The 69,949-nt window shown below is 39.6% G+C and overlaps 9 protein-coding genes across 12 annotated transcripts in view; all 9 read left to right on the forward strand.

Moving 5' to 3' along the window:
- Positions 1–11,279: 11,279 nt before the first annotated feature.
- LOC130166553 (uncharacterized) lies at positions 11,280–13,238 on the forward strand. Its single transcript, XM_056372234.1, has 2 exons — positions 11,280–11,838; positions 11,947–13,238. Exons 1-2 carry the CDS (start codon positions 11,767–11,769, stop codon positions 13,012–13,014), a joined length of 1,140 nt encoding a protein of 379 aa, XP_056228209.1. The 5' UTR covers positions 11,280–11,766; the 3' UTR covers positions 13,015–13,238.
- Positions 13,239–17,738: 4,500 nt separating this feature from the next.
- Positions 17,739–21,266, forward strand: LOC130163355 (uncharacterized). Of its 2 annotated transcripts, none has more exons than XM_056367502.1 (4): positions 17,739–18,048; positions 19,527–19,639; positions 19,859–19,891; positions 20,228–21,266. In XM_056367502.1, the coding sequence occupies exons 2-4, from the start codon at positions 19,527–19,529 to the stop codon at positions 21,012–21,014; spliced, it is 933 nt and encodes a 310-aa protein (XP_056223477.1). In that variant the 5' UTR covers positions 17,739–18,048; the 3' UTR covers positions 21,015–21,266. The 2 variants fall into 2 exon arrangements, with proteins under 2 accessions (XP_056223477.1, XP_056223486.1); XM_056367511.1 differs by having other exon boundaries at positions 17,739–18,044.
- Positions 18,727–24,920, forward strand: LOC130163369 (uncharacterized). Its single transcript, XM_056367522.1, has 3 exons — positions 18,727–18,753; positions 23,054–23,172; positions 23,834–24,920. Exons 2-3 carry the CDS (start codon positions 23,054–23,056, stop codon positions 24,453–24,455), a joined length of 741 nt encoding a protein of 246 aa, XP_056223497.1. The 5' UTR covers positions 18,727–18,753; the 3' UTR covers positions 24,456–24,920.
- Positions 24,921–27,762: 2,842 nt separating this feature from the next.
- On the forward strand, positions 27,763–30,340 carry LOC130166633 (uncharacterized). The gene is made up of 4 exons (XM_056372325.1): positions 27,763–27,789; positions 28,002–28,114; positions 28,489–28,515; positions 28,934–30,340. Exons 2-4 carry the CDS (start codon positions 28,002–28,004, stop codon positions 29,664–29,666), a joined length of 873 nt encoding a protein of 290 aa, XP_056228300.1. The 5' UTR covers positions 27,763–27,789; the 3' UTR covers positions 29,667–30,340.
- Positions 30,341–31,749: 1,409 nt separating this feature from the next.
- Positions 31,750–33,671, forward strand: si:dkey-96g2.1 (uncharacterized protein LOC795315 homolog). Its single transcript, XM_056372427.1, has 3 exons — positions 31,750–31,799; positions 32,262–32,377; positions 32,642–33,671. Exons 2-3 carry the CDS (start codon positions 32,262–32,264, stop codon positions 33,228–33,230), a joined length of 705 nt encoding a protein of 234 aa, XP_056228402.1. The 5' UTR covers positions 31,750–31,799; the 3' UTR covers positions 33,231–33,671.
- Positions 33,672–34,624: 953 nt separating this feature from the next.
- On the forward strand, positions 34,625–37,500 carry LOC130166533 (uncharacterized). 2 transcript variants are annotated; one of them, XM_056372208.1, is made up of 4 exons: positions 34,625–34,769; positions 35,813–35,928; positions 36,196–36,376; positions 36,561–37,500. In XM_056372208.1, exons 2-4 carry the CDS (start codon positions 35,813–35,815, stop codon positions 36,606–36,608), a joined length of 345 nt encoding a protein of 114 aa, XP_056228183.1. In that variant the 5' UTR covers positions 34,625–34,769; the 3' UTR covers positions 36,609–37,500. The 2 variants fall into 2 exon arrangements, with proteins under 2 accessions (XP_056228183.1, XP_056228182.1); XM_056372207.1 differs by having other exon boundaries at positions 36,196–37,500.
- A 19,178-nt stretch (positions 37,501–56,678) lies between these two features.
- LOC130166565 (uncharacterized) lies at positions 56,679–59,222 on the forward strand. Its single transcript, XM_056372252.1, has 3 exons — positions 56,679–56,721; positions 57,149–57,279; positions 57,630–59,222. The coding sequence occupies exons 1-3, from the start codon at positions 56,716–56,718 to the stop codon at positions 58,504–58,506; spliced, it is 1,014 nt and encodes a 337-aa protein (XP_056228227.1). The 5' UTR covers positions 56,679–56,715; the 3' UTR covers positions 58,507–59,222.
- A 1,208-nt stretch (positions 59,223–60,430) lies between these two features.
- commd1 (copper metabolism (Murr1) domain containing 1) lies at positions 60,431–67,515 on the forward strand. Its single transcript, XM_056372015.1, has 3 exons — positions 60,431–60,619; positions 62,406–62,696; positions 66,831–67,515. Exons 1-3 carry the CDS (start codon positions 60,446–60,448, stop codon positions 66,936–66,938), a joined length of 573 nt encoding a protein of 190 aa, XP_056227990.1. The 5' UTR covers positions 60,431–60,445; the 3' UTR covers positions 66,939–67,515.
- A 2,279-nt stretch (positions 67,516–69,794) lies between these two features.
- The window catches only part of LOC130166419 (N-acetyllactosaminide beta-1,3-N-acetylglucosaminyltransferase 2-like), an 8,108-nt gene continuing 7,953 nt past the window's right edge, over positions 69,795–69,949 (forward strand). For both annotated transcript variants that reach the window (XM_056372012.1, XM_056372014.1), the window contains exon 1: positions 69,795–69,949. This exon is cut by the window's right edge. The gene's annotated coding sequence lies outside the window, so the exon portion shown is untranslated.

The following is a 69,949-nucleotide window of genomic DNA, read 5'->3' on the forward strand; positions in this document are numbered from 1 at the left end:
CCACATGGGCTGAGTCAGGGCAAGAATCAATGGGGGTGGTGCCCTGGCAGGAACCACGAGCGGGGGTGATGTCATGGCTGGAGCCAGGAGAGGTGGTGACCTCACATCAGGAGCCATGAGAAGCAGTGACGTCACATCAGGAGCCGTCATCGACGCCGCTGGAGAATACGGAGCCACAGCCGTAGACACCACAGGAAAGACAGGAACAGTCGTCGACGCCGCCGGGGAACACGGAGCAGCGGCCGCCGACACCATAGGAGGGACAGGAACAGTCGTCGACGCCGCTGGAGAACACGGAGCAGCGGCCGTTGACACCATAGGAGGGACAGGAACAGTCGTCGAAGCCGCCGGGGAACACGAAGCAGCGGCCGTAGACACCACAGGAAAGTCAGGAACAGTCGTCGACGCCGCCGGGGAACATGGAGCAGCGGCCGCCGACACCATAGGAGGGACAGGAACAGTCGTCGACGCCACCGGGGAACACGGAGCAGCGACCAAACCGTTTCTTAGGACCAAAGTGAGGGCCTAAAGGAGGCTCATGCTCCTCAGTCTGCTCTTACATCAGTGACTGAGGGGTTTAGTCACCTAGCTGAAGATGTTTAAGTGATCTCTTCTCTAATTTTGCAAGTTTGGGATAAAAAATTTATGATTTATAGCAAAGAATACAGGCCAGTGTTTCCAGACATTGCAGATGTCAACAAACATCAGAAAATATCAAGTTAAGTTTGTTTGTTCTACTTTCAGAGGGATAGCAGCTTCTAATCGTGTAGTTTACACACTGTTACTGAGAAACCTTTTATTTACTTTTGTTTAAAGGTTTAAATTGATCTTTATTATTTTGCAATTTTCACAGCTTTGATTTACAACCTAATCGAGACTGCTATGTCTGACTTACTTAACGTTACTGAACATTCACTGAATATTTACTGAACGTTTTCTCAGAGTCGGCTGCAAAACAATCAACACCATGTCAAAGACGTCGCCGTGTGGCTTAGTTTTGCTAAAAGGGACGACCAAAAACTCAAGTGTAAACTTTGTGAACAGCAGTTTGCATATGACAGCTACAAGATTACATCCAAGGCCAAAACTTGAGTATGAAAATCGATAGCTGGTTAGCTACAGTGAGATGGTGAATCGACAACTTGTCATGGAATAGGTTGGGTACCACTGTCTAATAGTTAGGTTAAAATTAGTTAATATACTTGACCAATCAATTGGGAGCAGGTGCAACATTGCTTTTTTACTTGTTTTTAAAAATATTGAAGTATATGGACGTATTTTCTCTTTAACCTAATTTCTGTCCTGCTTTCTGTTGTTATATTGTTGTTATATTGCCTATTGAGCCTCCTGCCTGTAGTGTGCCACTTAGTAAACTTTGTGTTTAAAGGTGCTATATAAATAAAGCTATTATATCATTATTATTATTATATATTATTATTTGAGATATGAACTGTATGCATTTACACCTTTTAAATGTCTGACTATAAAGCATCTCAGTGTAAATATTTTGCAATACTTCACACTACATAAGTCTTAGTTTGTGTGTTGCAACCTGTCCATCACCTTCACCCATCACCTTCCTTCAGTGTTTCTACTCAAATCTTCATCTTCAATCTGCAAGTCAGGATGAAGAGACAGTTAAAATGTCAAAACAGTTCCTCAAAAACAAGGCACAAGCTTAGAAAAGGTCTTTTTCCAGGGTTAAAAGAAAAGACACCAAAACCAAACTTTAGGGTTTCAACACAAAATACAGCCACAGCTACATATGTTTGTGAAACATAGCTAGCATGTAAGTTTACATGCTACACTTTGTTTGAATTATGAGGGGGCAATTGGGGGATTGTGGGAGTGTGACCCCTAAGTGTCGGATTAAGACTTGGACCCCCAAAATAGGTAAAAACCTCAGATGAGGAGTGTTGAAACATTTATATATCTCTCTTGCCTGCAATTGTATATAGTACAATATATTCTCCATATTCATGCCTCGATCATTTTGTTCTACGATTTTAAATGACGTCAAGTGGTGTCTATTTCTTAACCTCAACATTAGCTAAACGTTTTAGCTAAAAAGTGATATCAGCTACTTTTAATGACACAAATTGTTTGTTAAATTTTGAAGAGAAGTCAAGAAAAACATACACCACACCACATTTGTGGAAATTTGAAGATAGAGGCCTAAGAAAACTTGCTACACCACAAGTTAAATCTTCAAAATCAATAATAAGACTAAGAAATATTTGGCCATCCAGCATTTCATATCCTTAGAGAAAGAGACTGAAGGTTCAGTTTTACAGAGTATAGCTGTGTTTTGTTAGAATCACAACTGTAAGGGAAAATAAAATAGGACCTATGATGGAGCCTTGGGGTACACCACAGGAGAAAGTCGCAAGAAATGATCAATCACAATGATTTCTATAGAAAAGGCACTTTGATAACCTCTGAATCAGTCAACAGGCCTGCAAAAGTCATGATTCAAGGCTACATGACAACACAAATGCTACAGTCTGTGGTCAACTTCCTTAAACAAACTGCAGAATGTCTTTATCATCGTCTTCCTTTATAATTTCTTTGAGAAACGGTCAAATATGGGCAGGGTGCCCCTCTGAGGGTTTGGCCATGGTCAAACTCTCCTCTATAAAAATGTTGTTTCCTTCTAACTGCAATCACTGTGACAGCAACTCACACTGAGAAGAAAGCTAAGTCAACGGCATCTGTTAGACGTCTTCCTCCGCCAAGGCAGGTAAAAGATGTTCACTTGGCAAAATTTAATATAAATCACAACTTCAATTACAAATGACAAAAACTTAAATTCAAGTAGGTAAATGGGGGGTTTCTCTACAACACCAGGTGTTGTGGTCAGTGGTAGCAATTTCCATACCTTCACTTTTCAATTTAAAGGTACATTCATTGACTCTGGTTTAACACTCAAAAATCATTCATTTTGCTTGCTTTTTATGATGTTGTGAAACGTGAATTTGTCAGCGTAGCGTTAAGGTTGCTCTTGAAAACGGGTTTGAATTAAGGTTAGTACTAGTATACTTGTTTGCTTTAAAAAATATGGTTTTATTTACTGGATTTATACTTAAGTCTCATTAGTCCTGATATCTTGCAAATATTTTAAACGTGTCGCCAGATTAGATACAGTGTTTTTTCTTATTGAGCTTGAAAGTTCATTTTTCATTAGGTTAGTCGCATAATATGTGGACATTTTTCACATTATGTTATAGGCAAAATGATAAATTGAAAAAGTAATCATCAGTTTGATCGATAATGAAAAATAATCAATAGTTGAAACCCTTTATAAAAACAGTTCTGTGTACTACAGTAATACAAGTAGAAACTAGAAGCATGATTTTTGTCCCTCCATCTCTTACAATGGAGGTGCACTAGGAAGTCATGTTTGAAAGGCCAGTAAAAGTAAAAATTACATATAAATTTTTACTAAGTAAAGTATCTATCTATCTATCTATCTATCTATCTATCTATCTATCTATCTATCATGTTTTAGGTCTCAGATTTTGCTGGCAGCGGGTGAGAACTCCCATGATCCTGATCCTGCTGTTGTCTGATACTTTATTTGTTCACTTTTGTTTGACTCTTTGCCAAATTTCTCAACAATCAGCAAATTTTACAGATTTCTTTCTACATTTACTTTAACTAACCTCGCTGAACTTCACAGAAAAAACTACAACTAAGACCAGTTTTTAAACTGTTATATCTCAATATAAAATATTGTGTAATATGCAGGTTGTTCATTCAAACCTTGTGTTTAATAACAACAGCCTGTTATCATTATTATTATTATCACCCTCCCTGTTTTAATGCTCTGTGGTGATGCTGTTGTTAAAAACACTCAGATGGCTGGCCTGAGATGGATGGCTGTAACGCTGGCCGTGTTCCTGTCTACTGGAAACAGTTTGGCCATGGACCAGAACCAACTTTTAACAATTGTACAACAAGTTCTAGAAAAGTCAGCCAACTTTCTCTGTAATGTTGAGGAAAAACTTAAAGACCTGAACATGACATGATCCTGAGGATATGATGATGTTTGTTTCTATAACAGCTGTTTATGGATTTTCAAAGAAAATAAACTTTCTAACTCTATATCTCTATATCAATATTTCAAACAAATGATTAGTAATCTGAAGAGGAGCAAATCTTTCATCTCTTTTTTCTGTTGAGAGAACTGAACTGGTTTAATCGAATGAATTTATATCTTCTGTATGTTGATTGTCTCTTTCTATTATTCAGAGAGTTTCTATGATCAAAGTCTTTGATCGGTGCCTCCTTCCATCTGTCGTACGATCAAACATACCCACTAACATCTGTGTCTGTTTCCTCTGGCAGGTATACAAACCCCAACAATGATCAAAGGTCAGCAAAGATTTATGTAAACTTTACTTATTTGTTCATAAAACTGCTTCAGATGCTCAAAGAAACTGGTTTCAGCAGCAGTAGACACATCTGTACCATCTGTACCGCTAGCACCAGCCATGCTGGGCCGTGTCTACGGAGACGACATGCGGCTGTTGTAAACGTTCATCATTTGTAAACTGATTCGTTCAGTTCAGCGTTCACAAAAAATATATGTGTTCATGCACAACACTGAGTATTTTACAAAACAACACTTACAAGTTAAAGTTATAAGTTATAGCAGAGGACAGAAAAAGAAAAACAAAAGACTATAAAAACCCTGCTATTTAAGTCACAATATCCAAACCATTTAATTTCCAAAAAGACAGAAAATGACAGATGTCCTGAGTAACATGTAAATGAAGTAGACAGTTTTACTTAATCACTACTTCTATCTTCTATCTAACTTCCTATTGTAAATTAATATACTGTTTTAAATGACATATGGTTAACATTGTGTGCATCTGTTTCCTCTGACAGAGAATTACCCATGTTCAGTCTGGCTGTAAGCATCCCAAAGAGCGGGGAATCTTATGATGTCGGAGAACTCCCTGACAATGGTGTGGCAGTGAAGAATGCTATGTTGAATTGTGAGGTTTACACCGGCACGAAGGTGGTAGGAGCCACACTTCTGTCAGACGTTTTCAATAAGTGTCTAAATGGACGTGTGCAAAGGCAAGATGTTCTGGATCAATGCCCTCCAGGGGTTGTGACATGGCTTGATGTTGAGGAAAAGTGCAAGGATAAAGTTGGTAATATAGATGATCATGCAGAGTACCGCACCCTGCAGGCACTCAGAACCAGACCATCCAGTAACTTTAATGATTTGATGCTATTCTTTGTTTATGCCGCTCCATGTCATCTAAGATGTACTCAACCAGGTGAAAGGGGTATTCTCAATAGCATAAAAAAGATTAAAAAGTGGGGTAATTATGCTGTGGTGTTTAAAAAGCTTTTCAACCCCAGCGATGGTAACGTCGTATCTCAGCCGTTCCGAGAACAATCTCTTCGTAACCTTGCTTCCTTAGGCAAAATCGATCTTCAGACCATTTTCCGTTGTGACAACATAAGAGGTCAGATTCAAGGTTTCAGCTGCTCCACTGGTGGTCAAGTTAGACCCTATTGTGTTTCAGATACCAAGCCTGAACAAAGTGGTGCTGGTGAGGCCAGTGGCCGAGGAGGGGTGATGAACAGACAAGGCAGTGGTAGTTTCCGGTAGAGGATATTCATGTTCCCATCAGCCACTGATGCATAACACTTTCACCTGTGCTCACCCCTCCAACAGAAGGACCAAAACTTTTCCTGACTGTCCAGCCTCTTCTCTGTACCTCCATGAGAGTGATGACCACTTCTCAGCTCCTTCCTCTAGTCCAGCAAGCTTAGTCTCGCCTTCATCAGTAGGGACCTCACAGTGCCCCCGCCTCGAAGTGCTTGAGTTCATAGCAAAGGACATTGAACATTTTGATCCAGAAAACTCTGATCAACATTTTGAAAACTACTTTAGGGAGTTAGATCACAACCTAATTGATTTGCCCCATGCAACCCAAAGGGAGAAAACTAAACTTGTGTGGAAGCTCAAAAGCAGTCCACAAGTTTATGCAATCACTGCCTCCCAGTGTCAGAGATGATTACAAAGAGCTCTGTCAAGCACTGACAGAAGAATTCTCTCCTGCTGCGGATGAGATAGAATCTTTGGTTGCAGCTTCACAAATCAAACACTCCCGCCATGAACATCCCAATGACTTTTACCAACGTTTGAGGCAGGCATATTTTCAGGGTAGGAACACACCAGGCTTAGAGGAGAACTCCACCTTCAAGTCTTTGTTCCTACGAAACCTCCATCCCTGTGTACGCACTCATGTTACACTGATGACGCATCAAGGTAAGCCCACCATGCAGGAAATAAAGAAGATGACAAAAATGGCTTGGGAAACCATGGTCAATTCCAAGGCAAGGGGGAAAACAACTGAGCCTAGCAACTCAAACACCTTAGCGTCAGACAGACATGTAACCTCAAAAGATCACCCTCAGAACAGATCGAAGGGGGGTGACAAAAGGCCACATATGGGTGCTGAGCGTAACCGCCACGCCCACAAAGTGCGTAGAGATAGGCACCCCTACAACAGGAGCAGGAGACGGCCTTACGCAGAAATTCTGGCTCAGACACAGGACCAATCAACACATGGATCAGACAATGACCACGTCATCTCTGACCATGTTAACTCAGACAGTGACAATGCCTCTGAATGTTCTTTCTTCAGCTACTCAAAGTGTTACACCTTTGTGCCACAAGTTAAAGAAAACTTAAAGCACCTGCGCTCCAGAGTTCGCCGCACTGAGTACTGACAGTAAGTAGGCTCAGGGTACCCTACACTTTTGCAGATGGACACAATGGGTTTGTCAGCAGCAGCAGCAAACTAACTGGCCAGCCAGTGTGGGTCAGTGTGTGACATGTGACCCCCAAAGGTGTCACCAACAAAACCAGTCTTCTAGACCTCTTCTCTCTCTCTTCTCTTCTTGGCTCGCTCTGGAGAGCAGCTCCAGCCCTCTCCTCTCAGTTCTTCAAAGGGCAACAAGGCCCCAGCCCAGGTCAGCTCTGCTACCTGAGAAACCAGCTCTCTCGCCGGCCTGCTCACAGCAGCCTGCAACACTCTTCTCCTCAACAGCAGCGACCTGCTTCGGATTAACTGTGAGTGAACCAAATCCTCTTCAGAATCAGCAGCTACAACACAAGGCCAGCTGATTTTCCAAGCAACAGGAGTCATAGCAGAGTTAGCATGGAACAGCTAACTAGGTGGTCTCAGCAGCCATTTTGAGTAGTTTCTTTGTTTACCGCCATCTTGTGTAGTCTTGTTTGTTCAGGTCATGTGGTCACAGTGACCACTTTGAGTCGGCCATCTTGCCTTTGTCTGTGTCCCCACAGACACACACACATACACCTACACCCACACACACACACACACACACACACACACACACACACACACACACACACACACACACACACACTAGATTAGACATTGTATTTTACTCTGCTCCATTGTAAATAAATGTCTTTAAATAAATACTGGTGTGTTTAATGTTGCACAAGCGTGGATATTGCCAACCTCTACTTGGTAGAATTCCAATCCTTCAACTGTAACTTACTGTTGATTTGATAATTTGGTAATAGTTAGTAAGCTAATGGTTAATCAGAGTTCCAGATTAATGGTAATAAGTTGAGACTAAACCCATATTGGCTATTTTGCCTATTAGTTTAGGCTGGTGCCCCGTGAACTTAAATTAATTTATTTTAGTTATTATTTAATATTAATATTTTTAATATTAATATTTTCTTAATTTATGATAGCCAATAAATTGATAAACAACCGAAATCCAACATATTTGGTGTCCAGCTCATGAGGTAGAGCTCAGACCCAACATAAAATACATTGCAAAGTTTGTTTTAACTAAAATAAAAGGTTTGATGTGAATATACAATAAATATTATACACTGTCCTTCTGTAAAGAAAAGTCTCTATTCTTTCTAAATTAAAGCTTGGCTCAGCATCCACTCTCATGTGTCTGTGTGTTCATCATTGTCAATCACAATATCTGCAGAAATCATCACAATATGATTTTTTTTTTTGCATATCGTGTAGCCCTGGTGAAAACCATGTTAAACAAAACTTTATCATAGTAGAGTATTTTTACAGAGTTGAAAACATGTCTGGAGAGGAACGTTACCGTTGGGGAGATGTTGGGTTTCAGTTAAACATGATATGTCTGGTTTTGCAAGTCAATGGTGACTTCTTCAACATTTAACTTCCCCTGATGAGTATTTACACAGAACCACAACAATCGTATTCATGCTGAAGTTGGCATCAGAAGATACTGTTTTGCTGGAGTGGATAAACTATTGAAACATGATGAATGTTTTGTAGATACATTTATTAGCTTTCCCATTAGGTTGATGGAAAACATGTTCTGCAGCAAATAAATAATACAACAAACTTATTTCCTGGGCAACAAAGTTGTTGTTACTCACCCCTGCCAGTACGTCTGCGTCCAGCGGCTTCTTGGTGCGAACCGTTGCGCTGGTTTCTCCAAGCGTGAAGCTCAGCTCCACAAACTCCATGTGGGCGGGGAAGACGTAAGGCACCAGCTTGACATCATTTCCTGCTGCGATACCATTTACCACCTCCACATCCCCTGCAGCATCATGGGAGCATCGTGAGACGGGAAAGATAAACATCTCATCTACCAACTGATGGACTCACAGCTCCCAATGTAACTAAAGTGTTACAGGTTTAGCTGATGGAGGACTGTGCCAAAGAGCAGGACCAGGAGTTTCATTTCCTCTGAAATGACACGGAAGAATCAAGTTTTATCTTCGCTTCACGTCAATTAATATTTATGATTAGGATACATTTTTTGCATCTGCAGCCACACATCTGTATGTTAGACTTCAGAGGTGGATTTTTGTCCTCACTTGTACCTATCATGTGATTTTTTTATAGTGTTTTCCATCTGTAGATTATCATATGTTCGTGGAGCAGAGTAAAACATTTACTGTCTCTTTGACAACTGATGTTTCCTGTTAGAAGACTGGACTAATTTAAAAGTAAACTGATTTTGTCATAGCACCAAAAATCCTAAGATTCTTTTTCTTCCAAAGCTTTGAATTTTTTGTGTAAATATTATTTCATTCAATAAAACATGCTTTGTGCTCTGGTTGCCTACTGGTTACTCCTCATGTCAATATATATATAAAAATACATGGTTGTCCCTGTGGTTCCTGCCCCAGGCCCAACTGATGCAGCGTCAGGCTCAGCAGCCCTGTCTCCCCATCACAACACCCCAACCAATGAACCAGACTGCAGACTGAAATGCGCCTGTGTACTGACATCTAGTGGCGCTGATATGCAACTGCAGGGGTAGAAACTATTTGTGCCAATTCATTTTCAAAGAGCAACGGCCATTGGGGAAACTCCAACACTCAGCTGGCTGACCAGTGGTGTAACTTGATCCATCAACTCTATCACTCAGTCAGTCAGAGACATTCATGTTTATTGAGCTGATAACGCTGTTGCGGTCAAGTCCAAAAACAGAAAAAGGTTATTTACAAAAGAAGCAGCGTTAAGTAAGTGATGGTTGTAGCAGCCACGCTACAAAAGTAAATACTAACTGACTTTCACTGAGTGTGAAAATGTGATTCAGATGCGAGTTTTGAGTGTTGATTTGCTCTTGGATAAAATTGTTCATTCAGAATACAGTGCTATTCATGGAGGACCAGGGATGTGACTGGAAAAGTAATGAAGCATTTCCTTAATTTCATATTTTAATAGGCATTAAAAATAGGAATTGTTAAAAGAATTTATAATTGAACTATTTCTCCATCAATAAATACTTAACATTTAACCATCTTAATAATTTCTATTTTCAAACTCAAATATTTATTCATGAATTAATGAATGTATTTATAAAGACTTTATTTAATGAGTGTTTTATGCTGTTATTGTAAATTCATTTTCAAATCTGAAGTATTTATTGATGAAATAATCTTTCATTTATAAACTTTTTTACAATTCCAATTTTTAATGCCTATTAAAATATGAAATTAAGGAATGCTTTATTACTTTTCCAGTGACATCCCTGGTCCTCCTCAGATATTAGCCATATGAATGTTACTGACTTTGTTCAGGTGGATAAACCAACACAAATAAACAGAGCAAGTGAAAAAGAAAAGAGAAAGTAATACAAAAGTACAAAATACGTTGTTTTTTTTTTATTTTCACCTGAGTTACGAGAAAAAGGGGGAGGTGACTGACTGGAAGTGTCACAAATATTTGTTGTTTTGTCATCCTCTGCACTAGTTTGACCCTCAGAAACTGGGTTATTGGTTAACAGCCTGAGGCTGTGCACGTTGTGTTTGTTTACATGTGACTGTAGATACAGAGAAACACAACAAAAAGTTCTTATAATTAAGTTATAATATCATATGGCTGTCAATAATAATATACACTATGCAATCTACATCGGTCTACGCCGGTTATAGTTGACCATAACTGATCCTAATCAGATATTATATATGACGGGTTAAAATAGGGACAACAGAAAGGTTGTGAAATAACAGAGGAGCTGGGGATTCAAACTCTTTTGTGAGGCAAAGACTCTAAGAATAATATAGTATCCAAGTGTCTGATGTCTAATTGAGCAATATTAGATCTATAAGAAAAAAAGGGGAAGTTGCATCACACCACCTTTGTAGAAAAGTACTGTTAGCAGCCAACTGTGACTTATGTACATTTAAAACATAATGTTACTTCAGGGGACTTCAGGGTTCGTTCACAGCACTGACAAACAAAACCTGTCGTCCATAAAGTAGCCGACCATTTGAACGTAAACATGATCCTGAACATAACTTCGCCCGAAAATATGATAATGTTGAAATAACTTTTTCATTTTTATATCACATGTTTTTTTCCCTCTAATCGCTTTGAGAATTATACTGTATGTAAACCAAATCCCAAACAATGACGGGTTTAAATAAATTCAATTCCATTCTAGTAAAAGCTTATTCTCTTTGTATAATGCTTACCCTGACACTAGACCTGGTTTACATTGCCAAAGAAAATGATTGTCAATAAACCTGTAATTTGGAATCAAACAAAGAGAGACATTGACCACTGTGTTTGAAGAATGTTATGAATTAACAGTCTGGTTCAAAGTCCCCCCAACAGTTTGAGACAAACAACACAAACAGAGTATAAATAGAATGTCAGCAACAAACAAATTACTTCAGACAACCACAACAGATGGTGAGTTGGTTTTATTTATTAACTCTAAATGGAGAAATTATTGAATTTTCACTGATTGAAATTTTCTCAGACAATGGTAGAGGATGAAGTAGGTCATTTTGCTGTTAAATATAAATAAATAAATATGATTTAACGTTGGACATTGGATATTCCATGTCAGAAGTGGCGCATTACATGTTTTCAGATTTGAGATATTATTGTTTATTTTGAGAGTTTGATATTTACAGAATATTAAACATGTCAAAAAGCTGTGCTTGTATCTGCATATGCAGGTGTGCACTTCTGACCTTTATTCTGTAAGTGTAAATTCAGGTTGGTGGCGTCATGGCTGAAATTCAAGAAATGGTGATAAACAGGCCCATTTCACCAGACAGCGAGATAAGGAAGGCTACACAGGGGATTTGGAAATACTCATGATGACCATTTGGTGATACAGTCTGCATCCCATCGTGGTGGTTGTCTGCAATATTGGATTAAGTCATTGGCTCAGCAGCAGCTTCAGACATGGTTTCAGGGACCTGCCTTTCAGACACAGACTGCATGAATAAGTTAGATGCAGACATTCAATCAGTATAGTTTGTGTCTTGATCAGACAGTGGTTGTTGAGCACTTCCAGTTTGACAAGGTGCGACAAGGTTTGAGGGTTTGAGGGTTTGAGGTTTTTCGTACGATGTATGATCTTAAAGTGTTTCTGCCTCCTCTTTTCTCTCTTGCTCGACCATCCTCTCTCCAGTACAGAGCTGCCATGGCGTATCAAGGGAGACTCCCTACACTGCTGCTGACTTTCATCCTCTGCTTCTCCCCATGTCCAACCTCTGGATACACATTATTCAACCATTGGCAAGAATGCTCTTATGACTGTCCAATAAAGCATTACACCTCCACATATGGTGCACAGTGTAGTGATGCCTGTGAAGATCGAGGGTATGACTACTACTGGTGTAATACCCGAGAAGGGTGGGATTACTGCTCACCAAGCAACAATGTTGATTATAAAGGCAACCCCTGTCACAAAGATTATCCCTGTAGCAAAGATGGACAAGATTACTACTGGTGTTACCTAGAGAAAGGAGGCTGGGACTACTGTGCTCAAGTGCTACCAAAGACAATGACTCATTACACCAGGTATCAGGAAGAGTGCATTAATGCTTGTCAGTATCAGAAGAATGGGGATTACTACTGGTGCTATACTCAAGACAGCTGGGACTACTGCTCACCTCAACCAGACTACACCTATAAATTACAGTCTTGTCGCCCAGATCACAATTGTGGAACACGTGGGAAAAGTTATAGCTGGTGCTACACAACATACGACGATGACTGGGATTACTGTGGATTTACTCATTTTGATGGCTGCATGTATTCCCAGCAACGCCGCCGAAAACGGTCCCCTAACAATCCAAACAAAGTCTGTAAGTGGAAAAACAACAACATCAACAAATATATCACTGTAACTCAAGAAGATGCTCAAAATACCATTGCAAGTTGCACTGGTTCCTTACGCAACGAAGCATTAGGGTTAATCGAACGATGGGACAACCAGCTCTTACCAAATCAGCCCAGGTCCAACTTGGTTCATTCAGAAAATTTTCGCATTGACCTACAGGGATTCGTTAATGTGAATAATCAGAGGTGTTACAACCTGCAAGTCCAGCGGAACAAGCCGCGCAGTAAAGGAGAAAGCACCACTGTGTCACAGGTCATATGTCCTATTGACATTCCAAATAAGACCCTTCGTTGGGCCTTTGGGCAAAGTTTAAGGAATCGGTCCAAGATTAAAATAATAACAACAAATGAATGAAATCAATAAATCAGTCTATACCAGATTTTTTCTTCAGATAGTGAGTTTGCATTATTCTGTTTTCATTCTTTAGCTAACTTGTGAAAAAAACCCCTTTGTATCATTACATTTATGAAGTTAACTGTATCTATCTATCTATCTATCTTTCTTTGAATCAATGTATGTACAAAGTCAATATCTAAACAGCTAAATATGCAATAAACATAACATTTTTGAAGGCCAAATATGTGTAATGTGCATTCCTATGAAAACCATAGTCTCAACAGGCGGATATCCCTGCATACTCCTGTCCACTTACACTCCCCTCCAAAAGTATTGGAACAGTGAGGCCAATTCCTTTATTTTTGCTGTAGACTGAAAACATTTGGGTTTGATATCAAAAGATGAATATGAGACAAGAGATCAACATTTCGGCTTTTATTTCCAGGTATTTACATCTGGATCTGATACACAACTTAGAAGATAACATTATTTGTAAAGGAACACCACATTTTTAGGTGAGCAAAAGTATTGGAACAGATAGACTTAAAATAGATTAAAGTGTATAAGACTTAATATTTATTTGCAAATCCTTTGCTTGCAATAACTGCATCAAGCCTGTGACCCACTGACATCACCAAACTTTTGCATTCTTCTATTGTGATGCTTTTCCAGGCTTTCACCGCAGCCTCTTTCAGTTGTTGTTTATTTTGGGGGGTAACTCCCTTCAGTCTCTTCTTTAGCAGGTAAAATGCTCTACAGGGTTTACGTCTGGAGATTGACTTGGCCAGTCTAAAACCTTCCACTTCTTGCCCCTGATGAACTCCTTTGTTGTGTGTTTTGGGTCGTTATCTTGCTGCATGATGAAGGATCTCCCAATCAGTTTGGTTGCATCTTTCTTTAAATTGGCAGACAAAATGTTTCTGTAGACTTCTGAGTTCATTTCGCTGCTGCCATCATGTGTTACATCATCACTGAAGCTTAATGAGCCCGTCCCAGAAGAAGCCATGCAAGCCCAAGCCATGACATTACCTCCACCGTGTTTCACAGATGAGCTTGTATGTTTGGGATCATGAGCAGATCATTTCTTTCTCCAAACTTTAGCCTTTCCATCACTTTGGTAAAGGTTAATCTTTACCTCATCAGTCCATAAAACTTTGTCCCAGAATTTTTCAGGCTCGTCTCTGTACTTTTTTGGTAAATTCCAGCCTGGCCTTCTTATTCTTCTTGCTAATGAGTGGTTTGCATCTTCTAGTTTAGCCTCTGTTCTTTTGTTCACGAAGTCTTCTGCGAACAGTAGATTCTGATTCCTTCACTCCTGCCCTCTGGAGGTTGTTGCTGATGTCACTAACAGTTGTTTTAGGGTCTTTCTTTACAGCTCTCACAATGTTTCTGTTGTCAACTGCTGCTGTTTTCCTCCGTCTACCCATTCGATGTCCGTTACTTAGTACACCAGTGGTTTCTTTCTTCTTCAGGACATTCAAAATGGTTGTACTGGCTATGGCCAATGTTTGTGCAATGGCTGTAATTGATTTTCCATCTTCTCTCAGCTTCACAATTGCTTTTTTTTCACCCATAGGCAGCTCTCTGGTTTTCATGTTAGTTACACCTCTAACTATAAATGCTATATATAAAAACTATAAAATCCCAATCTGAAACTGAGCGTAGACATTCAGTGCTATTCATTGTTTGAATAATCAATGTAATAGAACACACCTGGGCAACAATACATACCTGTCAGTCACATGTTCCAATACTTTTGCTCACATGAAAAATGGGTGTGTTCAAAATAAAAGGTGCTATCTTCTAAGTTGTCTATCAGATCCAGATGTAAATACCAGGAAATAAAAGCTGAAATGTTGATCTCTTGTCTCATATTCATCTTTTGGTGTCAAACCCAAATGTTTTCAGTCTACAGCAAAAATAAAGGAACTGGCCTCACTGTTCCAATACTTTTGGAGGGGAGTGTAAGTTACCCAGGAATATGTGGGACCATTTATTATTTCCAATAATTTCTGTTCTACCAAAAAGACTCGGGAGGCAGGAATAGAAGGAGCTTATTACAGGTACTTTTCACGTAGGTTAGAGACTTGTGTGTAGAGAATCAGTAAACTAGGTTCTTATAGGTTGGGTACCACTGGTCAAATAATTAGGTTAAAATGAGTTAATATACTGCAATTGCTTTTATGTCTATTTATGATTTATTTAGACTAATAAGAAAATAGATGGAGATAATGTGCAGACCCCCCCCCCCGTGACCGATCAATTGGGAGCAGGTGCGACATTACGTTTTTACTTGTATTTAATAATATTGAAGTATATTGGACGTATTTTCTCTTTAACTCTACCTAATTTCCGTCCTGCTTTCTGTTGTTATATTGTTGTTATATTGGCTACTGAGCCTCTTGCCTGTAGTGTGCTACTTAAAGATGCTATATAAATAATGCTATTATATCATTATTATCATTATATATTATTGTTTGAGATATGAACTGTTCATTCATTTACACCTTTTAAACGTCTGACTATAAAGCATCTCAGTGTAAATATTTTGCAATACTTCACACTACATAAGTCGTAGTTTGTGTGTTGCAACCTGCCCATCACCTTCACCCATCACTTTCCTTCTGTTTTTCTACTTCTAATCTTGAATCTGCAATTCAGGATGAAGAGACAGTTAAAATGTCAAAACAGTTCCTCGAATCAAAGCACAAGGTTAGAAAATGTCTTTTTCCAGGGATAAAAGAAAAGAGACCAAAACCAAACTAATGTAGAGTGAATATTATCATAGCATATTATCCACAAAGAATATGGTGGTTAGATGTGCTGTTGTTAGTGTGTTTTGGTGGTTTCCATGGCCAAACATTCATTAATTCTTAGTAGGCTTTCAACACAAAATACAGCCACAGCTACATATGTTTGTGAAACATAGCTAGCATGTAAGTTTAAAAAGTGAAAAACTTCTTTAACATTTCCCATGACACATGACGCTAAGTATTAATTCATACTAATTTTTCATACCTTCAAAATGTGCACTGCAACAGCTACAGAAACATCCTGTGAAAAGTTATGACTGAAGCCTATCTGTAGCCTCTGGAAATGAAGTACAACCAACCTGCTAACTGCCAACCACCTAACAACATGCCGCACATTAACACTTGTTCGAATTATGAGGGGGCAATTGGGGGATTAGGGGTGTGACCCCTAAATTTCTGATTAAGACTTGGACCCCCAAAATAGGTAAAAACCTCAGTTGAGGGGTGTTGAAACATTTATATATCCCTCTTGCCTGCAATTGTATATATTACAATATATTCTCCTGCCTGGATCATTTTGTTTTACGATTTTAAACGACCCCAAGTGGTGTCTATTTCTTAACCTTAACATTAGCTAAACATTTAAAAAAAAAAAATACAACACCAAAAGAGCGAAAAGTGATATCAGCTGCTTTTAATGACAAAAATTGTTTGTTAAATTTTAAAGAGAAGTCAAGAAAAACATTCACCACACCACCACTGTTTTTGTTGTTTTGTTTTTCTTTGGGTTTTATGTTACTTCCCTTTCCCCTAACGAGCTGGTTGTAACAGTCAGTGGTAGCAATTTCCATACATTCACTTTTCAATTTAAAGGTACATTCATTGACATTGACAGACAATTACCCATGTTCAGTCTGGCTGTAAGCCTCCCAAAGAGTGGGGACTCTTATGATGTCGGAGCAGTCCCTGGCAATGGTGTGGCAGTGAAGAATAGAATTAGATTGAGGTATGTCCCAGAAATCAGTTTAGCCTACAGGCCACTTATCTTGTCAGATTTTGTTGCTTCATTTAAATCTTCACCTGCGTCTATGAGACTTTTCAGATAATATTCACAAAAAAATATAAATGAATAGCCTGAATTGGTTGGGAACAACTTTGTCAATAGTCCTCTGATGTGTGATTAAATATAAAACTCATTGAATAGTTTGTTTTAACTAAAATAAAAGGTTTGATGTGAATTATACAATAAATATTATACACTGTCCTTCTGTAAAGAAAAGTCTCTGTTCTTTCTAAATTAAAGCTTGGCTCAGCATCCACTCTCATGTGTCTGTGTGTTCATCATTGTGGAGCCATGGTAACAAATATCACGTCTGCATTAACACACTGAAACACTTGTGACGCTCAGGATAAAGACCTGGTGTCACACTGAAGGCTTTTACTAATCTTACAAATTCAAACTGCACAGTTTCAGATATATCAACAACTGCTTTATCTCTACCAACAATACAGTTTACTGCTTAACAATGTGGTGTCATACAGGTGAACATGACACTTTAATAACACTGAAACCCATGCAGTCTTTGTCAATACAGACACTTGACAAACAAACCCCATACCAACTGTTATTGTGATATTCAATTGAAGTATTCATTCAGAAAACAATTATATAACAATAATTTGAACCTACGACAGGATCTACACATTGTATCTGCCTCCTTTTAGATGTGTATTTAAGTTGTTTGTTGCTCCAGAATGACTTCATGAAAAACTGGGGAACCAGGTTACTGTAGGGGAGCACAACAGCTGCTGGAAAAACAAATTAATAATATTTAACACAGAGTGCAGCTGAGGCAACGTGACGGATCATAGGTCACTGCAAAGGCTTGAATGTGGACTGCTGGATCGGTCTGGTGCTGCCTGCCCCCCCCCCCCACCCACACACACACACATACACACACACACACACAAGCTACAGCTGTCTAAACAGACTTTAAGTCGTCAAATCAAGCCTGCAGAGGTCATGGGTCGAGGCTACGTGACAATACAAATGCTACAGTCTGTGGTCGACTTCCTTAAACAAACTGCAGAATATCATTATCATCGTCTTCCTTCTTTATAATTTCTTTGAGACACGGTCAAATAAGGGCAGGGTGCCAGTCTCAGGGTTTGGCCATGGTCAAACTCTCCTCTATAAAAATGTTGTTTCCTTCTAACTGCAATCACAGTGACAGCAACTCGCACTGAGAAGAAATCCAAGTCAACAGCATCTGTTAGACGTCTTCCTCCCCCAAGGCAGGTAAAAGATCTTCACACTTTTTTTTCACAATTTAAAGGTAAATAAATTGACTCTGGTTTAACACCCTGCAACAAAAATCCTTCATTTTGTTTGCTTTTTACGATGTTGTGAAACCTGAAATTGTCAGTGTGGTTTTTAAAGGTTGTGCTTGAACTTGAAAACAGGTTTGAATTAAGGTTACTTGTTTGCTTTATAAATATGGATTTACTTACTAAAGTCGCATTAGTCCTGATATCAAGCAAAGGTTATTAAGGAAAGAGTATATAGCTTTTGGATGAGGATGAGGACACACTCAGAGTCAGTTGCTTTATAGACATCATCTTCAGGCAAAAGCAAACATGTCACCAGGTTTGATGCAGTGTGATTTCTAATTGAGTTTGACATTTAAATTTTACTATAAAAATATTTTTAGTATCAATTAATGATTTTGAGTTGTTTTTGAACATTTGAAGCTGTGAAGGAAACTGTGATGGACATTTTTACATTACTTTATAGACGAAATGATCATCTGAAAAGATCTTGTCACCCCATCTCTTACAGTGGAAGCGCATTAGGAAGGTTGTTTGAAAGGTCGGTTTCAACACATGAAAACTTGTGAATTGTGAACCGATCCTTTCAGGTAAAAATTAGATATAAATTTTTACTTTTATTGTTGTTCTCGTGTCTCTTCTGTGTTAGATCTCAGATCCTGCATCAGTCGTGAAGGTGAGAATTCTACTGTTGTTTGAAAACTTTCTTTGTTCACTTTTTGTTTAACTTTTGCCAAATTTCAAGAGAATCAGCAAAGAATTTGACTGATTTTTCCCACATTTATTGTCACTGGCCACAAAACTTCTACTTACAATATTGATATCGTGATGGAGAGTTTGATAGGCCGGGATAACTAAGAGTCTTAGAGAGGTTTATTTGAAGGTGACATTCCTTCACTGATGCAGATATATCAGAGAGACAAGCCGTGATCCGCCCAGAGACCATGGGGTCGACTGGTGGGAATGGCAAATATAGTTGGGTGTCATCTGCATAGCGGTGATATGAGAAGCCATTCAAGTGGACAACTGGACCCAAGGAGTTGGTGTATATCGCAAAGAGAAGGAGTCCCAGTAGCAATCCTTGGGGCACCCCTGGGGGGGGGGGGGAAATGGGAGAAGGATGTTGGTCCTTGCCATGACACACTGAGGGAGCAACCAGTGGGATAGGATTCAAAGAAAGAAAGCTCTTTGCCTGAGATACCCATGTCAGAGACTAGAGACCGTAGGAAGCAGTGGTTCACCATATCAAATGCTGAAAATAGGTCCAGAACTGAGGACTGAGCTTCAGCTCTACCTGCCCTCAGAGCTTCTGTCACAGACAACAGAGCTGTTTCAGTGGAGTGGCTGTACATTTTGAAATTGCACTTGGTCAATGCACTTGGTCCTTTTTTTATTATTACTATCCCTGTTTTAATGCTCTGTGGTGATGCTGTTGTTAAAAATAATCAGATGGCTGGCCTGAGATGGATGGCTGTAACGCTGGCCGTGTTCCTGTCTACTGGAAACAGTTTGGCCGTGGACCAGAACCAACTTGCAACAATTGTACAACAAGTTCTGAACAGGTGAGTCAACTTTCTCTGTAATGTAGAGGGAAAAACTTAAAGGCCTGAACATTACATGATCTGAGGGTATAATAAAGTTTCTTTTCACAAAACCTGTTTTCGGTTAAGGAATTAAAAAAAAAAAAAAAAACTGTGTAAAGATGAATTGGCAGATATAACGTTTTAAACAGCTCGGTCAAGTTGCCTTTCTAACTCTATTGTATCTGTTTCCTTTGCCAGGTATACACCGAGCTACATGAACTCTGGAAGGATGTAAGTCATTAAAGATCTATGTAAACTTTACTCATATTGAAGACACCTTCAGTTATATCAACGACAAAGGACAGAAAAATGAACAAACAGACAATACTATAAAAACCCTGCTTTTTAATTCACTCTATCAAGACAACATCACATCTCTCCATTTTCTTCCATTTGATTTCCCAAAAGGCAGAAAATGACAGTTGTCCTGAGTAACATTTAAATGAAGTCGACAGTTTTGTTTAATTGGTTGGATCAATACTTCCATCTATCAAACTTTCTATACTACATTAATATACTGTTTTAAATGACACGTTAAACATTTTGTGCATCTGTTTCCCTCAACAGGAAATATCCCATGTTCAGTCTGGCTGTAAGCATCCCATACAACAGTGTCAGCAGATCATATGATCTTAATCAAGTCCCTGACACTAGTGAAGCAGTGAAGAATCGGATTCAGGATTGTAATTTGTATATCGGCACGAGGGTGGTGGCAGCTACAGTTCTGAGGTGGCCAGATGTTCTGACTCAGTGTCCTAATGGACCTGTGCAATGGCCTAATGTTCTGAGACAATGCCCGGCAGGGGTTAGGACATGGAATCAAGTTAAGAGTCTGTGCCCTCAAACAATTCGTGATGGTAGAGCTGATCATGCAGAGTACCGCACCCTACAGGGACTCAACACTTTGCTTACCAACCGTGGCAGTAATGATTTGTTGCTTTTCTACGTTCTTTCCTCTCCCTGTGACAAAAGATGTACAAGTGAAACAAGTCGCTGGAACATTCTCGATAGCATTCAACGAATCACGAGTTGGAACAATCGTGCTGTGGTGTTTTCTAATGTATTCAAGCCTGGTGGTACTACAATCCTACCTGAAAACGACCTACGTGGAGCCCTCGAGCGTCTAGGGAACAGAGTCGGTCTACAAAACATATTCCGTTGCCGCCGCAGACCTGGAATGCAGTGCACAAGCTGCTCTACTAATGGTCAAGTTACACCTTATTGTTATTCAGATAACGCAGGAACTGGTCCTAGCCAGAACTTACCACAAGGGGGGGGTGGGGGTCAGTCGTGGAGCGGTGTTCAGTCGTGGGGGGGCAGTCAGCCGTGGGGTGGGGATCAGAGGTGGGGGTAAACACAGAAGAGTTAGCAGGGGAGTTGTTAGTCGCATTTATTCATAATTGGTTTTCAAACTCTTGCAGCTTATATGACACATACTTTTCTCAATGCATATGGAAAAAAAATAAAAAAAATAAAAAAATAAAAAGAAACAGGTTTGATGTAAACTAACCTCAGTGTTTACAGGCCTCATATCATTTTATACTAAACTTCTGTAAAGCATTACAAGTCTCTGTTCTTTCTAAATTAAAGCTTGGCTCAGCATCCACTCTCGTGTGTCTGAGTGTTCATCATTGTGAAGCCATTGTTACAAATATCATGTCTGCATGAATACATTGAAGACAAATGCCTGGTGTCACACTGAAGGTTTTTACTTATCTTACAAACCAAACTGCACAGCTTTATATATGGATAATGTAAATAGAAATTGGTTTATATAACCCTTGTCAAACTGAATAACTGTAACAGTAATGTACCAGACACACATTTAAACGTAATGTGGTTCAAGGGTCATTCATACTTTGCAGTTGCAAGTGTGACAAAATAAAGAAATCCTGGAAGGGAGTAATCAATAAAATTATAAATATTTTGCCTGTGAATGTTCCACTGGACTCCAAGATGATACTGTTTCACTTGCATCCAATAGATCTGGATTGGAGAACCGTTTAAATGTATTAATTTTGGTATATTGCAGGCAAAACGAATGGTAACTCTTAACTGGAAGAAAACTGTTGCACCCACAACTGGTGCTTGGATCAAGAATATGACGCAATGTCAATGGAGAGAATAAAAAATACCTTTAAAAATAATTTCCAATGAGTTTTTATTGCAGTTGTGTATGTATCATCTAATGTGCTGATATGTATTTTATGCTTGTCTTGAAAGCTGAGAGTGGACATAATAGACAGATAATATTTAAAAATCTGCCATCTACCGTACACAATCAATCATGGTGGACGGTTGGGTGTATATCGCAGTCAGAGGTGGACTGATACAATAATTCAAGCTGGGAATTTGACTCCAACCCAGGCCACCCTCACGCAAAACATCAGACCACTACTTCTGTAGGCTTATCCTATTTGTTAACATAACAAGTACCAGAGAAGCTATACATTTGATTTAATTGTAGTATTCCAATTCAGTAATACTCTACGTGTTTAACTTCATGCTGCAGGCTCCATATATTCATGTTTATATATGTATAATGTTTCTGTACGGGGTGTACAAGAAATCAGGAGAGCTGTTTCACCCCCAGCCACAATTAAGCTGCGTCATACACCTATTACTACTTAAGACTGAGCAGGTTCTGAGGCTGTAATGTGGTTACACTGGAAAAGTAACTCAAAGTATACTCAGGTCTATACAGAGGCCCTGAAAGGCAAGTGAAAATGTTTTTTGCCAGGATAGTTTTTTTATCTGTGAAAACAACCAGAGAGACGAGTCAAGTTTCCTTTTTTTATGCTGAGGAGAGAGCGAGAGTGCTCTTTACCAGACCTGGAGAGGTGCGTCTTCAAGGCTTTCTGGATGAAAGCTTTGAAATAAAATATAAAAAGAAAGAAAAAACTAAAAAGAATAGTAGTTAACTAAATCAATAAACATTGATACTATCTCACCTGACTTCCTAACGTGTTTCTGGCAGAAAGCTTCTGCTGATTAAAATACATTTCTAGCCAAACGAAGAAAGAGTAATGTTACTAAACTTGCTAAAACACATTATATTCACTTTGTATTTAAAATGCATGGAGAAATTAAACATCCTTTTTCTATTTTACTTTTCTTTCTTCAAAAAATAAAAACAAAAAACAAAACACTTACATCTCAGGGGTTGTTAATACAGATGAGAAAAAACAAACTTAGAAAAACCAAATCTTGCCTTTCAGGGCTTCCGTAGCTCTACAGTCAGTATGCATACTAAGAAAAAAGTGCTTGTGGTTGACGCTGCACTAGTGTTACGCAATGCATTGCACAAAGGAAATGGAGGATTATATATATTATAATTGTACATTGCAACATTATCATTGACATTTATGACTGACTCTAATGAACTCTGTTCAGATGGCTGGCCTGTGCTGGATGGCTGTGATGCTGGCCTTCCTCCTGTCTGTTCCTAAAAACAGTTTGGCTGATGATTACAACGGCAGGCTTCCACAAATTGTAAACGGCATCTTGAGAGGGTGAGTCAACTACTGAGTCATTTACTGTTAAGACCACCATGGGCACATCAGGAGGGGCTGCATTTGATAGGGGGTATAGAGATCAGAGTGAACAATAATGAAGCGAGGCTGAGAGTACAACCAGCAGAAGTACATGTTATTTTGAATCCGCACTTCAACAAGAGTTTTGCTCAGTCTTGCTGTCAACAACTCCGAAATATTTCCTAATTCAGACTGATTTCCCCCAATCCACACAAGGTTAAGCAAATTACCCATGTCTTTATTTGTTGTTTTATGAAATACAGTTTAAGAAAACTGATATTTTACAAGGAAGAAGCTTAAGAACTTTGCAGACACAAACACAGAGGCATGCTGCATTAGTCACAGAGTAAATGGTGCAACGCTGCCACTTAGTGGTCAGTTTACGTAACTGCACTTTAGGCTCCAATACTTTGTTGAAGCACTGAGAGCTCAGTGGTCGTTTTATTTTTTATGCATGTCATCATACCATGATCATCATCTAGGTTTCGATGTGCATTCATCTGACAACATTTCTTTTCTCTACAACTGAGGTTACTGCCTTACACGTTCATATATCACACAACCTACACTGTGTTGTGTTCTGTATGTACATGGTGTGGTACGATACATGGTAGCATGTTCTGTTTTTTTCCTTTTGCAGGTATGGAGTACAAGGCATGTTCAGTCTGGCTGTAAGGATCCCGAAAAACCAGAACCAGAACCAGAACATTAATCAAATCCTTAATCAAGTATTCACAAGTGATCCTGCCAACAATGTGAAGAATACGATGAACAGTGGTGGTGTGTACACCGGCAGCCGGGTGGTTGCAGCCAAAGTTCAGAGACACGTCACGGGAGGAGCTGATCACGCAGAGTCACGTGTCGTAGATCACTTTAACCACCTGCTCAACACGCGCAATGATAATGATTTTCTGCTTTTCTATGTTTATGCCTCCCCATGTGTGGAAAAATGTACAAGCCGCACGCATAATGATAACATTCTCCAAAGGATGAATCAAATTCTGGAATGGGACAGTTACGCAGTTGTGTTTTCTAAAATATTCAAGCCCAAAACTGGTCCAGCCAATACTGACGAGCAGCGTAGTGGCGCCCTTCAGCAACTCGGGACGTACCAAGGTTCCCGAGGTCAAATTGGTCTAAACAACATATTCCGTTGTGATAAACGAGCTAATCAGATGCAATGCAGCGTATGCTCTAGTGGTAATGGAGTTGCTCACTACTGCGTTTCTGATGGTACAGTAGGTGGGAGTGGTACAGGATGATCCAGTAGAACGGGTGGCAGAGGGTGAGTAGGTTCAGCATCTAACGTGCTCACAATGAAAATGCTATAATGTTTACTTTCTTCACCATCATAGGTTAGCATGTTAGCTGTGCAGCTAACGGCTGACACTGATGGGCTAATCATTTGTTTTGCAGGAATTTGGTCATAAATCAAAACATGAGACAAATTAAAATTCTGTAATCCATCCAAAGATGATGATTGATGTAATCAACATGTAAACCTGAAATTTCAATACCGCTATTGATTATGCTACTAAATCAATCAGTTTTCTTACCTTTATTTTGCTGAGGATAAAGAAGTTTTTCTACTAAAAATGTTTTTCAAGATCATTTCATTTTCTTAAATTCTCAAATGCATTTGTGTTTTTATCATTATTACCCAGTTACTTTACGCTTCTGAGATGTTTTGTTTTTTCTGATTAAAGCTTGGCTCAGCGTCAACTCTGGTTTGTCTGTGTGTCAAATATTTCTACTATCATCTGTTAAAAATTGACGTAGAGTGAGTAGTAGAGAGAGAAGAGCAGTGGGGAGATCACACATAAGAGCACGACATAAGAGCAATAAAGAGTTATATACTCACCCAGAAACAGACAGGCCTTTTTGTTGGCAATATAGAAATTTAAAGAATCAACGTTTATAATTCATGATTTTAATTTGCTGCAGTGTGTGAGACACATAGTAACTTGGGCTTTGAAAAGTGGTGTGTGGTTACAGATGAGGATAATGATCATTAATAGGGTGAATGATTCAGTGATCACTAACTCTCTGTTAGTAGATCCGGGCATCTGAAACTCCAAACATATCCTTTAAGTGTTATGTTCTATTCAGGTATAAAACACAAGAGCTGACTGACTAACACTTTTAAAACAACTGGGTTTACAGTCTATATTGTAAAGGTGAGTTTAGTTTGAATTTCAGTGAGTGACTTCTGTATATTTTAATGAGATGAAATAAAATTTTATGTTATCTTTATTCCCCTGTTAAATAACAGGTCGTGGACAAGCCCTGCTTCAGTGTCTCTGTAATTTATTAACGTTTCTCCATTGTCTTTTTCAATAGATAATGGCATGGCGCTACGCTCACCGTTTGGCTTATCTCCCTAATTCAAACTGCAGACCAGCACTTTACTGGTGAAGCTTGTAAAATGTATTTCCATGTCACTGCTCTGCAACACATGACAGTAAGTCTTCACAAGACGACAGGACACCATCCAGCCGACACTCAAGTTACTGTGGCTAAGAGTTACCTGTATTTGTTGGACCTGTACTTTGGGTCTGCAAAGCCCATTTACTTTGATCAAGTGATATGACAGCTTGATGATTCCCAATTTTAATACGACCACATTTATTATTGCCTGAAAACCAGTGACTGAAATTAAATTGGAAAGGAAAAACCTTTGGTGACTCCTGTTTTCTTTAAACATCATTGTAGGCAATGATTATTTCCTTCACCTCGCTCTCAGTTCACAGTTATTGCGATTTCAGTTGGAATGGTTGTTTTTGCATTTCATTTTCACTGAAGGAAATTTAAGAATGATGGGATATTTGTTGGGTCTACAATTCACACCAATGTTGTGACACATTTTACCTTTATCCCAAAAAAATTGCAGCTCCTGCGATTTGGATATTGCACTCAGCGATATTGTGTTTTTGATTATATTTCGATTAAGCAGCAGTAGTTCACGTCCATCAATGAGTAAACATTTGTAGGGCGATTTAAACAAATATTCAGTGCCTCAATGATTATGACTAGGATTTGACGCTTGTTGACAACCACTAATATAACTGAGCAATACTCAGTTACTCAGCAGCAATACGAACAGTTGACTGCAGCGTCTGGTTGGTTAAAGAACGCTGATAGAAAATCACAAAGGTTTCTCTGACCTCAACAAAGTCCACTTTGTGCCTAAACCTGACCGGTGTTGCAACGTGCCTTATAATTCATCATTGTAGTTACTATTCTGTCTGTTTGTCTCACAACTTCACTTCACTAAAATATATTAATTCCTTTTCTTTTCTTTTTCACCATCATTTCTAGTCATTGTACTCATTTGTTAGATGTAGAGACTCGACTGTAGTGTCACATATGACATGGAGAAAGGGAGGGTCTGCTGAAAGGACACTGTCTCCCTGCACTGATAATACATTTTACCTTAAATTATATTCAACGGACAGAATTTGAATGTAAAGATAAAGTGATGACGCCACAGTAAAGCTTTGGGCACGGTCTCACTCTGCTTCATAGAAAAAGCCCTTTCCTCCACAGTGTTCACACATTTCTTCCCAGCACTGAAAGGAACCCCGAGGGAGTCGACAGCTTCAGATCATCAGTCTCACACCTGTCCTTCATTACACAGGTGAGATATACAACCAGATTTCCTTATAAAAAACAGCGCAATGGAAATTTAGTAGCTTTTGATAAATGTATTTGTTACAGCATCAAAGTGACAAAGAGGAGGAAAATGTAGTTGTTCTTTTAGTTCTCAAGACTGATTATCACATTTTGAATAAAGATTAGACTATAAACAATAGAAACATTAAGAATTAATTCACAAATAACAAAAGACTTGTTTGCTTTGTTAATTACAGACATTCATAGAGGTCCTGTACTAAATCTCATTAGACCGAAATCTTGCAAGAATGTCAAAGGCTTGTAGTTCAAGAAAAGTTTATTAAAGCTAGACCATATAACTTTTGCTGAGCAAAGAACAAAGTGAATTTGCAGCCACAATTGGCAATTAGAGGACGACACACTGAATTTCCCTCGATTAACATCATCTTCAGGCAACAACAACCATGTTTCCAGCCCAGTGTGTTTTCTCATTGGGTTTGACATTTCTTCTTATTAGTCTAATAATAGAAAATGTGTATGTTTTTTGGATGAAAATATTTTGATTGCTTTGAGTTGTTTTTGAACATTTGATGCTGTGAAGGAAACTGTGATGGACATTTTTACATTATAGACAAAATAATAATCTGAAAAAGTAATTTTATCGATAATGAAAATACTCAATAGTTGCAACCCTTGTCCAAGATTTTGTGACAGAATGAGAACTGTAGATTTTGTCCCCCCATCTCTTATTATTAGTGCATTATGAAGGGATGTTTGAAAGGCCAGTATTAAAAGCAAGAACGATTACAGCAAGAAAAGCCTGTTGCGTTGTTCCCATGAGCACCTGGCTATTGCTTCAACAGATGAAAGATTGTGACCTTATGCTTTTACATTACAATGACATACATTTTTACTTTTGACGTTTATTGTTGCTCATGTCTTTTCCGTTTTAGGTCTCAGATCCTGCCGGCAGCAGCGGTGAAGGTGAGAACTCCCTTGATCCTGATTTGTTCACTTTTTGTTCGACTCTTTGCCAAATTTCCAACAGATTTTTTTCTACATTTACTTTAACTAACCTTGCTGAACTTCACAGAAAAAACTCCAACTACAACCAGTTACAACCTGTTATCATTATTATTATTATCACCCTCCCTGTTTTAATGCTCTGTGGTGATGCTGTTGTTAAAAACACTCAGATGGCTGGCCTGAGATGGATGGCTGTGACGCTGGCCGTGTTCCTGTCTACTGGAAACAGTTTGGCCGTGGGTCAGAACCAACTTTTAACAATTGTACAACAAGTTCGGAGAAAGTGAGTCAACTTTCTCTGTAATGTAGAGGAAAAACTTAAAGGCCTGAACATGACATGATCCTGAGGATATGATGATGTTTGTTTCTGTAACAGCTGTTTATGGATTTTTAAAGAAAATAAACTTTCTAACTCTATATCTCCATATCAATATTTCAAACAAATGATTAGTAATCTGAAGAGGAGCAAATCTTTCATCTCGTTTTTCTGTTGAGAGAACTGAACTGGTTTAATCGAATGAATTTATATTTTCTGTATGTTGATTGTCTCTTTCTATTATTCAGAGAGTTTCTATGATCAAAGTCTTTGATCGGTGCCTCCTTCCATCTGTCTGATCAAACATACCCACTAACATCTGTGTCTGTTTCCTTTGGCAGGTATACAAACCCCAACGATGATCAAAGGTCAGCAAAGATTTATGTAAACTTTACTTATATAGCACTTTACAAAACACTTAAAAGTATTCCGTTGTGATAAACAAGCTAATCAGATGCAATGCAGCGTATGCTCCAATGGTAATGGAGTTGCTCACTACTGCATTTCTGATGGTACAGGAGGTTGGAGTGTTGGAGGAGGTTACAGCAAAGACAAAGGACAGAAAAAGAAAAACAAAAGACTATAAAAACTCTGCTATTTAAGTCACAATATCCAAACCATTTGATTTAAAAAAAGACAGAAAATGACTGATGTCCTGAGTAACATGTAAATAGACAGTTTTACTTAATCAATACTTCTATCTTCTATCTAACTTCCTATTGTACATTAATATACTGTTTTAAATGACATATGGTTAACATTGTGTGCATCTGTTTCCTCTGACAGCAAATTACCCATGTTCAGTCTGGCTGTAAGCATCCCAAAGAGCGGGGAATCTTATGATGTCGGAGCAGTCCCTGACAATGGTGAAGACGTGAAGAATGCTATGTTGAAATGTGAGGTGTTCACCGGCACGAAGGTGGTAGGAGCCACACTTCTGTCAGACGTTTTCAATCGGTGTAAAGATGGACGTGTGCAAAGGCAAGATGTTCTGGCTCAATGCCCTCCGGGGGTTGTGACATGGCTTGATGTTGAGGAAAAGTGCAAGGATAAAGTTGGTAATATAGATGATCATGCAGAGTACCGCACCCTGCAGGCACTCAGCGCTATACAAAACAATAATAACTTCAAGGATTTGATGCTATTCTATGTTTATGCCGCTCCGTGTGATCAAAAATGTACAAGTGAAAAAAGTGACTGGAGCATTCTCAATACCATACAACAGATTACAAAGTGGGGTAATTATGCTGTGGTGTTTAAAAAGCTTTTCATCCCCAAAGTTGGTGAAAAACCAACTAAGCCGGTCCGAGAACAATCTCTTCGTAACCTTGCTTCCTCAGGCAAAATCGGTCTTCAGAACATTTTTCGTTGTGACAACATAGAAGGTCAGATGCAATGTCTCAGCTGCTCCACTGATGGTCTAGTTACACACTATTGTGTTTCAGATAAAAAGCCTAAACAAAAAGGGGGGGAGGAGGATGAAGACGGGTGGATAGCTGCTAGAGGTAAGAAAGGGTAATCACAGAACAGTTAGCGGGGGCAGAGGAGGTGGGGGTTCTGGAGGAGGAAATTGACAGAAGTTTAATTTGTGCATTTCCCTATAATTGGTTTTCAAACTCGTGCAGCTTATATGACAAACTGCCACAACTCTAGAGAGAAACATTTACACATTTACTGTTCTCAATGCTTTTGGGAAAAAATGCAATTTGCTTTAAATTTAAGAGTCTGTCAAATGAATGCAACACATATGACCGACAGAACTTCACAATAAAGGCGACCAGCAGCAGGATAGATTTAAACGACCAGCTGTCTTGAGTCTGACTCTGGCCTGGAAATGCACAGTTTATCCTTGTATCCTCGATCAGTGTGCTGACGTACTTAGATTGAGTTATGCTCCAGAAATCAGTCTAGCCTACAGGCCACTTATCTTATCAGCTTTTGTTGCTTCATTTAAATCTTCGCCTGCGTCTATGAGACTGTTTTCAGATAATATTCACAAAAAAATATAAATGAATAGCATGAATTGGTTGGGAACAACTTTGTCAATAGTCCTCTAATGTGTGATTAAATATAAAATACATTGCAAAGTTTGTTTTAACTAAAATAAAGAGGTTTGATGTGAATTATACAATAAATATTATACACTGTCCTTCTGTAAAGAAAAGTCTCTGTTCTTTCTAAATTAAAGCTTGGCTCAGCATCCACTCTCATGTGTCTGTGTGTTCATCATTGTGGAGCCATGGTAACAAATATCACGTCTGCATTAACACACTGAAACACTTGTGACGCTCAGGATAAAAACCTGGTGTCACACTGAAGGTTTTTCCTAATCTTACACAGCTTCAAAGATATCAACAACCACTGCATGTCAGGTCGTGATCATGATCGTGATGATATGATGCTTTTAGTAAAGACGGAAGCATATAACTGTGTGTGAGTGCAAAGTCATCAGTTACTGAAACCACAGCTGCTACAGAAAATATGTTTGTGTATTTAATCTACTGTAAAGTCTCCATGCTTTACACATTTCAGGGACTCAGCCCTTAATTCTTATTTTTAGTTCATGTTGAAATCTCCCTCCTCAGTCTGAAAGTCATGAAGAACAGCCACACTTGGTTTTTGAGCAGAGCTCCTCAAAGGCTTTGTTCAGGGTTAAAGGAAGAACAATTGTAAATGTATTGAGTCTGAGTGAAGAGTCAAAATAAATAAACACAAAGTTAATAACAAATTTTTAAAAAACTCTTAAAGAAACAAGCCTTCAGAATAAAAGGCTGCAGAGGTAAATGGTCATTCTCTGAGTCAATGGTCCGTCCTACAGGATGGTGTTGTTCCCCTTGTACACAAGGACGATGAAAACACATTTCAGTGTGAGTAGGAAAGCAGATGAATTAAGGGTAAATAACACACACAGTGACAGTTTTAACCATGAAGCCAACACCGAGGTATCACAAGCTGCAGTTCCTCTAATGACCACTAGAGTCTGGCTCCAAAAGTGCACGACATCACTGAAGTTGTAATAAACATCACAATCCTCTACACTGAAGTTACAACAACACCACACTCATTTGTTGATCCAAGACACACCGAGCAAGAGAGAGCAGCAGAGAGAGGGCATCGCTAACTGCTAAGCTAAAGTAACTATCACATCTGAAAAACATGTGAACAACTGAGGAATTAGCAAGGAAGTTGCTAAAAGGAGTAGATTGCAGGTAAACACTGAGAGGAACCAAATCCTGTAAGGTTTGGATGGTGGGTCCAGGTGGGCGGGGCTTGGTGACTGACGCTTTAATATTTTCACAGTACCTGCTTTATAATCAGACAACACATGGATATCTACATTTATACTTTTCATATTTTTATACCTTTAAGTCATTGTATGTTATTTTTGGTGGATATGTGAGATGTATATGTGAGCATCGCATATATTTCAATGACACTTTCCTTTCCTCTTCTTTTAAAGTGTCTTATAACTAAACTCAAAGGAGGGAATCTAACAGTTCAAATAAGGGCTTGGTGCCACTCTGAGGGTTTGGCTGTGGTTTCCCTCTTCCTTATAAAAATGTTTCCTCCTTCTGTTTGAACCCACAGCAGCAGCACTCGGACTCTGAGGGTGTGGACAGAATCCATCAAACATCTTTCCCCACCAAAGCAGGTAAAAGACACACTATGAAAAATCAGTATTTTGATATAAACAGGGCAGTGTTGTAAAACATGTTTGTGTAGCATAAAAAAAACTAAATTTAATTCTGGTCTCACTTAAAGGGCTGTTTGATTGGATGAGAGAAAAAGCACTTTGTCAGAAAAATGTCAACATGGTAACATGTCTTTTTTTTGTTGCAGTCTTTCACCGACGCAAAAACGTATTAAAAATTAAAAATCATAAGACAGACAAATAAATGACGAATGACTGAACCTTAAAAAAGAAATCGTTTTTTTAGAACGTCGATTTTTCCCCCAAAAAATATAAGGCTTGAAACAGAGAGATCACATCTTTCCCACCTCAGTCCTACTTTCATTATTCCTGTTTTTACGAACTTAGTCAGAATGCTATTCCTTGAAAAGAATGAATGAATAATATAGAAATAAAGAAATAAATAACTCAGTGTGTGTGCAGATGGCGGGCCTGTGCTGGGTGGTTGTGACGCTGACATTGCTCCTGTCTGGTGAAAACAGTTCTGCTGCTGTGGACAAGAACCAACTCGCAAAAATTACAAAATTCATCATCGAAAGGTGAGTCAGTTTGATTTTAACTGGTTTCTAGTCTAAAAAAATGCTGTTATTTTTCACTGCATCCACTGTCAGTCCCTGTATTTATATAAGTGTGTATATATATTTATCTCCTGTAAACTACACTGATGCCTTTTATGACATCAGATCACACAACGCATTTCATTTAAAATGGAAATACACTTCTTTATATTAGCTAACCTCTTTTGTTTATCGTATTCTCAGACAGCCTCTAACATTTGTTTGTATGTTTCCTTTGACAAATAGGTATGATATAAAAACCCAGGTCAGTGTGGCTGTAAACATCCCAGTGAAAACCGTGAACCAGAACTACCTAGAAGAGGTCTTTAAGAGAGCCACTGCTGCCGCTGTTCAGAAGAAGCTCTCAGAGGACTCAGTGTACCCAAATGACACCAGTGACGACAGGGTAGTTGTTGCAAAACCTGACTTTAAAGAGTGGTATACCGATCACGCCGAGGCACTTGTTTTGCAAAACATGAAACCCTTAGTTGAGAGTAGAGATGGTAATTTTCTAGTCTTCTACACTTTCTATTCCCCATGTGGTGCAAAATGTACAAACTTGAAAAACAGGAACAGCATCATACCCAAGATTAATCAAGTCTTCCCCAATTGGGGCCAGTTTGCCTTTGTGTTTTCCAAGGTGTTTGACAAGACCAGTAAAGGTGTTCCCATCGACAAAGACGAACCAGTAGAGTCCCTCAAACAGCTGGGGAACACTAAAGTTGGTCACGACAACATTTTCCGTTGTTACAAACCAAAGAATGAAGCTTTTAAATGCATTAACTGCTTCAGTGGCAAGGAACCTGTAGCCCAGTGTGTTGGTAATGTCGACTGAAGATTGTTAATCAAACTTAGGGATAAGGGATGGGATTCATACTACTAGCTTATCGCTACAGCATCACTTGGTACTGTGTTAGATAACTCCCTTCAGGTATTAACCGCATAAATACAGCACATTAAAAACTGTTGCTCAGATGTTTTGACCCAATCCGTAGTAGAAATATTCATCTTAATGCTTCTTGTTTTCTGAGCTTTACAGAAGTTGCAGGTAATTAAATGTAACTGGTCGTATGTCTTGCACATTCACCTGAATAAAACAATTAGGTGATGAGGAAATTGTTGTTGTTTTTGGGCTCTGTTTAAAAAAAGAATCAAGTAGTAACATTTTGGTATTTACTTCATTTTAATCCATCAATGAAATATGTATTTACATCACCTCATTGTTCTCTATACTTGTGTAAACCTGATGTTCTGTTCAGTCTAATTAAAGCTCGACTAAGCATATGTTCTGTTGTGTTGGTCCATCATTTGTGAAACCCTTAAAAACAGCACTGTTGTCTGTCAAACATTTTGGATTCTATAAGTAAGTCAAGCACCTTTACTAAGGAGCAAAGGTACAGCATGAGGTGAATGGGACAGCTGCCCAAGGGAAGTTAGTCATTGTCATTTGGCCCACAGTTGCAGTAGCAGCAATGGCTGTGACCATAGACTGTAAATAAAGATGGAAATAGCCTCCGTGACTTCACCCACAGGTTTCTGAAGAGCAGTTTTGAAGCTCAGAGTGAGCTGGTCCACCGTTTCCATCTTGGCAGTGTCTGACTCTGCCCCTAACTCCCAGCTAATCCAAAAATGGGCAAAGAGGAGGAGTGTGTGTGGAGCTGAGACTTTAGTCCTTAATAAAATATAAACAGGTGAGTTATATAAACAGGTGTCATGAAGGAGGAAATTAACTCTAGAGACCAAAACTGTTGTTGTACCAGGCTGTAAACATGTTTATTTCTGCTGTAAGGTTGGACATTTTAGCATGGGAGTCTATGTGGATTGACTCTCTGTTGGAGCCAGACTCTAGTGGTCATTAGAGGAACTGCAGGTTTTAGCACTTCCTTTTTCAGCCCCATAGGTTGATGCTAATTAAAAACCTACCGAGTGCTGCAATTTACTTCAAAATGTGTAATGGGGTCGGGGGTTGGAATCATGTTTCTGTGAAAGTGTGAGAGTCGCAACACCTGTAACACGACACACCTGTGAACCTGCTTGCAAACACTGTCCTCAGCACTGTTGTTGCAAGTCTGGGTGACACACAGTTGTTCTAAGAGACATTTGCTCTGTGGGGTGGTTTCACACTGAATATATTTGTTGCAGCTTATCTTCTTCCTCTTCCTCCTTTTTCGAAGACTTGTTCAAATAAGGATATAAAGCAATTGTGAGAGTAATCGGACCGGTTAGGCCATTGTCTCTCTGTCCTCCATAAAAATAAAGTTACTTCCTCCTAACACTGTTCACTGCTGCAGCACCTTCACCAAACACTGAGAAAAAACCAAGAGGACTCATCGGCTTCAGAGCATCAATCAGACATCTTCTTCTACCAAATCAGGTACGTGAAATAAAGCTGCAAAGTTTAACTAATGATTATTTCCATTATGGATTCATCTGCTGAGGATTTCCTTGATTGAGAGTTTGGTCTATTAAACATCAGGAAACAATGAAAAATACAAGTTTACATCTTAAAATTGATTATTTTTTATGACTAACAGTCAAAAACTTAAAGACACTGTGTGTATAATGTAAGAAATGTCTGATCATCACATCATATGTACAATCAGCTGATCATTTACACTCTAAATGGACAAGGAGATGTCCTTTGTGTCAGTTATTGAGCAGGATTTATACAAACACAATTTCCCAACTTTTCCGGAAATAAAGATATTAATGTGTATATTTATTTTTGTAGGTTGTTAGACCCAGCACATCCTGCTGACAACAGAAATGAAGTAGAGTTATTTATTCAATGGCCTTTGTAGAAATATTCATCTTATGTGTTATGTGCACATCCTATGTGTTAAATGGGCTGAGGACGGTCAACTAAAGCTATTTCTTTAGGATTTATATTTTTTTATATTTACAGTTTGTCTTATAAGCCATTAAAACTCCATATTTTCTTCTTCTTCTATGTCTTATTTTAGTGTTGAACCATAAGAAGATATATTTGTGGTTTTAAGAACCAAAAACCATCTCAGTGTAGTTTTACATCTCCTCTCTCAGGCTTCTCTCTGCAGCTCTAGTAACAACAGGTCAGTGAGCCAATCAGAAGAGAGGAGGCTCTGAGCCTCTCTTCTGATTGGCTGACTGTTTTCTGAGTGATCCAATAAAAATATAGCAGATTTCAGGTAAAAACACTCAGAGAAACCAAATCCTGCAAGGTTTGGATGGTGGGTCCAGGTGGGCGGGGCTTGGTGACTGCTTTGTTGTGACATCACAAAGTTCCAGAAGTCCTGACGGCTGGTTTTAAGGCTCAGTTTCTGAATACAGGTTGTGTGCATTTCTCTGTGGACTGAGGCTTTGATACTTTCACAGTATTAATATAGAACCTAGACCTGTGTTAAAATCACATGGTTCTTAAACCTGATCTGTGTGCAGATGGCTGGCCTGTGCTGGGTGACTGTGGTGCTGACCTTCCTCCTGTCTCCTGGAATCAGTGCTACTGCTGTGGACAAAGATGACCTTGCAACAATTGTAAACTTCATGATGAACAGGTGAGTCACTGTTTCTAGTCCGTGAAACAATGTTGGATGTAGCAGTTGGTATTGTTGGTTCTGAACTTCTTATGTTTAGCCTGTCTACCGAGCTGTGGCTCAAACGTGTATAGCGACTACAAAAGTTAATCACTGATAATACTAAGGACATTCCTCATTCTGCAACCTACTGCTGTCTGTCATGCATGTCCACCTTCATTCATCAACCTTTGTATTCATACTGTAATGATACTCTGTAATAGTCAATTAGTCCGTTTCCTTTGGCAGGTACGATATAAAAACCCAGGTGGGTGTGGCTGTGAACATCCCAAAGGACCAGGACTTGAACACGCTGCAGGAGGTGTTTGAGAAAGCCGACGTTGTTCGTAAGACACTTGACAAGAATTCAGTGTATGAAAATGCCTGCAAGATGGTTGCCGCAAGACCTTACAGAAATGTTCATGCGGAGGTACGTGTTTTGAAAAACATGGAAACCTTAATTAACACAGCTAATGATCATTTTCTAGTCTTCTACTCTTTCTATTCTCCATGTGGTAGACACTGTATGAATGAGAACGGTCCCTATTCCATCATACCCAAGATTAATCAAGTCTTCCCCAATTGGAACCAGTTTGCATTTGTGTTTTCCGAAGTGTTCGACAAGACCAGTAAAGGTGTTCCCATCAACAAAACTGAAATAGAAGAGGCCCTCAAACAGCTGGGGAGATCTAAAGTTGGTCACGACAACATTTTCCGTTGTTACAAACCAAAGAATGAAGCTTTTAAATGCATTAACTGCTTCAATGACAAGGAACCTGTAGCCCAGTGTGTTGGTAATGTCGACTGAAGATTGTTAATTAATTCATGCTCAACAGAAATAATCTCTGCTTTCTGTCTAGTTTCATTGTGCTTCTTCTCGCCCTTATGTTATTGTACTATTTCATTTTGTAAATGTGATAATTTTGTTATTTGGCTTTGGTTTGACCTGAAAGTTGGAGCCCCTGTTACTTTGTTTTTTGGTATCTTTATCTTCGTATGTGATGTGATGAACACTCACACTTTGATATTATCACATCTGTCTTATTGTGCCACCTGCTGGTCACAGGCCTGTACAACAACAATACAGCCACTACTGGATAAAAAATGAACTCCTATGCCATTATTGCAATATTATTGAAAAATACAACTTTATGACTAATATTTGTTTTATAAGACAGTGCATGGTTGAGCTCCGTCACACCTTAAACAATTTGTTGTAACAGCTTGTGGTGAAATAAGACAAACAAGATCTTCAAAAATGGAAACCGTCATATAAAATATTGCTCTACAAAATGAGCTCAAACTTCTTTTTCAGTTACAGCAGAGTGTATTAGTTTTAATCAGCTTAAATCTAATATTAAAAAGTGTCTGATAATACTTCTCGGAATGGATACACACTGCTTATTGTAAACTGTTTTAAATAAACCAAGAAAAGAAACTTAACGTCAGTATTTCCAGTACTCATGTCATTGTACTCTAGTTCTCTGTAAAGCTTTGGAAAATCCTCTAATGTTGTGTTTCCTTTTCCCAAATTAAATCTTGGCTTGGCATCGATTCTGGTCATTTTTCTGTGTCAGTTTGAGTATGAATGAGTAACTGCTGTCATCTGTTATTAACTGTTTAGATAAACCAAATAGTAACACCTTTTTTTAATATTTAAGTGCTTATGTCTGTCTTTCCTTTATTGGGTGGAGCGCAATGTTCTACTGTATAATGCAATTACATAACACCCTTCAGCCCTATACAACACAACAGTCAACTATACAATATTATGTTATAATACATCATACATTAAAACCTTACTGTCATCATGTTATCATATACTAAACAAATACTTCAACTGGAAAAGTGGGTGAAATCAAACCGAATCCCATTAGGTAAAGAGATCACTCGCAAAGTATTAACTGTCAATGAACCATGAATTTTAGCACCGTTTTCTAATTTTTAGAGTTGTTATAAACACCAGACAAGGTTTTCTCCATTGAACCTGGTTATATTTTAAGTAAATACGAACTACTTCAGTGTTTCCTCTACATTCATTTAGCAGTGGCAGCCCGGAGGGGGTGGTTGAGGGATCCTATTGGAGTTAATTACTCGCGAGAGCGCGGCCTTGAAAGTGACGTCACGTTGTACGTTACTCACACTTTTAATGTAATCTTATTAGACAGTAACATTAGACAGGGAGGAGTTGTTAAACAAAGTGGAGGAGAGCTGGGTGAAGGTGCAGGAGAGAGAGATGAGCCTGGGTACAAACTTTGCCACTGACTCTACAGCCTCATCTAGCGGATCTTTATATGTTTATTTATTATTTTTATTTATTTAATGTTATTGTTTTATTTATTTTTTACTTTTTACATTTTCAACTGGTTAGAGTTGAAGTAACATTTATTTTTCACAAACCAAAGGTATTTATTTTTCTTGACATTGTATATGGCTGAGATATATATTGTAAAAGTTCAATGGTAGCGATAAAAAACATCATCACCACCACCAGCACCACCACCCGGAGAGCATGCCCCCCACTGCTGAAAAAAATCCTGGAGGAAACACTGTACTTCTAAGGAAATTTATTTGCTTTTGAGACTGACACATATGTACAGGCCAGGCAGGGATGTCTAACCTTATCAGGGGCTGAAAAATGAAGCCAACACCGAGGTATCACAAGCTGCAGTTCCTCTAACGGCCACTAGAGTCTGGCTCCAACAGTGAGTCAGTCCCCATAGACTCCCATGTTAAAATATCCAACTTTACAGCAGAAGTAAACATGTTTACAGCCTGGTACAAAAACTGTTTTGGTCTCTAGAGCTAATTTCCTCCTTCATGACACCTGTTTATATAACTCACCTGTTTACATTTTATTTAGGACTAAAGTTATGGAGGATTGAGGGCGTGGCCTCTTTGAGTGACAGGTGGGTGAGCGTATGCTTGCCACAAACCGGCATGAACTGAAGTCTCAGCTCCACACACGCCCCTCCTCTTTGACCATTTATGGATTAGCTAGGAGTTAGAGGCGGAGTCAGACTCTGAACTTCACAACCGCTCTTCAGAAACCTGTGGGTGACGTCACGGAGGCTACGTCCCTCATGGTTTTTATGCTGTTCAGCGAAAACATGTTTCTGTGAAATTGTGGGTGTTGCAACACCCCTAACACCAACAAGTGTGAAGCGCATGACTTGACAAACAGTCGACAAAACACAGCTAGCGGACCCCACACACACACACACACACACACACACACACACACACACCACACACACACACACACACACACACACACACACACACACACACACACATCTAACAAAAACTGCTGTCATACAAACACAGGTGAAGACCACACAGCTGCACTGAAAACACTTGTAAACAAACTGCTGTATTGTGTGTGATTTGAAAAGCTAAACAAGAAACTCTCCTTTGTAATTAAACAAATTCATTCGGTCACTTGACTGCATTTATATGGCGCTTCTATCCAAAGATCTTTACAGCGTAGGACAGTTTGCTGCCATCAGCGTGTGTGGGTGTGACTTTAGCCGTTCACACTGTTGATGGTTGTCACGATCAAATTAAGAGATGAGAAAAAACAGGAAGACTTTGTTTTAGTCGTTAATCCACTAGTCATTCACTAAAGCAGAAGTCTTCATCTTATCTTCATCTCTTAATGACTAAACCCTTAGAGAGCTGCAGCACACATGCACAACTCAGCGAGGGACCACTGACACTGATGTCCACTGAAGCAGTTTTTGGTCGTAGGCTGTTGAACGAGGGTACATTCTTTTTGACATATAGGCTACATCTTACTTTTGGTCTAAAACTGAGCTATACAGAGACACAAATGTCCTACACTCTTCAAGAGCTTGAGTGTAGAGGTGAAAAAATATTAAAATCATATCTAGTGCTCAGTGCTTTTGCTTTGTTTTAATAGGAAAAAATTGCTGTTGGTTTGAGTTTCTTTTAGTGTCTTTTGTTAAACTTCCTTCTCTTTTAATCAAAAAGACAGATCACATCAGATAAAGTAAAAAAAATAATAAAAGAATGCAAGACTGTCTACAGAGCGTGAGGAGAGAGAAAACTACTAATAATTACAAAACTTGCTTGTTAAATTTTAAAGCAAAGTCAGCAATTACACCCATACACCACATTTGTGAACATTTGAAAATAGAGGCCTCAAGAAATCTGCTACACCCCAAGTTCAATCTTCAGAAGCAATATTAAGATTAAGAAATATTTGGCCATCCAGCGTTTCATGTCCTTAAGATAAGGTAAACAAGACTAAAGGTTCAGTTTTACAGAGTATAGCTGTGTTTTGGCACAATAGCAATTGTAAGGGAAAATAAAATAGGACCTATGATGGAGCTTTGGGGAACACCGCAGGAGAAAGCTGCAACAAATGATCAATCACAACGATTTTTAGGAAAAAAGGCCCTTTGATGACCTCTGAATCAGTCAACAACAAGCCTGCAAAGGTCATGGGTCAAGGCTACGTGACAACACAAATGCTACAGTGTGTGTTCAACTTCCTTTTACATCTTCTTCCTTCTTCATTATTTCTTTGTGACACGGTCAAATAAGGGCAGGGTGCCACTCTGAGGGTTTGGCCATGGTCAAACTCTCCTCTATAAAAATGTTGTTTATATGTTTTTTTAAACTTAAGTCGCATTAGTCCTGATATTTTGTAAATATTTCAAAAGTTCACAGTTCAAGCAAAGGTTATTAAGGAAAGAGTATATAGCTTTTGGATGAGGATGAGGACACACTCAGAGTCAGTTGCTTTATAGACATCATCTTCAGGCAAAAACAAAAACACAAAAAACAAATAAAAAAAACACTTGCATCTCAGGGGTTGTTAATACAGATGAGAAAACAAACTTAGAAAAAACAAATCTTGCCTTTCAGGGCTTCCGTAGCTCTACAGTCAGTATGCATACTAAGAAAAAAAGTGCTTGTGGTTGACGCTGCACTAGTGTTACGCAATGCATCGCACAAAGGAAATGGAGGATTATATATATTATAATTGTACATTGCAACATTATCATTGACATTTATGACTGACTCTAATAAACTCTGTTCAGATGGCTGGCCTGTGCTGGATGGCTGTGATGCTGGCCTTCCTCCTGTCTGTTCCTAAAAACAGTTTGGCTGATAATTACAACGGCAGGCTTCCGCAAATTGTAAACGGCATCTTGAGAGGGTGAGTCAACTACTGAGTCATTTACTAAAAGAATTTTTTTCACCGAATGATGTGTTAAGACCACCATGGGCACATCAGGAGGGGCTGCATTTGATGGGGGGTATAGATATCAGAGTGAACAATAATGAAGCGAGGCTGAGAGTACAACGAGCAGATGTACATGTTATTTTGAATCCGCACTTCAACAAGAGTTTTGCTCAGTCTTGCTGTCAACAACTCAGAAATATTTCCTAATTCAGACTGATTTCCCCCAATCCACACAAGGTTAAGCAAATTACCCATGTCTTTATTTGTTGTTTTATGAAATACAGTTTAAGAAAACTGATATTTTACAAGGAAGAAGCTTAAGAACTTTGCAGACACAAACACAGAGGCATGCTGCATTAGTCACAGAGTAAATGGTGCAACGCTGCCACTTAGTGGTCAGTTTACGTAACTGCACTTTAGGCTCCAATACTTTGTTGAAGCATTGAGAGCTCAGTGGTGGTCATTTTATTTTTTATGCATGTCATCATACCATGATCATCATCTAGGTTTCGATGTGCATTCATCTGACAACTTTTCTTTACTCTACAACTGAGGTTACTGCCTTACACGTTCATATATCACACAACCTACACTGTGTTGTGTTCTGTATGTACATGGTGTGGTACAATACATGGTAGCATGTTCTGTTTTTTTCCTTTTGCAGGTATAGAGTAAAAGGCATGTTCAGTCTGGCTGTAAGAATCCCGAAAAACCAGAACCAGAACCAGAACATTAATCAAATCCTTAATCAAGTATTCACAAGTGATCCTGCCAACAATGTGAAGAATACGATGAACAGCGGTGGTGTGTACACCGGCAGCCGGGTGGTTGCAGCCAAAGTTCAGAGACACGCCACGGGAGGAGCTGATCACGCAGAGTCACGTGTCTTAGATCACTTTAACCACCTGCTCAACACGCGCAATGATAATGATTTTCTGCTTTTCTATGTTTATGCCTCCCCATGTGTGGAAAAATGTACAAGCCGCACGCATAATGATAACATTCTCCAAAGGATGAATCAAATTCTGGAATGGAACAGTTACGCAGTTGTGTTTTCTAAAATATTCAAGCCCAAAACTGGTCCAGCCAATACTGACGAGCAGCGTAGTGGCGCCCTTCAGCAACTCGGGACGTACCAAGGTTCCCAAGGTCAAATTGGTCTAAACAACATATTCCGTTGTGATAAACAAGATAATCAGATGCAATGCAGCGTATGCTCTAGTGGTAATGGAGTTGCTCACTACTGCATTTCTGATGGTACAGGAGTCGAGAGTGTTACAGGAGGTGAGACTGATAGAGGAGGTGAGAGTGATAGAGGAGGTGGGAGTGATAGAGGAGGTGAGACTGATAGAGGAGGTGAGAGTGTTACAGAAGGTGGGAGTGATAGAGGAGGTGGGAGTGATGGAGGAGGTGGGAGTGATGGAGGAGGTGGGAGTGATGGAGGAGGTGGGAGTGATAGAGGAGGTGGGAGTGATGGAGGAGGTGGGAGTGATAGAGGTGGGAGTGATGGAGGTGGGAGTGATGGAGGAGGTGGGAGTGATAGAGGAGGTGGGAGTGATGGAGGAGGTGGGAGTGATAGAGGTGGGAGTGTTACAGAAGGTGGGAGTGATAGAGGAGGTGGGAGTGATGGAGGAGGTGGGAGTGATAGAGGTGGGAGTGTTACAGAAGGTGGGAGTGATGGAGGAGGTGGGAGTGATGGAGGAGGTGGGAGTGATAGAGGTGGGAGTGTTACAGAAGGTGGGAGTGATGGAGGAGGTGGGAGTGATGGAGGAGGTGGGAGTGATAGAGGTGGGAGTGTTACAGAAGGTGGGAGTGATAGAGGAGGTGGGAGTGATGGAGGAGGTGAGAGTGATACAGAAGTTTGGAGTGGTAGAGGAAGTTCGATTGTTAGAGCAGGTAGGAGTGGTAAAAGAGGTGGGAAAGGTAAAAGAGGTGGGAAAGGTAAAAGAGGTGGGAAAGGTAAAGGAGGTAGGAGTGTTATAGGAGGTGGGAGTGTTACAGGAGGTAGGAGTGGTAAAGGAGGTGGGAGTGTTATAGGAGGAGGGAAAGGTAAAGGAGGTGGGAAAGGTAAAAGAGGTGGGAAAGGTAAAAGAGGTGGGAAAGGTAAAAGAGGTGGGAAAGGTAAAAGAGGTAGGAGTGTTATAGGAGGTGGGAGTGTTACAGGAGGTAGGAGTGGTAAAGGAGGTGGCAAAGGTAAAGGAGGTAGGAGTGGTAGAGGAGGTTGGAGTGGTAGAGGAGGTAGGAATGGTAGAGGAGGTTGGAGTGGTAGAGGAGGTAGGAATGGTAGAGTAGGTAGGAATGGTAGAGGAGGTAGGAATGGTAGAGGAGGTAGGAATGGTAGAGGAGGTAGGAATGGTAGAGGAGGTTGGAGTGGTAGAGGAGGTAGGAATGGTAGAGTAGGTAGGAATGGTAGAGGAGGTTGGAGTGGTAGAGTAGGTAGGAATGGTAGAGGAGGTAGGAGTGGTAGAGGAGGTTGGAGTGGTAGAGTAGGTAGGAATGGTAGAGGAGGTTGGAGTGGTAGAGGAGGTAGGAATGGTAGAGGAGGTTGGAGTGGTAGAGGAGGTAGGAATGGTAGAGGAGGTAGGAATGGTAGAGGAGGTAGGAATGGTAGAGGATGATCCAGTAGAACGGGTGGCAGAGGATGGGTAGGTTCAGTATCTAATGTGCTCACAATGAAAATGCCATAATGTTTACTTTCTTCACCATCATAGGTTAGCATGTTAGCTGTGAAGCTAAAGCATAAGAGCAATAAAGAGTTGTGTACTCACCCAGAAACAGACAGGCCTTTTTGTTGGAAATATAGAAATTTAAAGAACCAACATTTATAATTCATGATTTTAATTTGCTGCAGTGTGTGAGACACATAGTAACTTGGGCTTTGAAAAGTGGTGTGTGATTACAGATGAGGATAATGATCATTAATAGGGTGAATGATTCAGTGATCACTAACTCTCTGTTAGTAGATCCGGGCATCTGAAACTCCAAACATATCCTTTAAGTGTTACGTTCTATTCTGGTATAAAACACAAGAGCTGACTGACTAACACTTTTGAAACGAGTGGGTTTACAGTCTATATTGTAAAGGTGAGTTTAGTTTGAATTTCAGTGAGTGGCTTTGAGCTATTGACGTGTTTCTATGTGGGTTCCATGAAGAAATTTGCTCACCTCTGTGTCATTTAATGGGATGAAGTTTAATTTAATGTTATCCTTTTTTATTCTCTGTTAGATAAAAGCTTCAGTGTCTGTGTGATTCACACTGTGTTATCGTTTCTCTGTTGTATTTTTGCATGAATTTGAATATTTTTGACTTGTCAGGTAACGGCAGAGCGCTACACTCAGCGTTCGGCTAATCTGTCAAACTGCAGACCAGTACTTTATCTCTGAGGCTTGTAAAATGTATTTCCATGTCACGGCTCTGCCACACATAACAGTAAGTCTCCGCAGGAGCTACGACTAGCAGCAGGACTGGACACCGTCAAGTGGGCTCCGCCCCCTCAACATGACTGACAGTTGGCCCACTGCAGAGAAGAGCCACAAGAATTACCTGTGCTTGTTAGACCTGTACTTTGAGTCTGCAAAGCCAGTTTACTTTTATCAAGTGGTATGACAGCTGTATGATTCTTTATTTGAATAATAATTATTGCCTGAAAACCAGTGACTGAAATTAAATTGATTAATGTTAGGAAAGGGGAGAAAACTTTGGTGACTCCTGTTTTCTTTAAACATCATTGTAGGCAATGATTATTTCCTTCACCTCGCTCTCAGTTCACATTAAGGATGCACGATGTGCAAAAGAAATCATATTAAATTATTTTGGCAGATATTGCGATTTCAGTTGGAATGGTTGTTTTTGCATTTCATTTTCACTGAAGGAAATTTAAGAATGATGGGATTTTTGTTGGGTCTACAATTCACACCAATGTTGTGACACATTTTACCTTTATCCCAAAAAAATTGCAGCTCCTGCGATTTGGATATTGCACTCAGCGATATTGTGTTTTTGATTATATTTCGATTAAGCAGCAGTAGTTCACGTCCATCAATGAGTAAACATTTGTAGGGCGATTTAAACAAATATCCAGTGCCTCAATGATTATGACTAGGATTTGACGCTTGTTGACAACCACTAATATAACTGAGCAATACTCAGTTACTCAGCAGCAATACGAACGGTTGACTGCAGCGTCTGGTCGGTTAAAGAACGCTGATAGAAAATCACAAAGGTTTCTCTGACCTCAACGAAGTCCACTTTGTGCCTAAACCTGACCGGTGTTGCAACGTGCCTTATAATTGTAATAATATTATTATTATTACTTTTCTTTTTCACCATCATTTCTAGTCATTTTACTCATTTGTTAGATGTAGAGACTCGACTGTAGTGTCACATATGACATGGAGAAAGGGAGGGTCTGCTGAAAGGACACTGTCTCCCTGCACTGATAATACATTTTACCTTTAATTATATTCAACGGACAGAATTTGAATGTAAAGATAAAGTGATGACGCCACAGTAAAGCTTTGGGCACGGTCTCACTCTGCTTCATAGAAAAAGCCCTTTCCTCCACAGTGTTCACACATTTCTTCCCAGCACTGAAAGGAACCCCGAGGGAGTCGACAGCTTCAGATCATCAGTCTCACACCTGTCCTTCATTACACAGGTGAGATATACAACCAGATTTCCTTATAAAAAACAGCGCAATGGAAATTTAGTAGCTTTTGATAAATGTATTTGTTACAGCATCAAAGTGACAAAGAGGAGGAAAATGTAATTGTTCTTTTAGTTCTCAAGACTGATTATCACATTTTGAATAAAGATTAGACTATAAACAATAGAAACATTAAGAATTAATTCACAAATAACAAAAGACTTGTTTGCTTTGTTAATTACAGACATTCATAGAGGTCCTGTACTAAATCTCATTAGACCGAAATCTTGCAAGAATGTCAAAGGCTTGCAGTTCAAGAAAAGTTTATTAAAGCTAGACCATATAACTTTTGCTGAGCAAAGAACAAAGTTAATTTGCAGCCACAATTGGCAATTAGAGGACGACACACTGAATTTCCCTCGATTGACATCATCTTCAGGCAACAACAACCATGTCTCCAGCCCAGTGTGTTTTCTCATTGGGTTTGACATTTCTTCTTATTAGTCTAATAATAGAAAATGTGTATGTTTTTTGGATGAAAATATTTTGATTGCTTTGAGTTGTTTTTGAACATTTGATGCTGTGAAGGAAACTGTGATGGACATTTTTACATTATAGACAAAATAATAATCTGAAAAAGTAATTTTATCGATAATGAAAATACTCAATAGTTGCAACCCTTGTCCAAGATTTTGTCACAGAATGAGAACTGTAGATTTTGTCCCCCCATCTCTTATTATAAAGTGCATTATGAAGGGATGTTTGAAAGGCCAGTATTAAAAGCAAGAACGATTACAGCAAGAAAAGCCTGTTGCGTTGTTCCCATGAGCACCTGGCTATTGCTTCAACAGATGAAAGATTGTGACCTTATGCTTTTACATTACAATGACATACATTTTTACTTTTGACGTTTATTGTTGCTCATGTCTTTTCCGTTTTAGGTCTCAGATCCTGCCGGCAGCAGCGGTGAAGGTGAGAACTCCCTTGATCCTGATTTGTTCACTTTTTGTTCGACTCTTTGCCAAATTTCCAACAGATTTTTTTCTACATTTACTTTAACTAACCTTGCTGAACTTCACAGAAAAAACTCCAACTACAACCAGTTACAACCTGTTATCATTATTATTATTATCACCCTCCCTGTTTTAATGCTCTGTGGTGATGCTGTTGTTAAAAACACTCAGATGGCTGGCCTGAGATGGATGGCTGTGACGCTGGCCGTGTTCCTGTCTACTGGAAACAGTTTGGCCGTGGGTCAGAACCAACTTTTAACAATTGTACAACAAGTTCTGAGAAAGTGAGTCAACTTTCTCTGTAATGTAGAGGGAAAACTTAAAGGCCTGAACATTACATGATCCTGAGGATATGATGATGTTTGTTTCTGTAACAGCTGTTTATGGATTTTTAAAGAAAATAAACTTTGTAACTCTATATCTCTATATCAATATTTCAAACAAATGATTAGTAATCTGAAGAGGAACAAATCTTTCATCTCTTTTTTCTGTTGAGAACTGAACTAGTTTAATCGAATGAATTTATATTTTCTGTATGTTGATTGTCTCTTTCTATTATTCAGAGAGTTTCTATGATCAAAGTCTTTGATCGGTGCCTCCTTCCATCTGTCTGATCAAACATACCCACTAACATCTGTGTCTGTTTCATTTGGCAGGTATACAAGACCCAACAATGATCAAAGGTCAGCAAAGATTTATGTAAACTTTACTTATTTGTTCATAAAACTGCTTCAAATGCTCAAAGAAACTGGTTTCAGCAGCAGTAGACACATCTGTACCGCTAGCACCAGCCATGCTGGGCCGTGTCTATGGAGACGTCATGCGGCTGTTGTAAACGTTCATCATTTGTAAATTGATTCGTTCAGTTCAGCGTTCACAAAAAATATGTGTTCATGCACATAACTGAGTATTTTACAAGACAACACTTACAAGTTAAAGTTATAAGTTACAGCAAAGACAAAGGACAGAAAAAGAAAAACAAAAGACTATTGTAGCGGAGGGTTACAAACCTGTACTGTATGTATGGCAGCACGCTTAAGCCACCTAAACCCAACTGCACAATTAAGCTAATAAAGGTAGGCCGCTAGCCACTAGACTTATTACAACACTAAATAAACAGACATAAACACACTCAGAGTAAACAGAGTGAAACACTAGATTTAGATCTGCTAAATCACTGAACTAATTCCCACACTAATGGTTCCAAGTTGCCAAGGTCCATTAGGTTACCAAACTTAAGAACTAGGAGAGCTAGGAGCTAAGTGTGGCTACTTCAGCCGAAGCAGTCTCTTTCTTTTGGTCTTCTCTCAAACTTGCACACACTCACACACACACACACACACACACACACACACACACACACACAGGATCGCGCACCCATCAGGACGCAGTGCGCCGACAGACTACAGCGACACCACCAGAACCACACACAACGTGCGCACATACAACATGTCCCGCATGAACCAAACTATACAGAACAGTATTAATAATGAATAGAAAATAATAAACCGAGGCAAATAGAATAGGAAAAAAGGGAACTTAACCGGGCAGCGGCAAGGGGAAAGTATATATTACTCAAAATGAGCTTAATTGAACTAAATATATACAATAGACTCTGAGGCTTCAGTACAACTATAAAAACCCTGCTATTTAAGTCACAATATCCAAACCATTTCATTTCCAAAAAGACAGAAAATGACAGATGTCCTGAGTAACATGTAAATGAAGTAGACAGTTTGAAAAATAAATGACATATGGTTCACATTGTGTGCATCTGTTTCCTCTGACAGAGAATTACCCATGTTCAGTCTGGCTGTAAGCATCCCAAAGAGAGGGAACTTTTATGATGTCAACGCAGTACCTGACAATGGTGTGGCAGTGAAGAATGCTATGTTGAATTGTGAGGTTTACACCGGCACGAAGGTGGTAGGAGCCACACTTCTGTCAGACGTTTTCAATCGGTGTAAAGATGGACGTGTGCAAAGGCAAGATGTTCTGGCTCAATGCCCTCCGGGGGTTGTGACATGGCATGATGTTGAGGAAAAGTGCAAGGATAAAGTTGGTAATATAGATGATCATGCAGAGTACCGCACCCTGAAGGCACTCAGCGCTATACAAAACAATAATAACTTCAAGGATTTGATGCTATTCTTTGTTTATGCCGCTCCGTGTGATCAAAAATGTACTCAACCAGGTGACGGGGGTATTCTCGATAGCATACAACAGATTACAAAGTGGGGTAATTATGCTGTGGTGTTTAAAAAGCTTTTCATCCCCAAAGTTGGTGAAAAACCAACTAAGCCGGTCCGAGAACAATCTCTTCGTAAACTTGCTTCCTCAGGCAACTTCGATCTTCAGAACATTTTCCGTTGTGACAACATAGAAGGTCAGATGCAATGTCTCAGCTGCTCCACTGAGGGTCAAGTTACACACTATTGTGTTTCAGATAAAAAGCCTAGACAAAGAGGGGGGGAGGAGGATGAAGACGGGTGGATAGTTGCTACAGGTAAGAAAGGGTAATCACAGAACAGTTAGCGGGGGCAGAGGAGGTGGGGATTCTGGAGGATGAAATTGACAGAAGTTTAATTTGTGCATTTCCCTATAATTGGTTAATAATAACTCTTGCAGCTTATATGACATAAACTGCCACAACTCTAGAGAGAAACATTTACACATTTACTGGTTTCAATGCATTTGGGAAAAAATGCAATTTGCTTTAAATTTAAGAGTCTGTCAAATGAATGCAACACATATGACCGACAGAACTTCACAATAAAGGCGACCAGCAGCAGGATAGATTTAAACGACCAGTTGTCTTGAGTCTGACTCTGGCCTGGAAATGCACAGTTTCTCCTTGTATCCTCGCTCAGTGTGCTGACGTACTTAGATTGAGTTATGCTCCAGAAATCAGTCTAGCCTACATTTCAGTTTTTGTTGCTTTATTTACATTTTCGCCTGCATCTATGAGACTGTTTTCAGATAATATTCACACAAAAAATATAAATGAATAGCATGAATTGGTTGGGAACAACTTTGTCAATAGTCCTCTAATGTGTGATAAATATAAAATACATTGCAACGTTTGTTTTAACTAAAATAAAGAGGTTTGATGTGAATTATACAATAAATATTATACACTGTCCTTCTGTAAAGAAAAGACTCTGTTCTTTCTAAATTAAAGCTTGGCTCAGCATCCACTCTCATGTGTCTGTGTGTTCATCATTGTGGAGCCATGGTAACAAATATCACGTCTGCATTAACACACTGAAACACTTGTGACGCTCAGGATAAAGACCTGGTGTCACACTGAAGGTTTTTCCTAATCTTACACAGCTTCAAAGATATCAACAACCACTGTATATCATGTCGTGATCATGATCGTGATGATATGATGCTTTTAGTAAAGACGGAAGCATATAACTGTGTGTGAGTGCAAAGTCATCAGTTACTGAAACCACAGCTGCTGAAGAAAATATGTTTGTGTATTTAATCTACTGTAAAGTCTCCATGCTTTACACATTTCAGGGAGGTGACTCAGCCCTTAATTCTTATTTTTAGTTCATGTTGAAATCTCCCTCCTCAGTCTGAAAGTCATGAAGAACAGCCACACTTGGTTTTTGAGCAGAGCTCCTCAAAGGCTTTGTTCAGGGTTAAAGGAAGAACAATTGTAAATGTATTGAGTCTGAGTGAAGAGTCAAAATAAATAAACACAAAGTTAATAAAAAAAATTTAAAAAACACTTAAAGAAACAAGCCTTCAGAATAAAAGGCTGCAGAGGTAAATGATCATTCTCTCAATCAATGGTCTGTCCTACAGGATGGTGTTGTTCCCTTTGTACACAAGGACGAGGAAAACACATTTCAGTGTGAGTAGGAAAGCAGATGGATTATGGGTAAATAACACACACAGTGACAGTTTTAACCATGAAGCCAACACCGAAGTATCACAAGCTGCAGTTCCTCTAATGACCACTATAGTCTGGCTCCAAAAGTGCACGACATCACTGAAGTTGTAATAAACATCACAATCATCTACACTGAAGTTACAACAACACCACACTCATTTGTTGATCCAAGACACACCGAGCAAGAGAGAGCAGCAGAGAGAGGGCATCGCTAACTGCTAAGCTAAAGTAACTAGCACATCTCAAAAACATGTGAACAACTGAGGAATTAGCAAGGAAGTTGCTAAAAGGAGTAGATTGCAGGTAAAAACACTCAGAGGAACCAAATCCTGTAAGGTTTGGATGGTGGGTCCAGGTGGGCGGCGCTTGGTGACTGACGCTTTAATATTTTCACAGTACCTGCTTTATAATCAGACAACACATGGATATCTACATTTATACTTTTCATATTTTTATACCTTTAAGTCATTGTATGTTATTTTTGGTGGATATGTGAGATGTATATGTGAGCATCGCATATATTTCAATGACACTTTCCTTTCCTCTTCTTTTAAAGTGTCTTATAACTAAACTCAAAGGAGGGAATCTAACAGTTCAAATAAGGGCTTGGTGCCACTCTGAGGGTTTGGCTGTGGTTTCCCTCTTCCTTATAAAAATGTTCCCTCCTTCTGTTTGAACCCACAGCAGCAGCACTCGGACTCTGAGGGTGTGGACAGAATCCATCAAACATCTTTCCCCACCAAAGCAGGTAAAAGACACACTATGAAACATCAGTATTTTGATATAAACAGGGCAGTGTTGTAAAACATGTTTGTGTAGCATAAAAAAAACTAAATTTAATTCTGGTCTCACTTAAAGGGCTGTTTGATTGAATAAGAGAAAAAGCACTTTGTCAGAAAAATGTCAACATGGTAACATGTCTTTTTTTTGTTGCAGTCTTTCACCGACGCAGAAGCATATTAAAAATCCTAAATTAAAAGTCATAAGACAGACAAATAAATGACAAATGACTCAACCTTAAAAAAGAAATTGTTTTTTTAGAACGTCGATTTTAACGACTTAAGTCCTTAATAAATATAGGTGAGTTATATAAACAGGTGTCATGAAGGAGGAAATTAACTGTAGAGACCAAAACTGTTGTTGTACCAGGATGGCTACGTCCGTCATGGTTTTTATGCTGTTCAACGAAAACGTGTTTCTGTGAAATTGTGGGTGTCGCAACACCCCTAACACCAACAAGTTTGAAGCTCCTGTGAACCTGCTTAGTCGGCATGACTTGACAAACAGTCGACAAAACACAGCTAGCAGACCACACACACACACACACACACACACACACACACACACACACACACACACACACACATCTAACAAAAACACACCAACACTGTCTTCAGCACTGTTGTTTCAAGTGTGGGTGACCCAAAGGTGTTTTAAGACACACCTTAAAACGCTGCTTCAGTTCATTTAGACTGCTGTGATACAAACACAGGTGAGGACCACACAGCTGCACTGAAAACACTTGTAAACAAACTGCTGTATTGTGTGTGATTTGAAAAGCTTAACAAGAAACTCTCCTTTGTAATTAAACACATTCATTCGGTCACTTGACTGCATTTATATGGCGCTTCTATCCAAAGATCTTTACAGCGTAGGACAGTTTGCTGCCATCAGCGTGTGTGGGTGTGACTTTAGTCATTCACACTGTTCACTGTTCTCACGATCAAACAAAGAGATGAGAAAAAACAGGAAGACTTTGTTTTAGTTGCTAATCCACTAGTCATTCACTAAAGCAGAAGTCTTCATCTTATCTTCATCTCTTAATGACTAAACCCTTAGAGAGCTGCAGCACACATGCACAACTCAGCGTGGGACCACTGATACTGTTCTCATCTTGTACATACGATCCTCTCTAGAGTATATGAACATGTTATATGAACATGTCACGACATCATGTCTTGTGCTGAACATTTAAACTCACGTCAATCACTTAATCATTCCTAAAATGTACAGAATGGTGATACAAGTCCATCATAGTTTCCTAGAGCTCAGTTTGACCTCCAACAGTCAAAAATATTGTGTTTACTATCAGAAACTGTGTGACAAAGACATACAGCAAAACCCCAAATTGATGAAGCAGGAACAAGGGTATGTTTAGCAGTTTTGCTAGAAAAATCACATCATTTCAAGTTCTGATCTGTAACTTTTCCACATTAAAATGTTGAAAAATGACTAGACTTATGTTCTATATGTTGTTGAGTTGTGTTTTTACATTATCCCGAATGTTTCCATCCATTCTCAGAGAAATCTGTGGTTTTATTCATGGTAACGTTTCATTTGGTCACCTGTCGATGACATCATATCCTCTATGCCAGACAGATAGGCAAGCAGAGCTAAGCAGCCAAACCCAACAACACAGTCAAAAATATAGACCAAACTGAAACATACCTTTTAATGACGGTAGCAGGAGTAAATCTCTCTTCATGTGCTGCTTGTCTTTCCTGTGCTGAAAGTCTCTCTCCTCCATCGTGTTACTCTCTCTCTCTTTCTGGGCATCTTCACCTTTCTCTTTCCTGGCTGAAGAAGTTTTAGGATTATTCTTCTGAACTGATAGTGAACATATCAAAAGTGCAGTATAGAGGATAAATGAAAATCACTTCTATGGTAATCTTCAAAATATACAATTAAAGTGAGGCAGATAGGCAAAACAATCAGTCATTTTTTTTTTTTTTAAAGTATATTTTTGGGCTTTTTATGCCTTTAATGGACAGTATAGTGGAGAGTGACAGGAAACAGGGAGGCAGAGAGAGGGGGAATGACATGCAGCGAAAGGCCGTCCGATGCGGGATTCGAACCGGGGCCAACTGCAGCGAGGACTGTAGCCTCTACACATGGGGCGCCTGCTTAGACCACTACGCTACACGATGCCCCCACAATCAGTCATTTTAAGAGTAAAGCATGAAAGTTTCATCTTATAATCTACATACCTCAACGTTTTATTTCAGAGAGGCAACTTGTATCTGACCTCTAGTGACCTGGAGAGGTTACCTCAGCATTGCTATTTTCCAGTTGTCGCCCCATCTCTCCATTATAATCATGTATATCATTGTCAACATGGTATAAAGGTGCTTATTTGCTGCTATGGTCATGTAAAATAATTTTGTTTAGAGCGCCAATTTTGCTGGGACAGGTAGTAAGGTAGCCATAGCTTGTTAACAACATTGACAACTTCTGCTTTGTGTTCTATGGAATTACATGACTAGCTAGCACATTAGCAAACATTCTAATCAGAAGCTAGCATGCTAGTTTGGTCCGGACCACACTCATTATCACCAGGAGGCTCCGCCCTGTCCTAGAGGTCACGTCTGAAATCCACGTTTCTAGAAACACTGGATAAGGTTTTATGCTTTAGTCATAAAGTACACAATACCTTCCATATACAGGCTTATCTGCTGCATTATAACTGTCAATGACAAGGCAGAATCGTTTATTTACCTGTGTCAGTGTAGTTAACCTTTCCTGGCTTGTTGTCTGGACTGTAGCTGAAGCACAGGGCAGACGCGGGAACTTGGGTCTCGAGGAGTCGTAGCAGTTATCTACTGACAAACAGCCTGAAATGCGGGTAAATCCACTGCTACGTTCATAGCTACACTGCTAACGGCTAACTAACTAGCTAACTCTGCTCAGGTCGCCAGTCTTACTGCTGCCTCTCTCTCTCTCTTTCTCGTCCGCTGCGCACACAACGTACGTACTCAGCTATTCCCGAGAGAAGCTGCTCTACTCCTGGCTACAAACTTACTGTAAATCTCACTCAGAGATGATAAATCAGTGTAATTTGCATGTTTATTTGCTGCCTATATAAACTATACTGCTTATCTACTGCTGCCTCTCAACGGTTATAAGCGGGTTTAGTTCCCCCACACGTCTGCGCATGCGTATAATGTGTGCAATCGTAACTGATCGCAGAACGGTAGAAGTTGAGACAACGGACAGCTTAACAAGCACATTTAAGACAAAGATCCTCTATACAGTAATAAAATTGAAAAATAAAAAAATAAATATTGGACCCAGTTTCCATAAGCCACGCGTCTTCAGAACATTCTGAAATCAAAGTGACATTTTTTCAGATGAACAGATTCGGAGAAAATGAACTTTATTCGAGATCTGCCTCAGCGCCATACTCTCGCGAGATCTGTCAACTGCCGACGACGTTTGCCAACCTATAACCAGATGATTAGATGGACCCACAGTTATTTTTGGATTGATTTACTTATATGTGAAACCATGGATTAAATTTTTAAAACTTAAATAAAACGTGTTTCGTTGCTTAATAACCGCTAAAACAGAGTCAAACTGTTTAATTAAACTGACATGACTTTGTACCTTGCTGATCAGATGTTAGTAGGTAAAAACAGCGGCAAAAAAAAGGCGCAAATTTGCACTGTATTGTTGTATAATTTTGGCAGGGACAAGTAATCCATCAGTTCGAGTTTTGTGCAGCAACAGGCTGTAAGAAAAACGTATCTGTATTTTCTTTCCCAAAGGATGCGGAGAGGTAAGTCTAGACATGGATAGATTTTAATATTAGCTACTGTCGCTTGAGGGAGGGCTTTGGGGTCAATGCCCACTTAGGAGACCGGAACTGTGTCCCATTTCACACCCCTCCCCTCTCCCTCCCTCTCCCCCTTAAACAACCAGTGGACTATTTGCAATGACGTGTTAGTAGGAAGCCCCCCTAAAGGGGCCCCATGTCATTCCCATGGACGTTTTGCAATGACATCTCAGAAAGTGTTGCCAACTGTTTGCAGCCTGTTTAAAAGCCTGCACATACAAAAGATAATTGAATTAAATTAATGGATGTAACTATGCAGCCTTATAATGTGGGAAATTTGAAATGTGACAATGTTGAAGTTATTTTATGGTAATTTAATTAGGTCTTTATTGTTCTTTATATCTGTAGTTTGAAAAGTACAAGTACAATGTTCTTTAGATTAAAAAAATTCTACTAACGTGAACATTTGAAATTATCATTACACAACTGCGATGAATGCTGATTGGAGAATTACCACAGACTGAGTGATGTGCTTATTTATTACACAAGCATCTGCCTTAATGGCTTCTCCTTCAATTTAAGTTTAAATTGATGTTTTTATTTTATTTTATCTCTGTGTCTTAATAAAAAAATAAACTGATAAATTATGGTGATTGTGGTGATGATGAATGATTTCTCTTTTTAACTTCTCAAATCATACTGAGATGAGACTTTACTCCTTTTTCTACTCTTCCTCTTCCTTCTTTTTCAAAAACGTGTTCAAATAAGGGTATAATGCAGCTGTGATAGGTTTGGCCATTGTCTCTGTGTCATCTACAAAAAATAAAGTCGCTTCCTCCTAACACTGTTCACTGCTGCAGCAACTTCACCAAACACTGAGAAAAAACCAAGAGCACTCATCGGCTTCGGCGCATCAATCAGACATCGTCGTCTACCAAAGCAGGTACATGAAATAAAGCTGCAAAGTTTCCCTCCACAGGCTGAAACAGACTAACGATTATTTTCATTATAGATTAATCTGAGATTTTTGGGCTAGAAAACATCAGAAAAACTAAAATACTAAATATAATATACTAAAATAAATAAATAAATACAGTAACAATTTTCTAAAGCCCAAGTTTACATCTTAAAATAGATTTTTTTTCATTACAACAGTAAAAAACTTAAAGATATTGTGTGTTTAAATAGAGAAATGTCTGATCATCACATCATATGTTTGGCATCTTTGCATCAAAATGAACTTCAGCTGTTAATCAGTTGTCAAAATCATTAATGAATATTTTAACTGACAATCAGCTGATCATGTCGCTGTAAATGGACATTGAGATTTCCTTTGTGTCAGTTATTGAGCAGGATTTAGACCAAACTTTCTTTTCAATATTAATGTGTATATATTTTTTGTAGGGTGTTAAACCCAGCACATCCTGCTGACAACAGTAATGAAGGTGAGTTATTTATTCAATGGCCTTTGTAGATTTATATTTTATCATATTTACAGTTTCGTCCTTGTTCTATTGGACTTCGGCCCATATACCTCATATACATCATATGCACCTATACTGTATATATGTTTATATTATCTCTCATACAGCTAATTTTTTTTAAATCATTTTTATTATTCTCCCATGTTATTGTCATTACAATATTACAGGTTTTGTTTTGCACCGTTGTTGTTGTTGTTGTCGTTCTTTTTCTTAATATGTACAGCTTGTGGTTTTTTTAATGTCCACTCTATGTGCCCCTTAAATTTCCCCCCTGGGGACAAATAAAGTTTCTTGAATTGTCATATACTTGATGAAGTTTGTATGATTGTCACTGTGTATCATCTGCTTTGTGACAACGCTGTGTGTTTAAACCGCTCTGTCACTGCAGCTGATCTGTGTGCAGACGGCTGGCCTGTGCTGGGTGACTGTGGTGCTGACCTTCCTCCTGTCTGCTGGACACAGTGTTTCTGCCGTGGACCAGAACTGGCTCACAAGTATTGTAGATGGCATCAAGAATGAGTGAGTCCTCAAACACTTTGTTCTTCTGATGAGTCTGTTTTAATGACTCCAATGACCTTTAGTGTTCATTTTGTCAGCTATTTTCATGCCTCTGCGCTGGTGATAGCTAGAGCTGTAACTTCTTCAAATTTGGCACGAACATTCGATTGGACTCGAGGATGAACTTATTTGTTTTTGGTGGTCAAAGGTCAAAGGTCAATGGTGACCTCACATAACACGATTTTTTGCCATGTTATGATAGTGCGAGGGACAAATCTGCTTTTCAATTTCATCAAGCCACGATAGTAATCCTGAATACTGACACTTCAAACTATCAACTATATCACTCATGTAATGTTTTCCCATGGCAGGTATGCGCTAGGCGAATCCTTCAGTGTGGCTGTGAATGTCCCGGAGAACGAAGACCCGAACAACCTTCAGCAAGTCCTTCAGGACGACCCGGCAGACCAGGTGAAACAAGCTGTTTCACAGGGTCAGGTTTACCAAGGCACCAGGGTGGTGGCAGCAGCACAATCAGAGGCAGTGTCACGTGTTCTAGAAAACATACAACCGTTTATTAAAAGCAGCCAGGGTAATTTCCTCATCATCTACTCCGCACAATCCCCCTGCGGTCCAACGTGTACGAATGCAAACGAAGATGGTATTTCTAGCAAGATTAACAATGTCACTCAGAACTGGGGCGGTTACGCGTTTGCGTTTTCTAACGTAGCCGATGTTCCCAACGCCAACACGTCTCAACTTGCCCAATCCTTTCAGCAACTTGGTATTTCCAAACTCGGGCTTGACAACATATTCCGTTGTTATAATCCCGGAGATGGTGCTTTTCGGTGCACCACCTGCTCCTCAGGTGGAGATGTTACACCCTCCTGCGTTGCAAACACGGCTCTGTCAAATCAAGAACAAGGTGCAGGCGAGGAAACAAGTCCACTCGAACCAGTAGACACAGGTATAGGTAGCAGTCGTAGAGGAGGCTGCAAGCGCAGAGGCGGCGGCGGCAAGGTTGGAAGAAGATGTAGGCGTAGAGGAGGGTGCAGGCGTCGAGGGGGCGGCGGCAAGGTTGGAAAATGGAGCAAGCAAAGAAGAGGGCGCAGGGGTAAAGGAGGGGGTCAGCTTCGCGGAGGGCGCAGGGGCAGAGGTAGAAGAGGGGGCAAGCGCAGAGGCAACAAACGAAGAGGAGGCGGCAGATGTAGAAAATGGGGAAAGTTCAGAAGCAGGCGTAGAGGGTAGAAAACTACTAGAGACTGCCATGACTCAGCTAAGACAACGATACCCTACGCTTTGTAAAAATCCACTTGCTTCTTTTCCTTTCCATAATCCTTCTCGAGCATTTGAATTTATTATTTGATGCCTACGTCTATATGACACCTCCGCTTTGGCCTCGACTGAAAGGCTCCGCCCCTTTTCAAAAGTCTCTGTCGCTGCCTTTCCATCGCAGTTTCGCACAAAATAGAAGAACTTTTTTTTAAAAGTCGACAACAACACAATTGCAAATGCTCTGTGTTTCCATTCAGTAATGTTATGCGAGTAAAGCTGGGTTTTCTCCTCTTGCAGTATTTTTCCAATTAAACATGGCGATGGATTTTCGGCATCTGTTAACTCGCCGTTGTAATATTTCATTTAGGAGATGACGGCGTCTGATGCACATAATGATGGAAAAGCAAACCCCTTATATCTGGCAGCAGCAACGTATCAGGGATTTTTAGGAGATAATAGTCTGCAATGTTTTTGGATGTCATGTTTCGTCATGTGACATAAATGTGGGAAAAAAATGTTTCCATTCCACTTTTGGGAAATAATGTTTTGTCAAAAAGTCTGAAGAACCACCTCATGCGAGCGGATACTTTTTTTTTTGTGACATTTGGGGTTTTTCGGAAATCATTAGGCCTAATTTCTTGTTTTTGTTTTTGTGTAGTTTGCTAAAAAAATTAAATATTTTGACTTACATCTGTTTTCGATACCTGTTGTTGCAGGTATCAAAATCAATTCAGTCATTTAAGTGAGTCCACATGAGCACAAACCCAGTGTCTTGTACTAAGCAGTCACTTGAACTATATGTACTTTGAAAACAAAAGTAGCTCATTAACACTCAACAACAGGGATCAGGACCTTAGTGCCTTTCCATTAGTGAAATGGAGTAATAATACTGATTAACTGATGAGGATTTATTACGGTGAACAGCTAATTTTCTTTTTGTTTCCAATGTTTGTGCATTATTAAATTGAAATAAAGGGGGAAACTTGTGTAAACTGTCTTCAGTATTTTTAAGTACTTATATACTTGTACTCTATATTTCTGTAAAGCATTAACACATCACATGATGATGTGTTCTTTCTGATTAAAGCTCGGCTCAGCCTCCACTCCTGTCTGTCTGTGTGTTAATCAGCACGTCATGTAAGGTACACTGCTACAGGCAATATTATATAAGGGAGTCTGATTAACAGTCCAATATTTTACACTTTTCCTGTTTTATTTGAAGTGTTGATCCATTGAATAATCTTTTTTCAAAGTTTGACTTTCTTTATGAAAAAAAAACACCATACAATAATAATAACAATAATAATAATAATAGTAATAATCAATTTCCTCAGTAAAAATTCTGATTAAATAGCCTTGCAAAAACCCACTGGTTATCTCTCCAACCAGAGCTTGTTATATCCCATGGCCAACTGGGATCGTTTAGCCTGGTTTTACCAGCACTGAGTGTCATGGAGGAGGACACAGGAGAAGCTAAATGACAAAACTAATCAATAAGCTATTTATTCCCATTTTTAAAATGTCTATTCAAATAGTTTTTTATTAGTAGTTATTTATTCATGAATTATTAAATTAATTTATAAATGGTTAATTTGATGAGGGTTTTTTAATACTGTTTTTGTAAATACATTTTTAAATCATAAGTATTTATTGATGGATAAATCATGTATTTATCAATTCTTTTTACAATTCTTTTTTTAATGTCTATTAAAATATTAAATGAAGGAAATGCTCAACTTGTTGAACCGTTATTAACGAGCAATCTTAGTAAGAACAAAGTGGAAGGGGAAAAAAATGTTTCTGGCACGTAGAACTACATCTCCCACAATGCCGCGTTGTGCCGGACTTCACGTGACACGATCCCGATATCGGCTTCGTCATGTGACCGCAGCGACCAGAAGAAGAAAAAAACATGGCGGATGCAGAAGCAGCGAAGTCTCTGAGCGGTTTGTTGAACGGAATCGCTCAGAAAGTTTATTACAACAACAGCGAGATCACGGAGCAGCTGCTGAAGCGCGAGCTGTTCCCGGAGCTGCCGCAGGACGCGTTCACGGCCCTGCACGACAAGATGAGAGGCCTCATCAAGGTGAATGACCTGCTCAGTCTCAGCTCTCACTGTGTGTGTGTGTGTGTGTGTGTGAAAACAGCTGCTTAAAATAATACTACCTTTATTATAATTCATGCATTCGTAAAGCCCGGTGTTCGTTGACATTAAGGTGTGTAATGAATATAATGTTATGGTGTATATGTGTGCAGGTGAGTTTGTACTAATGCAGGCCTGTGTAAATGTAATAAGGCTACTCTTATAAAGGATTCATAAATGGTTTATAATTACGTTATATAATTCAGTTATTAACACTTCGTAAATAAACAATTATAAACAAGTTATAACAGTTTTCATGCATTGATGCAGGCTCACTATTTAGCAAGATCAAGTTGATGCTTACTACTCATTAATCTTACTAATAACTAATACTATTCATTAATACATGATGATGTGTTTTACACTTTTACCAGTTATAAATTTGATACCATTTTAATATCTGATCAACAGCTGTGATTATATCACGGACGGCTGATGAGAGGAAAAACAAACCGCCAAGGCCTCAGAGGATGAATCTGGTCATTTCATCTGCCATAATTTGATCTGCCAGATGAAACTGTTTGAACATTAAGATGCCGATGCTGGTTCATTGTTGGTAATCGAACAAACGTGATGAAGCAGCAGGTACAAACACTGATGATGAGGAGAACAAAGATCTAGGACAGAAAAATAAATATGGGCTCACTATTTGGCAAGCAACGGGTCATTGTTGCCCTTCTTATCTGACGCGTTATAACAGCTTATAACTGATTTATAAAGTGTTAACAAGCTAATAAATACATAGTTATAAACCATTCATAAATCCTTTAGAAGGGGAGTCTTATTGTAAAGTTATTACTCTTTTTAACTTATTAGTTTCTAGTACATTTTAGTTTGATACAATAACTGATGGCAGATTGACTGATAACTTATTTCTGCGTATGACAATAAAGCCATTGGATTGAATTGTGTTACTTTGGCAACTGACAGTTTTACTTTGCAGTTTGGGTATTTAACAGAAGCTGCAGCTGAAAAAATAAGAAATATAATGTCACTAATATCAACCAGAAGTCGAGATTAATCAACAGTTTGTTAAAGAGCTTTGAAAGAAGAAACAGATTCTGCTTTGTAAAGGTTTTCAGGTTATTATCAGGTAACAACACATGTATGTAAATCCTGTCTGGACTGGTAATAAAGAGCGGTGCAACTGATTTGTTCTCGTTCATAAGTTATTTCCTGTTTGTCTCACCTGTTGTCAGCAGGGGGCAGCACCTACATAGATATCATCACTGTTGTTCCAGGTGCTCAGTTACCTGCACTGAGGTCAACATCAGAATAAGATTTACTTTTCTATTTTTGCTTTATTTAACCAAGCGAACGTTTCATTAAGATTACAGGTCCATAAAAAAACAATTAATAATAAAAACAACATAAATACTATATACAAGAAAACAACAGTGAGATAATGCGCAGCTTGTTTATTGTATTTTATCATGTTACTGAGGTGTTTCTGTTGTTTACTGTATATCCAAACTGATATAAATAGGTGGGACAAAATATATATAATATATATAATTCAACAGCAGCACAAACTACAGCCTCCAAAATAACCCAAAAGTCGTATCAACATCAACATGAAGGGAGGACTTGGTGTTAGACGGCATCAGCTTTAGCCAGGTGTACCTAATAAAGTGACAGTGATCTGTTGTATTGGTGCTGCAGCTTTTGTGTTGCACCTCAGCTGATCTTCCTCCTCCTCCTCCTCTTCCTCTTCTCCCTCCTTCCTCAGTCTATCGCCACAGCAGACATGGACCACGCCCAGCTGGAGGCCTTCCTCACAGCTCAGACCAGGAAGCAGGGCAGCGGCGGGGTGAACGCCGAACAGGCCGCCGCCCTCTCTCGCTTCTGGAAGAGCCAGCGGGTCCGGGTGAGGGAGAGCCTGCTGTCTCAGAGCCGCTGGGAGCCCGGACTCAGGGGCCTCTCCTGGAGGGTGGACCTCCAGACCGCCGCCGGCCGGGGGGACGCAGCCCACAGCGGCCCGGTCGCCCTGATGGAGCTGGAACTGGGCAGGGCCGGACAGGTGAGGCCTACGTCCTGTGTTTCCTCTGACACTCATTCAGCTTCACAGTTTCACACATTCAACTAAAGAAGGATCTTCAAACCGTGGAATCAGACATAAAACACATGTTAAACACACATTACAGGATAAAAGACTAAAATAATCTCAAGTTTTTTACAATTGGAAGAAAATGAATTAAATTTTCAGGTAAATCCAAAACAAATTCTACTTCAAATTCCTGTAACATTAAAGTTTAACACCTTGAAAAGACTTAAACCTGTATTTGAGTATGTGCTGCATTCACATTAGAAAAGTGACAACGTGTAGAAAAAGTGGTACGACACAAAATAGAAAATAGTGCAGTTTCTCTACTAAAGCATCAGTAACAGACACAGCTTCTGTTGTTGCATCAGCTAAAATATTTATAATATATACACGAGTTAAAACCATAGAAATCAAATATTAACACGGTCAGCTGACGGCTCAGGCTCGGGTTGGTTTTGAAGACGGAGGCCTGGTTCTGTGACGTGACCGGATTACCGGTTGATGTTAATAAACCTCGGTCCCGTGAGGAGGCTAAATTTACTCGATCTGGGTCCTGATCTGAGAACAGTCTCGGAGCCCCTCCCAGAGGGTAATACCACTGAGCGCACTGCTGCTGGTGGTGACCTTCATTTCAAAACAACATCCATTTTAGTGGAAAACATAAAACTGAGGGTCTTAAATTTGCACCTAACAAGCTGAAATGAGCAGAACGAAGAATTTATATTTATGTTAAAGGTTGATTGTGTCGTTTTTGGTCTTTACCAAGTCTGTAGCTGCGTCTCCATCCAGAGGCTGCAGTCGCAGTCACAGCGGTGCAACAAGGCCGTCACATTTCTAAGGCTGCTTCAAATGCGTCCGAGGATCCAGCCGGGTGGATCCTCCACAGCCAAACCTATCCCAAGATTCATTGCGTGCCACCAACGAATCACTTTGCAAAAAGAGAATATGGCGGACTGTGGCCGAGGATAAATACTAAATACTGTCTTTCTGTTTCTGCCGCACCAGATTTTAATTATCATCTTCTTTACCATCAGTCTGGGATTAAAATTCCAACTAACTGATATTTAGTTATTTTGACCTGTGAAGGTAATGAGGTAAATTGATTTGTGATGACGAGCTCTTGGCAGGTGAGTCACAAAGAGAAACTGGCAAACAGAGTGGAAAGACTGGCAGGACAGAAACAGGCGCGACCCTTCAGTGGCGTTCAGGTCCACGCTGTCGGTTTGATTGCGGTTGATAATTCTGGAAAGTTCAGGTCATGAGTAAAAAAAACAAACAAAAAAACAAAACACCTCCACATCTTTTAAAAATCCGCTCTCGATACAGTCCAGCCCAAACATCATGATATACTTATTATCGCACACATATGGAAGTTGTATTTGTCACATGCCGAGGTGTGACAATCCAGTGAGGAGAGGCCGGGCCTGTTTTTCCACATACTTCCTGCGTTCACTCCGTGGAGCCTCATGGAGCTGCGAGAGAGCGTTTACCTCGCAGAGTCTCCCCGAATAAATAAAGGTTTTTATCAAACCTTCATCTTCAACACCTAAAACTGAGCTGCTGCCAGATATCTTCAGAGCGCTTAATGCCAAATCACTGATCAGTAACATGAGATGCAAACATGTGACATGTGAATGTCAGTAGTAATAATAATAATAATAATAATAATAAACTTTATTTGTACAGCACCTTTCATACAAGAAATGTAGCACCAAGTGCTTCACATGAAAAGACATAAAAAGAACATAAAACCATGTTAAAAGCATTGATCTAAAATGAAAAACATTAATGTAAGATGAGATCAAATAATGAATAAATCATTAAATAAGAAGATATTTAAAAGAAGATGACCTCAGTGTTCTTGGAGGTACATATATAATCAGGGATTTAACGAGTAGCTTGGTCCTTGCCAATAAATGCCTTCGTATATAAGGAGGAGGAGCTTGAAATCAGTTGTAAATGTACCAGGAAGCGAGTTCAGCGCAGCTAAAACTGGACTGATGTGCTCCCTCCTCCTGGTTGTGGTTAACAGCCGAGCAGCAGAGGTTTGAACGAACAGTATTAGTAATGATTGTGCTTCTCGATCTGGGCTGGAGCTTGTAAATATTCAGGCTGGAGGTCCCACAGCTCAGAGAAACCGGGTCAGCACAGTGGGGCGGCACACTCCCGCTATCCTGGTGCGACACTGAATCACTGTAGGATGCGCACACGCTATTATTAGAGTCCGCTCAGTTCAAAACGAATTAAAGCCAATAGACGCCTGCAGGCTGCAGAAGTAGGTGGAGGAGGTGAATGTGTAGCGTCGACCATGAAGGTGTCCTGAAACTGTCTCACGTCCCGGACGAGCTGGACGACGCGATGCTCCTCAACCCCCGGTGGAGGAACCTGGTTTATTTCTGCACAAACTGGACTGTGACGGTTTTCATCACCACCTGTTATTGTCGTCTGGTTCTCGAAATGCGAAGTACGGTCACAGCTGTTGGTTGAAATGAGGACGTTACCTCCAGTTGTGGGGACGTGCGAAAGTCATAAGTACTGTACGTCTTCGTGTCTGCGCCATATTGTTTTCAGGTCCGTCCCGTTCTTGTGGACACGATATCTCAGTAACGTCTTGAAGGAACTTCTTCAAATATGGCACAAACATTCAGTTGGACTCGAGGACGAACTGATTGGATTTTGGTGGTGAAAGGTCAAAGGTCAAGGTCACGGTGCCCTCACAAAACACTTTTTAGCCATTACCTTAGACTTCACACAGCATACAATCATGAGGCGGTGATTTCCCTGTTTCCTTATAGATTGAAAAATTGAGAAATCAATCGAAAGTTGAATTGATAATGAAAATAATTATAATTAATTAATTGTGTTAAACTTGACTCAGGGAGGAGGTAAACTTTCTCTAGGAGCCAAATCCAACAGACATTCGAGGTCATTTGTCCCGTCAGCTGTCGGGTTTTAACAAACACTGATGGACTCTCGGTGCTTCACATCTTACTGCATCTTATTATGAAGAAATCTACTGTCAGACGGTTTTACGTCTCTATTTATTGTATTATTTTGTCTGTGATTGGTATTGGTTGTGTTGACAGGAAAGACTTTCTAATCTAACCTTTCGGTTACGAGTTCTGTGCTGACAGACTTTGGTTCCGACCGAACAATAGACTCTGGGTAGAGGCAGACAGCTGTGTCCATGGAAACCGGGAGAGGGAATATCACGGCGTGACATCCATTCTTGATGACAGTCGGAGGAAACAAAGGCGGGGCAGATGGGATTCCCCCCCGTATATCATAGTCGAGGTAGACTTCATTAAATTGTAAGTAGCATGTCGAGAACACAGAGCAGGGCGGTAACAAGAGCTCGTGCTGCTGCGTCACACCATCTGCTGCAGGTGTCAAAGTCTGACACTGTGGAGCTGAATGCTGTTTTTGTTTTGGGACTACAGTTCCCATACAGTCATGGAGTCAGTCTGTTAACTATTAGCTGTTAGCACAACCCCCGCGCGTGGAGACAGCTGTCACTGGATTACTGTGATACTGAAGGAAACTTTAAAAACATGATGATTCTCTGTTAAATTCTGGATTTACAAATCTTTTTTTTTCTGTGATTGTCAAAGTGAATTTATTGGCGTTTACTTGCGATGGACCTCAGAGGTGATGATATCCTCGGAAAGTGCACGTCACACTGAATCTAAAAACATGTGCATCATGTCCGTGTGTTCAGGTTTAATTGACTTAATGATTCAAATAAGGACAAGGAAGAAATTTGACACAAATAAGGGCGACGAGGTGTCAAGGGTTTTAAGTGTTATCAAGAAGTGGGCCAGATTACTACAACTGACTTCCTGTTGTTTTTCTAAACCTCTCCCTTTCACCTCTACAGAGTCTTTCAAATCAAACAACATGTTATTTTCTGTAAAGTGAAACTCCCACAATCTACAATTTGACAGTTTCAATTTGCTGTTTTTTTGTGTGCATGATGTTTCACTCTGGACCGACCAATCAGCCGCTTCGCTGTCAGAGCTAATAAACTGAAATCCCACCTTTTGGACTCCGACTGTCGGGCGCTACCTTGTTAAAGGGTTAATGTCTTCTTTCTCCTCCTTCCTCTCTCAGGACTCGGAGTTTGTGTGTCTGGAGTTTGACGAGGCCAGAGTGAACCAGATGCTGAAGAAGATGGCAGACATCCAGGAGAGCATCGACAGGATTGTTCACCGCACCTAAAAAACAAACAAAAAAACAACTGTGTGTGTGAGAGTTTGTCTCAGAGAAACACTGTGATTCTCCAGCCGCCTCTTCCTGTTGGATCTGTTTCATCTCCTTCAACAGCATCACACAGAATGGACCCTGAACGGACATCCTGTAAAAAGATATATGATCGCCGTACACTTCTGTTCGTGCTCACATATGACTCTGGACGAAGTGACTTGTTGATGGACCAAAAGTTTTGTTTCCTTTCTTTACCTTCCATCATTCAAAGTGCTGCACTGTTTTACTGTTGTGTGTTACAGGGTGTTGGTGTGGTCGTCCTCTGACGGGATGAAGGTTCCTCTCTGATCATAGCTGCAAAAAGAGCAAACAAACAAACTATTTAGTAGTAAAAACATGACGATGCAATGTGGAAATTATGATTAAAATGATTTAACTTTGATTCTAAAGCTGCGTTCAGACTGAACGTGGAGTAAATGTCCGAGATGCAGCGATATGGATCCACACAAAGTCGATGCAAAGACGAGCGTGGATGCAAAAACATTCAGCCGGAGGTGCAACCACTCCAAGTTGAAAATGTTTCCACTAGTGTTGTTTGATAAAAACCGTAAAGGAATATTTTAGCCTTAAAATTCATACGAGTCTAAAATCAGCTTTGTGTTTAGTCTGAGTGACGGCTTTTGTTTTACATCACACCAGGAACATCGATGCTAACGTAAGCGAATGACAAACGTAAACAATAACATTAGCATAAATTGTTAGCATGCAAAATTTTCTATTCTGTTCTTTTTAACATGCTAACTTTAGCTAATATTAGCAAGATGAAACCTCTGGCTGAACATCTGCCTGGTTTCTCGGTACAAGTCTGGCCCATATATACTTCAACATCTGGGCAGATTCCGGCTGTAATCCTCTGGTGTTCCCGGAAGATTGTCTGTGTGTGCGCCAGAATTGGTTCAGATGTTGAAGTAGCATCTGACCATTACGCCATATATGGGCCAGCCTCGGGCCATGGAACCGTGCCTATACTGGGCCAGAAGAAAACACAACCATGTGGCCCGTAAAATGTGCCAGGTTTATTTTGCTATCTCCAATGCTAAGATTAGTGATTGAACATGCTAAATGTTAGCTTGTCACTCAGATATTCAATTCAATTTAATTCAGTACAACATTAGGTTAGCATGTTTGCAAGCCAAAGCAAACGATAACAGCTAACAAAGTCCAGGTTGGACTGATAAAAACTGGTCTGTTATTGCCATTAACGGGTAGTGTGAGGCGCCTGTCCCTTTAAGACAGAGGCGTCAGACTCCTGTCCTGAGCCCACCTGGTGTCAGGTAGATGTGTGGCTCATTAATTCTTTAGAGGAACAAAAAACCTGCAGGACACCAGAGTGTGACACCCCAGCTTCAAGAAATGCTTTGGAATCTAGAGAAGTTTTAAGTGCAGTTCGTAAACTTTCCGCTAAAACAACAACAACAAAACAACAAACAACTCGTACGTCAGTTGGAACCATATAAACTTGTCTCAGGTCACAGCTCTGCCTTCCAGCTGCGGGATTGAACCCAATGCAAATTTATGCCCGGACATGGACTGTCATCTGATACTGTATATACAGATTTGTGCCAGTTACTAGATCAGAAGTTGCCTTGATTTTTCCCTCTTCTCTCTCCATGTCTCAAATACTGAAATGATGGTCAGTTTTACAGTTCAACAGCCACATATACAACAATAACAGAATATTTCCTGTGATATGAACAGGATGTCTCTTTGTCCACTTCTCAAGCTTTATTTGTTTAGTTTTAGAAATCTAAACGAGGAGAGAATCGTGTATCAGTATAAATATTTCCTCGTCTTTGTCACGCCTGCTTTGTGATAAACCTCAGTGAAGTCAGAGCACTTTGAATATCGCCTCATCTCTTATCGCTTCGCTTGTTGGCAGGCGGTTCGCACCTTGTGGAGATGTTATAACAGAAGCATGGACTGTATCCAAGGCTGCGTTCACAACATTAGTTTTTCAACGTGTCGGTGTGAGCAGGTCAGGCTTCAGAGCAAATGGGTAATCTAAAATATATGGCACTCATCAAGCTCATGCATAAAACTCTCCAAATGCATAAAGATTATAATCAGGGTGAGGATGAATAACAGGTTCAGCTTTGTCCAGTACAGTTTAAATCTTACGACCTGCACATTATATATCCTCCATGAGGGGGGGGGGGTAAGTTGGAGCTGAGTTTTCAACTCTGAGTGATTTTTTTTCTGAGAAACTTTTGTGATATTTCTGTTTTTGGATCAATAAAATATTGCAGGTCAGCGATGTCTGAAAAAACGACAACAACGACCTACGTGCAGTCGTCCGCTAACTCGGGTAGCTCAAGGACATCCTCATTGACATGGTGGCAACACAAGGGGAGGGAGCCCCGGTGAAGAAGCGGGCCTGTCCCACGTTGTTTTTGAGTTGTGGACCACTGTTTCAATCATTCCAGTTCACTCTTAGACATCAGGTAAAATAAAGCAGACCAACATGAAACAGGAAGAATATTTCACAAGAATCAGTCACAAGAAAAATGTCTGTGTTTTTACTGTAGAGCAGTTTGTAGCTTGATCCGTGTGAGTGACTGAAGCTCGAGTGTTGAGGTTTCATGTGAGCTCAGTTAGGAAATAAACAAAGCTTTTTCTGTTTGATTTCCTTTTTTCAAAATAAAGTACATTAAATGTATAGTAAACACATTACTTGAATCTTTTTCTCTCTTTACCAGAGGACCAGCTGACGTGCTGCTGCACACACACACACACACACACACACACACACACTTCTAAAAGGGTCTGGCGTCCTTGATAACCCCTTAAAATGAAAGTCAAATCTACTTGTGGCTAATTATCAAAGTGTCAATCAAGCCGTTTCATAAAGGTTTTTCCAGAGACCATAAAATGTTGGTGTTGAGGTTTTTTGGAGACCTATGAAACTCATGTAGGGAACCACTTCATGAAGTATTTGCACAGAATAAGCTCCAATAATAATAATAAGA

This window comes from Seriola aureovittata, chromosome 3, assembly GCF_021018895.1.
Source record: "Seriola aureovittata isolate HTS-2021-v1 ecotype China chromosome 3, ASM2101889v1, whole genome shotgun sequence".
NCBI classification, from domain to species: Eukaryota; Metazoa; Chordata; class Actinopteri; order Carangiformes; family Carangidae; genus Seriola; species Seriola aureovittata.

What these genes read in the sequence shown, in the direction of transcription:
- LOC130166553 (XM_056372234.1), top strand. Translation starts at nt 11,767, where the DNA reads ATGCAGACATTCAATCAGTATAGTTTGTGTCTTGATCAGACAGTGGTT. An exon ending in AGCACTTCCAGTTTGACAAG is followed by an intron (nt 11,839 to 11,946) that starts GTGCGACAAGGT and finishes TCCTCTCTCCAG; the next exon opens with TACAGAGCTGCCATGGCGTA.
- LOC130163355 (XM_056367502.1), top strand. Translation starts at nt 19,527, where the DNA reads ATGGCTGGCCTGAGATGGATGGCTGTAACGCTGGCCGTGTTCCTGTCT. An exon ending in GTACAACAAGTTCTGAACAG is followed by an intron (nt 19,640 to 19,858) that starts GTGAGTCAACTT and finishes TTCCTTTGCCAG; the next exon opens with GTATACACCGAGCTACATGA. An exon ending in TACATGAACTCTGGAAGGAT is followed by an intron (nt 19,892 to 20,227) that starts GTAAGTCATTAA and finishes TTCCCTCAACAG; the next exon opens with GAAATATCCCATGTTCAGTC.
- LOC130163369 (XM_056367522.1), top strand. Translation starts at nt 23,054, where the DNA reads ATGGCTGGCCTGTGCTGGATGGCTGTGATGCTGGCCTTCCTCCTGTCT. An exon ending in GTAAACGGCATCTTGAGAGG is followed by an intron (nt 23,173 to 23,833) that starts GTGAGTCAACTA and finishes TTCCTTTTGCAG; the next exon opens with GTATGGAGTACAAGGCATGT.
- LOC130166633 (XM_056372325.1), top strand. Translation starts at nt 28,002, where the DNA reads ATGGCTGGCCTGAGATGGATGGCTGTGACGCTGGCCGTGTTCCTGTCT. An exon ending in GTACAACAAGTTCGGAGAAA is followed by an intron (nt 28,115 to 28,488) that starts GTGAGTCAACTT and finishes TTCCTTTGGCAG; the next exon opens with GTATACAAACCCCAACGATG. An exon ending in AACCCCAACGATGATCAAAG is followed by an intron (nt 28,516 to 28,933) that starts GTCAGCAAAGAT and finishes TTCCTCTGACAG; the next exon opens with CAAATTACCCATGTTCAGTC.
- si:dkey-96g2.1 (XM_056372427.1), top strand. Translation starts at nt 32,262, where the DNA reads ATGGCGGGCCTGTGCTGGGTGGTTGTGACGCTGACATTGCTCCTGTCT. An exon ending in ACAAAATTCATCATCGAAAG is followed by an intron (nt 32,378 to 32,641) that starts GTGAGTCAGTTT and finishes TTTGACAAATAG; the next exon opens with GTATGATATAAAAACCCAGG.
- LOC130166533 (XM_056372207.1), top strand. Translation starts at nt 35,813, where the DNA reads ATGGCTGGCCTGTGCTGGGTGACTGTGGTGCTGACCTTCCTCCTGTCT. An exon ending in GTAAACTTCATGATGAACAG is followed by an intron (nt 35,929 to 36,195) that starts GTGAGTCACTGT and finishes TTCCTTTGGCAG; the next exon opens with GTACGATATAAAAACCCAGG.
- LOC130166565 (XM_056372252.1), top strand. An exon ending in GTAGATGGCATCAAGAATGA is followed by an intron (nt 57,280 to 57,629) that starts GTGAGTCCTCAA and finishes TTCCCATGGCAG; the next exon opens with GTATGCGCTAGGCGAATCCT.
- commd1 (XM_056372015.1), top strand. Translation starts at nt 60,446, where the DNA reads ATGGCGGATGCAGAAGCAGCGAAGTCTCTGAGCGGTTTGTTGAACGGA. An exon ending in AGATGAGAGGCCTCATCAAG is followed by an intron (nt 60,620 to 62,405) that starts GTGAATGACCTG and finishes CTCCTTCCTCAG; the next exon opens with TCTATCGCCACAGCAGACAT. An exon ending in AACTGGGCAGGGCCGGACAG is followed by an intron (nt 62,697 to 66,830) that starts GTGAGGCCTACG and finishes TTCCTCTCTCAG; the next exon opens with GACTCGGAGTTTGTGTGTCT.